At 41.7% G+C, this 71200-nt stretch overlaps 1 long non-coding RNA gene across 1 annotated transcript; it reads right to left on the reverse strand.

Annotated features, from left to right (window-relative positions):
• Positions 1-45440: 45440 nt before the first annotated feature.
• On the reverse strand, positions 45441-56904 carry LOC144227021 (uncharacterized). The gene is made up of 2 exons (XR_013333823.1): positions 56797-56904; positions 45441-45535 (listed from the first exon to the last, which is right to left on the reverse strand). It is a non-coding gene; the product is annotated as an uncharacterized LOC144227021 (long non-coding RNA).
• Between the last annotated feature and the right edge of the window lie 14296 nt (positions 56905-71200).

Genomic DNA, 71200 nt, shown 5'->3' on the forward strand with positions numbered 1-71200 from the left:
TGACGGGATTGTCAAAATGCCCACCCAGGGGTTGAGCAATTTGCAGATGCAGAGGCAGGGATGGGCATGTCCCTTTTGCCAAAGCCTCACCATCTTATAACACACTTGGAATTGTGCCCATTGTGGGGAAATGGTGTTTCAGAGCATCGCGCGTTTCCTTTGCTCATGGTCTCCGTGGAGATCGGCATCTTTTCTTCAGGGCCACTCGTGTTTTCCTTCCCACTGACTCTTCACTCACCACCTTTCCTCAGTTTTCTTTAGACTTGTTGATCTTTTCCTAATAAATTGTTTTGTTTTGTTTTGAAAGAGAGAGAAGTGAAAAGTGGGGGAGAAGCAGAGCGAGAGGGAGAGAGAGAATCTTAAGCAGCCTCCATGGCCTGCATAGAACCCAACTCAGGGCCAATCCTGCGACTATGAGATCATGATCTGAGCAGAAATCAATAGTCAGACGCTCAACCAACTGAGCCACCCAGCTGCCCCACCTAGTCAATTTTCTGTCTTGTTTTTAGGAACCTTTAATTTATTGGGGGGGGGGGACTTTTTTCTTGAAATATGAACCCACATCTTTTTTTTTTTTTTTTTCAGTTCTTGGGTTGTTTTAATTTTACCACATCTTCTTTTTCCATTCATGGATGTTTGGGCTCTTTCCATAATTTGGGTATCGTTGATAGTGCTGTTATAAACATTGCCCCACTAGCTTTTTAACGGAACCACTTTTATTATTATTTTAAACATTATCAGACACTATCATATGCATTTTTGTCTTATGGACACCTAACATAAATGGGCATTTTTACCTCTTTCAAGATAGCACAAAGATCTTATTAACTCTTACCCCATTTTTCTCTCTTCTAAACTTTTAAGCTATTTTGGCTTTTCCTTTTGACTATAAATTCATTTTGCAATCTAGAAGATATTATTTTTTAAATTTCATGTAGTTGATATTTACTTGGTTTGCCCAAATTATTACCCATTCTTCCTCACACTTTCCTCCAACTTATGCCTTCCTCTGGGACATTTTTTCACTCTTCAGTATTTCCTTTAGTGCAAATTTAAGGGTGATAAACTGTGTTAGGTTTGTATAAGAAATAATAATTACATTACCTTCATTTTTAAATTTTTAAAATTTTTAATTTCTTAAAAAATGTTTATTTTTGAAGGAGGAGGGGAAGGACAGAGAGAAAGAGAGAGGGAGACATAGAATCTGAAGCCGGCTCCAGGCTCTGAGCTGTCAGTACAGAGCTCAGTGCAGGGCTCGAACTCACAGACCGCGAGATCATGACCTGAGCCGAAGTCGGATGCTCAATCGACTGAGCCACACAGGTGTCTCTACATTCATTTTTGAAGAGCATTTCTGGTTGGATATATGATCCTAGATTTGGAATGTCTTTCCGTACTTCAAATACAATGCTTTCTTCGGTCTATTGTTTGTTCTCAGAAGCCAGCAGTTCATCTGAAAAGTAACCTGTAGTTCTTTTCTGGTTGCTTTGAGGGTTTCTTGTCCCCTTGTTTTCAGGGAGGTCACCAGGAAGGTTATAAAGCACTACTTAAAAATTACATAGTTATTTACTTGTGGTTCATATACTAATTTAATTGGTAGCTTGAGTCCCTTTCTCATTTTTAGAAAATTACAAGTCTTTATTTTTTCAAATACTGCTGCTGTGCTGTTTTTTCTCTTCTGTGTTTTATTCACAACATTTTTGGCAAATCTATCTAGCAGATTTGTAATCTTCATTTTTTTTCCTGACTCTAACCTGTCTTTTCCCATTCGGTGAGCCCTTCCTTTCTGTTGCTTTATTTTTCAATTTTAGATAACCATTTGCTGCTTTTCTATAAAGTCTAACTTTTTGGTGAAGTTATTCATCTAGTCTTTTATTTCTCTGAACATATCAACACTAATTATTTCAAGGCCTGTGAAGTTTAAATCCGTATTCTCTGTTTCTGTTTTCTATTGTTTCTTGTGGTATGCACGTGTCTTTCCTTCCTGCCTGATTGTTCCTATGTGTTGTGAAACACATCGGAAACTTGTAGAATAGCTTGTTATCTCCTTTGGAGAGGATTGTTCTTTGCTTCCTATAGAAGGTTAGTGATGCTACAAACCTGAAAAACATCTTGCAATTTCAGGGAGAGGCATGATCTAAAGCTGGCTTGGTATTTTTCTAAATACCTCTCATTTCTCAGGTGTAATATTTGGGGTCCAGGTCCAAAGCCACGCGCCTACCAGAAGTGACCTCCTGTCTCGGCGCCCCCTCCCCCACCATTTACGGTGTGTCCTGCACTTGCCTCTCTGACTCTTGACGGCATATTCTGCTTATCAGGAGATGCTTCTCCCTGTCAAATTGCCCCAAATCCCAGATCGCTTCTTGGAGATGCCCCATCATCTCCGATCTTGGCATGATGATTTTTCATAGATCTCTGATGACTTAAGCTGGATTTCTAAGATGTTTCTTCTGGCTTTCACTGTTCTGTTCATTAGAAGAGTTGCCCTGAATATCTGAGCCCACCATCACCACAAGCATAACTGCCTTTTTCTGCTTATTTGAAATGTCATCTTTTTAAACATACGACATTATTATATAAGCTTAACCTAATTTTTAGATTTTCCTCTCTGTTCCATAAGTTTTTCTGTCTGTACATGTGGCAGCAACCTCCTGTTTCATTTACTGAGGCTTTCTAACATGTTCTGATGCCTGTTAGGGTGACATCTGGTCACTGTTGTATGATTTTTGAATTAGTCTTCCTTAGTTCGTTTTTTTGTTTTGTTTTGTTTTGTTTTCCTTTTGTTTCTCTCTCCATGAACTTTTGAACAAGGTTAGCCAATTCCCACTAAAAAAAATCTGTTATTTGAAGGGAGGGGAGGGCATAATCTTTAATTTCCTTATTGAATTAAGACAAGACATCCCTGTGATGTTGAGTATTTTTATTTAAGAACATTGCTGATCTGCTGATAGGATCGTAATTCTTTGGTGCTTCAATAGTTTTAGTGGCTTTCTTCGTAAGGATGTTGGTATTTTAGTTGTGCTAATCGTACGTAGTTTACCATTCTGATGTCATTGGGAAAGTGATATTTTCCCATCATGATTGGGTGTTTACAGAAATGAGACCTATTAATTCAGCATGTCAGTTATACGTTATACAGGATCTGTACTGGGGTGTAGGTGTTAGCAGTAAAATTACCTTGGTTTTTGCTTTAATTAAAACATCTTTAAAAAGAAATAATTATAGATTCATAGGAAGTTGCAAAGATAGTGCCCTGAGGTCCTGTGTGGTCTTGTCCAGTTCCCCTCAATGGCAACGGCTTATAGAATTACGGTATCGCATGAAGGCCAGGGGTTTGCCATTGGTACAGCATGGATGTGTAGCTCCGGGTCATTTTATAACAAGTGTAGTTTGTGTAACTGCCACTGTGGTCCAAATGCAGAATGTTCTAGCACCACAAATACCTTCCCTGTGCTACGCCTCATATAGTCAGAACCTCCCACCCTCTCCACCTTCCTCAGCCCCTAGCAAACATGAATTTCCTCCCCATCTATATAATTTTTGCCATTTTGAAAATGTTCCGTAAATGGAAACTTATGATATATGACCTTTTGAGACTGGCACCCTTCACTCAGCACAGTGCTTTGAAATCCAGCTGAATTGTTACACGTAGTGAAAAGTGTGCTCCTTTTTAGAGCTCAGTAACGTTCCATGGAATAAATGTAATGTTTTTTTGTTGTTGTTGTTTTGGCTTTGTTTTTTTTTTTTTTTTTTTTTTTTTTAGCCATTCAGCTATTGTAGAACATTTTGGTTGGTTCCAGGTTTTTGGTCATTTCAAACAGAGCTTCTGTAAAGATCCATGTATAGGTTCCTATGTGGGCAAAAGCTTTCACTTCTCTGGGACAAATGCCCAGCACTGGGACTGGGGGCTTGAATACTAAGTATATATTTAGTTTTGGGGAAAAAAATTCCAAAGGGACTGAGTCAATTTGAGGGAAGACTAAGAAGAATACATCCCTTTGCCCCCTCCCATTTAGAATATAATTGTCTTTCGTATTTCCTCTTTGTACACAGAGAGTCACAACAGACAGCTGTAAGATTCGCTGCACCTGTCAAACATGATTTTGGAAACAGAGCAGGGGAAGGAAAGGCAATTGTATTTGCCCATATTTTTGTTTTCTTCTTCTTTGATGTTCTAAGTTTCCTTCTGTTATTTTCTTCCTGTTTAGAGAACTTCCTGTAACCATTATGTTAGTGGAGGTACGCTGGAGGTATAATTTTCTTCGTCTGAGGATGCCATGACTTCCCCTCCGGGCTGGAAAGACATTTTCACTGGGTCTGGGATTGCAGGCTGACTGTTCATTTCTTCCAGCTCTTGGGAAATGTGCCACTTCCTTCTGGCCTCCGTGGTTTCTAAAGAGAAATGTGCTACAGTTTCCAATTGTATTTCCCCCACAATAAGGCATCTCTGTTCTCTCATCGCTTTCAAGATTTTTTTCTTTGTCTTCAGTTTTCAGAAGTTTAAATATGACGCATCACAGCACGTTTTCTTCGGTGCCTCCAGTTTTAGCTTATTGGTCTTCAGCCAAATTTAAGGAATTTTCAGTCATTATTTCTTCCAGTTCCTCCCCAGGCCCACCTTGTTCCTCTTTTTCTGGTGTTCCAAGGAGCAAGGGACAGATCTTTTGTCACAGTTCTGCCGGTCGTGGGGACTCAGTTTGACTTGCTCTTTGGTCTGTTTCCTCTCTGTCATTCAGACTGGGTAATCTCTCTTGTTCTATCTTGAAATTCACTGGCTCTTTCTTCTGCTCTCTCCATTCAGTTGTTGAGTCCATCCATGGAATCTTTTATTTCGGTGATTATATTTTCAGGTCTAAACCTTGCTGTGTCCTGTAAGCATGGATCTCCGCCTCCTCCTTGGGGGGAGGAGGGAGGGTCTGCCTCACTTCTTCCGGGGAGGTGGCCGGGCTGAAGGGCACTGGTGTTGCTGGGTGGTGGGGGGAGCTCTGGCTCCCCGCTGCTGACTCTGCTCAAGCTGCAACAGGCAGAGGGGCCTCCACCTGCCCCCGTGTGGCTTCCATGACATCAAGAGAGGGGGGGACCCTTTATGCCGCGTGCAGTGGTACAAGTCCCAACTCCTTTCACTTGCTCGTCAGAGCGAACAGTCAACATCTAGAAGCTGTCTTGTGTGCTTGCCCGTTGCCGAGCCCTCTGCTAAGGCAAGTATGCTTTTCTTGGGGCTTTTTGTCTGCCTTGGTGTCTCCAGATGACCCACTTCTCCATCACACTTTGCAGACATGTGAGGGGACTTGGAGCCATCCTTTCCTTCAGGTCCTGAGGTCCTGAGGCATCCTGACCTCTCCTCTCCACTTTTCATAATCTTTTTACATGTGTTTGTTACACAACGTCCACAGCATTTAGCTGTACCTAGCGCGGTGTGTAGGGATAACTGTGTCAACTCCATTTTTTGGAGGTCTTTCTTGATACTTCGAGGATAGAGCTATATTAGCTGAAATTCATTTCCCCCAAATATTTAGATTTGAAATGCAACAGCAGTTGGAAGGTTATGCCACAAAAAAAGGTCCCCTAAATGTCAAAGACAGTGGTATAACTGCTTAAGAAATTGTGGAGATTTATGCATTTTGTTGCAAAACGCTGATCTATAGTAAACCGAGGTGGTTGTTTTTTGCTGCTGTCAATGTCACTGTCTTCCTCACTCCTGGTCCTTGCGGTGCTCAGTTCTCACGTCCCAAGGCAGGAGCTGGGAAGAACCACCGGGCGCTGGGGCCCTACCCCACAGCAAGCAGATGAGCCCCAGAGGAGGGAAGGAGAGGCTGAGTGTGGGTCCGAGCCCTCTCATTGACCTCCCTGCCAGTAAGGACACATTTTGATTTCCACGTGGATTTAGGGGATGCCCGTGTGAGCAATTTCATTTCAACGCGCATGTATTGAGCATCTTCATTGTGACAGGCATTTTGCTTGCTGTTTGGAGATACAAATACCAGCAGAGAATGGAGTCCCTGATGCTCCTAAGGGACGTTTCCAGAGCAGCGGGTCATCCACTGCAGGGTGGGGAGGGGCTGAGCAGAGCCGGGCTAAGAGAGGAAGCAGAATGCGGCAAGGAGAGAATAATAGGGGACTACATCACTAAAAGGCAAGGTCCTCTTCCCAAGTGGGGAGAATCTAGAAAAAGGGCAAACCATGTTCAAAATCACAGACGTTGTGTTAACTGTAAGGTAGGCAAAGTTTTATTGTTTTTGTTTTTGTTTTGGTGACTTTGTTCAGTTTTCCTTCCAGGAATGACCCAATCAGCCCTATTTCTAGTGACCTTGTGCGGGCAGTTAGCACCTGCCGAGAGTTTAGCAGTCTTATACATTTTTTAAAAATATTTATTTATTTTGGGGGGGGATCGCAAGCGGGGAGGGGTAGAGAGAGGGGGCCAGAGGACCGAAAGCAGGCTCTGCACTGACAGGCTGACAGCAGCGAGCTAGACGTGGGGCTTGAACTCACCAACTACAAGGTCATGACCTGAGTTGAAGTCAGATGCTCAGCTGACCGAGCCACCCAGGTGCCTGTAATCTTAGAAATTTCATTCCGAGGCATGAATGATTTGAGGTCTCTCATTTGGTCATCGAGGAAGTAAGAATCATTTTACATTTAATAACAGATGAGGACTAGGGTTGTTTAGAGCAATGACTGTCTTTCTTTTCTTTTCCACCAGCAGCTATTTACAGATGAATCCATTTACATGTGTGCTGTCAATTTTTTAACTAAAGTGCTGCAATCCAGGAGATAGTGAACTAGTGAAAAATCGGTGGAGTCAGTGTCCTCCAGTGTCTCTTATTTGGGAAAAATTCCGGGTCAGGGAGCTCAGGGAGGACCAAAGAAATCTTTTACAGAAGTCACAATGTTTATTAAAACCTTCTTTCCGGGGCGCCTGGGTGGCTCAGTCGGTTAAGCGTCCAACTTTGGCTCAGGTCATGATCTCACAGTTGTGGGTTTGAGCCCCACATCGGGCTCTGTGCTGACAGCTCAGAGCCCGGAGCCTGCCTTGGATTCTGTGTTTCCCTCTCTCTGCCCCTCCCCTGCTTGCTCTCTGTCTTTCAAAATAAAGACATAAAATTAAAAAACAAACCCCTCTCACCAAAACTCATGGTTAATCGAGTCAGATAACAAGCTGCACGTAATCAGGCAGCTTTTACACTGTTTCTAGGAACTGTTAGCTGCCAGCTCCAGGAACAAGCATTCAGAACACTTGTGGGAGAAAGTCTGTATAATAATTTTTTTAAGTTTATTTATTTTTGACACAGAGAGAGAAACAGAGTATGAGCAGGGGAGGGGCAGGAAGAGAGAGAGAGAGAGAGAGAGAGAGAGAGAGAGAGAGAGAGAGAATCTCAAGCAGGCTCTGTGCTGTCAGCGCAGAGCCCCATGTGGGGCTTGATCCCACAGCCCTGGGATCATGACCTGAGCTGAAATCAAGAGTCAGACACTTAACTGACTGAGCCCCCAGGTGTCTGTATAATAACTAGATGGAAAAATAAAGGCTGCACTCAGCTCATTCAAGAGTACAGCTTCCCATGCCCTGAGTTCATTGATAAAAAATTGGGAATGAAGTTTGTGATGTCACGGGCACCGGCACTGTGTGTAGGAGCATGAAGAGCGAGCCAGCCACGTGTTGCGCATTTTAGGACTTAAACGTGGACAAATCGAATAGCACTGAAAGGATGCTGACATGAAGCAGCTGTAGCTACTCAGAAGTGCAGCTATTTAAAAGCCTCCAGTGCTTTCATTCCAGATGAACACATCATGCTTTATTTATGCAGCAGGATTCACTAGCGGTCTGGTGAGGCTACGTTTAGAGTGTTCTTTTAATTCACAAAATAATTACCGTTTCTCCACACCAATAAATCCGAGTTCCTCCAATCTTCTCAACTTCCAGCGGATAGAGAAATTAGTCATTTTCCCCCAAAACTTAATCCATTAAGGACAGTAGATGCATTGCTTAAATTATAACCCTTTTAAATTTGTGGCTCAGAGCAGCATTTCACCCCCACCCCCCAAGCTCCACAGCCACATTTCATTTGTGGTCACCAGGAAGGTTGCGCCGCCTTGTTTACGTTATGCTATAGAAGTAGTCAGTTACGGCCACGGTCACTTTATTATTCTGGATGCTCAGTGTCTCCGCCCACACTGTTTTCAGATCCTCACTTCAATTCCTATACTCAGGTGAACATCCACAGGGTCTAGCAAAGAACTTTCATCAAGTGAAAATCTGTTCCATCCAGGCTTCCCAACGAATTCAAAATTCTACTATGACTTCTAATTTATTCTCAATCGCATCATTGATTTTATAATATTGTAGAATGATATTTCATTTTTTTCAAAACTGCCCAAACTCTGTATCCCTTTGCTGCCATAGTAGCCGCTAGAAGAGGAAAATTAATTTCCTTTTGTTTTTGGCCAAACAATAGGGGTCAAGGGTAATGCCAGCTGAGAATGAAGGCACGCCCTTCATTCTTCGTAACTCCCTTCCCCAGTGACTGGTCACTGCACAAGTAATATGCTTCCACATTGTATGATCCATGTTATCTCTGGTCTGCTGGCCTCTTATGAAAGCAGGGAAGAATAGGAAGTAGGTTGTCAGAAGACCTGGGTTCTAGAAGGCTGGTCATCCCCATGCATTAGCCTCATGACCACAGGAAGTCGCCTGCCTTCCCGTGAATGGGGCTTCCATGTCTGCTAACGAGAGAATGGCTGCCATGTTTCCTTCCCAGAGTAGTAAGGAGGGCGGAATCACTCTCTAAACAGAAAAGGGAAATGTCCCTCGTGGCCTGCAGCGGCCAGCGCAGAGCACGCTGTGCACAGAAGCAAGGATGCTGTGAAGCTGACCGACCGCATTATTTCTGACCGTAAGGCTGGACATCTATTTCCTCAGGAGGGAAGGCGTCTTATGAAATGTTTGCCTTGAGTTTCTTTGGTTTTATCTTCAGTACTAGTGCCCATTTTCACATACACTTTGATGAACAAAACTATACAGAAATTCAGTATTTGGGTGCATTTCCCTCTCGGCAAACCACGTCATCTCTAAAATGTTAATGTTACCTGAGGTTACGTCACCTAACATTAAACAGAGGTGAATTTAGTAACATTAACCCTCCTGTCCCAAATATCGCAAACTTCACATTGTTCTCTCTCTGACATTATAATTCCCAGAAGATCCAGGAGACACGAAAGAACATTCAGCAGCAAAGGGTCACTCTCAGACACAAATACAGAATGCACACGGGTGTTATTTCACGTCCCTGTGGCCATCTTCAGTGCTTTCATTTCCTTTATCGGCTCTGCTCCAACGTTCAGAGCAAAGTGGGGACTAGAGGAGTAAGTAATAAATCACACAGAGTCGTCATTTACCTATTGGATCTATTATCATTCATATTTAATGTAGCCCATACTTGACTTTTAAGGGTTGCTTTTTTTTTTTTTTTTAAATAGTAAAGGAGCTCAGCTTCTGTTTTCAGCGACATCCACAGAACGCACTGTGTGCCGGAACTTGGCCCATTCTGTCGGCGTTGGTCAGGCATACATTTGGATCTTGAACTGCCCTGAGCACTGGCTGCGGTGGATGGTGACTTAATTCCTCGGCCAAGTCTCCTGAGGGCTTAACTGCTTCGCACTCCAGCACACTGTTGGTGGGTGTGAAACCTAGTCTGTTTCTTTTTCTGTATTCCCTTTTTGGGAACTGCAAGGAGGTGGTCTTACAAGAAATAAACAAAAACAGGCAGCCCTCCCTCCAAGAAAAAATCCCCCTCCCCACCCCTGCATTCAACTCGTCATGGGGCAAAACCATTTATAAATTTCTGGCCAAATATCTACTAGCTCCCAGATATGTTATCCACTGGACATTTATTTTTCTTCTTTTTGGACGGAAACACCCATCAAATGGAAGAATGGTTCAGGATAACTCTTAGCTGGAAAAGGATCGGAGGGCTTGATATCACACCTTGACAGCCTTTCCCTAGCACCTGATTAAGAATTGTTAGTTTTCTGTTCTTTTCTTTCTTTTGCCTTTTTACGAAGCATTTGCTAAAGTGTTTACGTATTTTCAAGAATTCGTGGGTTTTATCACTTCAAGGTTCAGGTCAGCCTGTGTGATAGAACAGGTAATATGTTTACATCTGACAAGGGAGATATTTGATCACCTAATAGCAGTTTGACTAAAAGAATGATTTTGTAACGTGTGAGCTGGTTTTTGGCCCAAGTGCCATGCTTTCTGTTAGCTCTTAAAAGGCTCCATAACTAAGACAGTGAGAATCAAGGTCAGAAAACTGATAGTCTCTTCTGTGTACAAGCATAACATGATTCGGATTTGTAATTCAAGAAATAACAGAATTTAAAAGATGGGCATTTAAATTAAAACATTAATCCATGAGGTCTCAAAGTCCATCAGCTCTAGATAATTTACCTGCTCTTCAGAAATCAGAACACAATTTATTTAACTCACATCAGAGTTCTCTGCCTTAATTCTGAAATAATGGGAACTCATTTCTACTTGTGTTGTGTGGCAGACTCTGGTGACTGCTTCATGGGATTCCCCCAGGCTCCCCCCCCCCNCTGGAAGGCCTCCAAGATCCCTCCAGGCCATGTACCTGCTATGATCACCCAACTAGAAAGCAGTGATTATTCAAGGATGGCATGAACTGTTATTTCACATTTCCTTTTGCCGACAATCACCCGGTGTTGCATATGATCCCAGAGTTCAGTCACCGTGTGGCTTACAAGCTGTATTTTTTTTCCACAAAGCTAACTACAGAACTGCATTTACTCGTAAATACTCAATATTTTTGTTGATTAACCTATTTTCCAGAGTGAATCTTCATATACTTGAGAGCACTGTAAGTGGGGAGAAATCATCTTAATGTAGAAGAGGAGAAAAAATTTTACCTCTACCCTTGAGGCTCGAGAGTTCAGTTGACACAAGACAGATCGGCAGGAGGGACGCTCACAGGGTCATTTAGTGCAGATTTGAGTGCGGCCTTCACACGGCATGAAGACTCAAAGAAGAGGCGAAACCCAGAGGCTTTTCTACCAGGCTGAATAAAGAGAGAATCTGGGAAAACTAACTGAACATACAAGGATGTGAAAGGAAGACAGGATCGTTTCAACAGGGTCTGTGTGTACAGAGTTCTGTCGGCTTCAACTCGTCCTTGGTAAACGATGTCCATGTGAGCTCTTCTCCTGTTTCTGGGAGGAGGAAGGGGAGGGCCGAGCATCCTTCTGGACCTGATGTTTCCCAAAACAATCCTGATGCCCGAGTGGCACGTTTAGGATGGTATATCCAGCCACTCTTCAGTAGTTTACTATATAAAAAGTAGAGAATGTGGAAGTATATCAATTACTCTTTTTTGCCCTCTTTTGTGTCTTTTAGTTTTTTTTTTTTTTATCACTGAATGAATATGTACTTTTTGTGGATACTGTCTCTTGCCATGCACCTCAATTGAAGTTTGAACCCAGTAAATTCTGGCCAGTAGATTTAATTTGCTCTTGACTTGAAAGGGCATCCATGTGGCAGCCAAGGGCGATCTGAAGACCCTTCCACCCAATTCTGAGGGTCATGGTGAAGCACACCTCACCCCAGTGGGTTCTGACAAGATTTCTGAAATGAGGGGGACAGATGTCCAGGCTGGAGGTCCTGCCTTGATTGGCCATCTGGCCCCAAGTCTGCTGTGGAGCAGGGGCCCTGAAAAAGGCTCTCTGGGGATCTGGAAGCCGAACGCCATCAGGACGCACTCCTCCCAGAAGCCACTGTGAAACGCACCACTGACCATACAGACTGTTGTCTGCAAGCCCAAAATGGAACCGCTGCCTGGTACGGTTCTTCTGACCACCCGTGGTTGCCCTGGACAGCCTGTCCCATTAGCTGTGTCTGTGGCTGTCCCGTGACGCTCATCTTGTCTCCAGAGTTTTCCTTCTGGACACGTGGGACTAGCCTAAGAGCATGGCCGGGTGTGCCCTGTGGACGTGCCGGTTCTCCAGTCATGTCTGATTCTTGAGAAGGCACACAGCGCTGGGCTCCCCAAGCCAACACGGGCACAGCCGTGAGATCAGCAACGCTGGTGCACCCCACCGCTTCCTGCCTCTCCCACAGAGTAGGGCTTCGTGCCGGGGACAGAGTAAGAGGTGAGGAGTGAAACTATGATCATTCCTGGCTCTGGGATCTGATCTCATACAGCCCACAACCCTCTCTGGTGCTGATTTTTTAAAAAAAAAATTTTTTTAATGTTTATTTCTGAGACAGAGAGAGAGAGAGACAGCGTGAGCAGGGGAGAGTCAGAGAGAGAGGGAGACACAGAATCTGAAGCAGGATCCAGGCTCTGAGCTGTCAGCACAGAGCCCGATGTGGGGCTCAAACCCATGAACCGTGAGCTCATGACCTGAACCGAAGTCGGATACTTTATCGACTGAGCCACCCAGGCGCCCCTCTCTGGTGCTGATTTTTTTTTTTAATTTTTTTTTTTAATGTTTTATTTATTTCTAGGAGAGAGAGAGAGAGACAGCGTGAGCAGGGGAGGGTCAGAGAGAGAGGGAGTCACAGACTAAAACAGGCTCCAGGCTCTGAGCTGGCAGAGCCCGACGCGGGGCTCAAACCCAGGAACCGTGAGATCATGACCTAAGCGAAAGTCGGACACTTAACCGACTAAGCCACCCAGGCGCCCCTCTCTGGTGCTGATTTTTATGATGCCTATTAATTCCTATTTTATGCGATAGCTGTGGAGAGTAAGTGAGGTAAATTATGTGAAACATTTAGTATAAAATCTGCCATCCAGTGAGTCTTCAAATCTCAGATTTCTTCCTTAAAATACAGCAACACAAAGTAACTGAGTTCACTTTCAAGGCTAGCATTATACCTTGGTTTGTTTTTTATTTTTGTTTAGGTTTGTATTTATTTATTATTTATGTTTCATAGCTTTACTGAAGTGTAATTGGTATTCCATTAGCTGCACATATTTTATGTGTGAAATCATTCTCACAATCAAGATAATGAACACATCTGGCTCCGCCAGATTTTTTTGTGCCCGTCTGTGGTGCAGCACACACACCCTCCCTTGCTCCCCTCACTCACCCCTCTTCAGATAGCCACTGATCTGCTTTCTGCCATTGTACATTAGCTTGCACTTTCTGTGTTTATAGAAATGCAGTTACACAGCACATACTCATTTTCAGGCTCACTTTTTTCACTCGGCGTAATTATTTTGACATTCATCTACTTTGTTGTGTGTGCCAGTGATTTTCATTTCTGAACAGGATGCCATTTTATGGATGTGCAATGTATTTTTGTGTTAATCTGATGATGGACATTTGGGTGGTTTACAAGCCTGGCTATCACAAGTAAAGCTTCTGCGAACATTCGTAGATCTGAATGTAAGAGTTAAACGCATAAAGATTCTAAAAGAAAACACAGGGGAGAATCGGTGACTTTTAATTTGGCAAACACTTCTTAATTATAAATAAAAAGCAAGGACTACAAAAGCAAACACATCAATGAAGTGTACCTATAGAAATAAAACTTTTGCTTCTCAGATGACATGTAAGGAAAATGAAAGGGTAAGCCACACACTAGAAGAAAATATGTGTGAAATATAAGTCCAAGAGAAGATATGTATCTAGAATATATAGACAACTCTTACCAGAACACAAAATAATTAGATGGGAAAAAAGGGCAAAGATTTGAAAAGACCCTTCACCAAAGATTGTTTAGGGATGGCTAATTAACACACGAAAAAATATGAAGCATATTTCATCATTATGTAAATACAAGTTGAAACCACAATAAGATGCCCCTACATGCCCACAAGAATGGCTAAATTAAAGAGCGATCACACCACATGTTGATGAGGATGTGGAGAGTGGGAGCTCTCTGCTGCTGGAGGGTGCATAAAATGGTACATCTGCCTTGAAAAACATTTGGCAGTTCCTTAGAAGTTAAACATAAACCTAGCATATGACAAAGATTCATTCAATTCCTAGGCATCCACCCAAGTGAAAAGAAAGCATATGTTTCTACTAAGACCTGTAGCTTTAAGTTGAGAGGAAATAAACCAAGCCCAACTATAGAAACCAACATGTCAAAAGTGACTGAAGCTTCATAATACACACCAGTCCCTTAAAGGGTCATTTAAAATTCTGTAACAAGAGAACACCTTCATTTTCTTCTGTTGTTTTCTAACATGTGGTAGAAATCAAGAGCTAATAGAAATGATGCTGTAAAGGGAAGAAGTGATATGGAAACAGAAGGAAGAAACCCCAGGGGTGCCTGGGTGGCTCAGTCAGTTAAGTGTCTGACTCTTGGCTTCAGCTCATGATCTCACAGTTTGTGGGTTTGAGCCCGGATGAGGGGCTATCAGTGTGGAGCCTTCTGGGATCCTCCCTCTCACTCTCTCTCTCTGCCTCTCCCCTGCTCTCTCAAAAATAAATATACTTAAAAAAAAAAAAGAAGAACTCCGGAAGACACTATGTAGTGCTAAGAAATAGATTTCAGAAAGATATATGCTAATAAACACACCAACAAATAAAATAAACTTTGAGACATATATACTAAACCCATAATGTTATTCAACTCAGTAGCCCTAAAATAGCCGAGGGTAGCTTGCAGATACAGCTCAATGGGGAAATACACTGTGGTACAGCAGGACTGACTCCAGCATGAGGTGTGGGCTCTCAGTCCAGGCATGGGACTTTCGGAAAGTCACTGGCCTCCCCAACATTCAGTCCCGTTAGGCTTATATGAGCCCTACAAATGCTGGTTTTCCAGCGAACGAGTCTCCCTTTTGTAAAACCTGCCATATTGGATATGTTTCTAAGGTGTGAAATCTTGGGTCATTGGTGTTTCTGTATCATTATAACATCATTGCTTCCACCAAACAGGGAAAGATGGGAATTGCCACGGATCCATGGAATGGCCATTTCAAAGACAAACTTTTTAAAGACAATCTTAAATGCACAAATGCTTTATATAGCAGTCCTCCATGATTTATAGAAGTAAACTCTGATTTGGCCTACGCTTTAAGACCTTTGGACAAAGTGTGTTAATTTAAGATAACAATGGATAGTATATAAAAGATGCAAAAATGGGGGTGCCTGGGTGGCTTAGTTGGTTAAGCATCCAACTCTTGGTTTTGGCTCAGGTCATGATCTCAATGTTTTGTGAGTTTGAGCTCTTTGTCGGGCTCTGAGCTGACAGTGTGGAGCCTACTTGGCATTCTCTCTTCCTCTCTCTATCCCTCCTCCACTCACGCTGTCTCTGTGTCTCTCTAAATAAATAAATAAACTTAAAAAAAAATATATATATATACAAAAGCAGCAAATCCCTTCACTTGTTTTCAGTCATTCATGCACTATATTAAGCTGTGTGATTCACACCCCAATTGACAGCGACTAAGTAAACTCCTCTAGAAATATGAAATCTTTGTCTAATAATTCTCCCCATATGTTTCTGGCAAATAAATAATTGAGGCTTAAGAGAAATGGTATCTCATTTCAAAAGAACAAAGACATAGTATCCATTTCCACTCTTAAAAAGATTTTTCACAACATAGATCACTTAACATTTGAAGGAAGCCAATATTAATATTTCCTTTTAATCTTACGGTGCTTATAAAGTAGTTCAGACGATTTCCACACATCTGCAACTGAGATGTAGACGTGCCACATCCTCTAAAGATGTAACCCTAACATTCTCATGCTTTAAAAATTCTCCAAAGGACCGCCAAGCAACAGTTTGGCCCAGGTCCATCAGCCCAAGTCGATGTTTCCATCGACTTCCAAAGACAGAAGGAAATGTCTGTCTTTGCTGTGAACAGCGAGCAGAACAGGAATGGGGCACAGCCACAGACCTGGTCATTTTGTCAAAAGCTCACTCGGGCAATCAGGAATCTGGGCAAACCATGGGAATCATGGGTTTTTTTGTATGTTTTTTTAATTTGTTTGTTTTTTTCATTAAGAGGAACTGTGACGGAACAAAGGGCACAGTTGTGTGAGGTGGCGGCAGGGAGGCAGGTGGCACTTCTACCATCCGCAGGGCACCTGGTCCCCCCTCCCGAGCACATCAGGATGCCATGGCCCCAACCAAGACACCAACACACCTCCCTGGCAGAGAAGCAGAGCCACCACACGAGGCCCAAGTATGAGCTGGTCTGAGCTTCAGTTGTCCTGATATGAACGAAGAAAGTAAAGACAACTTGAACACATGTAGGTATATTGAGAAGAATTTTCTTCACCTAAAAAGACCACCTGCTTGAATGACTCCGGACAGCCCAGCAAGCCTGGTCAGCACCTGCTCCGAGTCTTCGTAAGAGGGACTCACCTCCATTTGTGCCCCCGCCTCCCGCCTGGATTGCTTCCACGAGCATTGTTTGTCAGCCTGTAGCATGTCCCACTCGGCAGTAGTAATCTCTCTAAGTTTGACAGGATTTAAGTAATTTCAAATGGTTTTCAAGGCTCGCTTTCAATTCGTGTTTTAAATCGCAGCATCCGGAGCATGTAAAACACTTGTTTCAATGAGAACATGATGCTGGCACTTAGTATTTACACAATATGAAATAAATCATGTCAGAATTAATAAGGTCTAATTCTATTAATGTCAGAAAAGATTAACGTAGGTTCTCTCTTCTAAGCAGACTTACCCGATTCTCTTTGAATTATTCCTGACAGTGTTAAAATTAGACTAAGCCTACAAATAAAATAGGCCAGCAAATAAATTGAAGTAATAAATTAAGATGCTGTGTAAATAAAGGTATCTGTGGTAAAAGGAGCAGATTTGATTGAAAGCCCTTAGTAGGTTTGTCATCGACGATGCACTTACTAGTCTCTCTCCGGGTGCTTCTAGCTGTCTCTGAACTGAGTTTGTTTTCTTTGTGTGTTTTTTATGAAATGAAATTTTCACACTTGGGATGAGAGAGTTAATGATGATTAGAAGAGGCCATACCAAAGCAAGGGGTGTGATTTAACAACAATGACAAAAGAGGTTTTGCTTGTCAGGTGGATTAGCCTGATCAGAGGGAGCTAAAACGTGCACATAAATGTCATGAGTTTGTGTGTTTAGAGAGAAGGTGCACGGGGGGCGGGGTGGAGGGAGGTTAAATGGAGTTTCCCTTTTATTTCTATCTTGGTTTCTTCCTACAAATTAGTGCTCACGGACAGGTGTTCTTGTAAGAAGAGGGAAAAAGAAGGTGCCTCTGATTTAACCTTTTGCTGATCTTTTTCTATCCAGCATTGTAAAAGCATTGCTTTTAAACCAAAAGTTATTACTTAAAATATGATTAGTACCCCAACTGATAGTAAATGATATTATCTCTGTAATTCGTTGAGAGAAATACAAATCAAGCTGCGGGGCGGGGGGACTGGCAAGGAAAGAGAAGAAGTGAAGTTGTCTGAAATCGTGTAAAACAATGTGAGAACACTATATGGACTTAGTATACCATGTTCTTCGAAAAAAATATTTACTTATTTTGAGAGAGAGAGAGCACGAGAGAGAGCTGGGGAGGGACAGAGAGAGAAGGAGAGAGAATATCCTAAGCACGGTCCATGCTGTCAGCAGAGTCCGATGTGGAGCTTGAACTCATGGACTGTGAGATCATGACCTGAGCCGAAATCAAGAGTTGGACACCTAACTGACTGAGCCACCCAGGCGCCCCTTCAATACCATGTTCTTAATGTGCAGAGTACTTGACAAAGGATACTATGGATATAAGCGTCTTAGTTATAATGCATTTATATTATTAAAGATTTGTATTGTTTAAGCTTAGTGTATACGGTGTTTATTTAAATTTCCTGGAGTACTCTGTATAAAATTTATAACACGTGCACTAAAGTTAGTCAACTCAGAGGAAAGTTTTTCTTCTAATAATGAAATAGAAGCAAGTCATCTCTTATTTCTCCCTGAAGAACATGGTTTGGAAACTGTGGGTTAACCCACGGATTCAAACGTTCAGCTGAAAAGAATAAAAGGCGGGATGCACAGGTTGTCATTGCCAGGTGCACGTGGAAGTTCAATCTCATGCTGTACGTCTGTAACATGAGCTACCCCCGAAGGATCAAATAGCCCCGTGCGGAGGGTGAGGGGGGCCTGGCGGCTGGCAGGTGCAAGCCAGGAAGGCGCTCTCTCCATGGATGCTGCTGGCGCCCTGGGGTCCGCCAGACGTTTTCTCCACGGTACAGCACTATCCCCGGAACTCTAAGTGACAGGGAAGGATGATCGAGAGTATCACGGCCCTCATTCAACTTACAAATGAATAGAACTGAGAAGACTTAGTGTATAAAAATTTGTGATGAATATTAGCGAAATGACTCCGGGAAGCCTGTGCCAGGGATTAGGCTCTGAGGACAGCTGCCGTAGGGAATTTCAAGGCTAAGGTGCTTTGGACTTGATGGAAAATTAGGATGAGAGCACACAGACGGTGAGTGAGCAGAAGAAAGCTCCTAGGAACATGTATTTAATGTCAATAAAGTAAACGAAGCTTCCTAAATGGAATGTGTATCGGTAAAGTGATGTTCCACACGTGGTCATTTATAATAAGGACAGACTGACAACCTACTCTAGACTTCCAATAACAAGGAAACAGTATAAAAAGGAATACTTTATTCATATCCTGTAACTGTCTAGTAACTGATAATTATGTTTTCCAAACTAATACTATTTGATAATTTACAAAAATCTCACTGGATAGCCTAAGTGAAAATAAAAATCAAGATACAAAACTTTATGTGAAGAATACTATTAGTTTATTTTAAACACATAAGAATTATTTCTGGATCCAAACGTCAAAGGGACCACTGCCTGCAATCCCCCGTGTCCGCGGCACATATGCACACATAATGTGTACATGTTGTGTATACACACATATGCATATGCATACACACGCACATATCCCACAACTATGCGTGCACACACCGCATGCTCATACACATACACACAGCACACACACACACACACGTGCATACAAATACCCAGCGTATTTCACATGCATGTGCACACACCACTGACTTTATCTTTAGACGTTTGTGCCAGAATACCTGAGGGCCTGGCGAGGTGGATTGCGACTTTACCGCTTTTGGCAAAATTGGGTTTGACAGGAATGCAGCTGTGCTGTCTGGTGATTGAGACAGGCCACTCGTTCCAGACCGACACACCCAACCCTACGTGAACGGGAATGGAGCCAGGCAGGGGCGCCTGGTGAACGAGGGCTACGGCCAGCGGTGTGGATGAGCACAGGAGCCAGACCAAATGTCCCTCCCCAAAAAGGACAAGTTTGGGTAAAAATAAAAGACAAATAGGGAGAAGGAAGAATAGTAGCTGAGGGTAAAAGCATAAATAAATGGGTTATGCAATGAGGCAAATCTAATATATTGATGCTTCATGAGAGGTTCAGAGAAAGAGATGATATTGTCTCTCTCAACTGTATCAGATCCCTGCAGGGGTGAGGCTTCATGCTGCCAAGATCACTACTGCTTTGGAAACCGGACAGGTCAAACAGAAGCCCAAAAAACTGGTGACGTCACTGAGGGAGACGTTCTGGCCACATGATGGTGACGAGCTCTAACGACTGTTGATGACTGAGTGGGACTCTACCGATGGGATGCTCTACCAGCAATACTGGTATTGTTGGTCACACTGTGATGCTGATACTGGTGGCCGAATGTGCCAGGAAGTTAAGCCAAAGTCACCTCAGACAGTAGTACCAATAATAATTGGTAGCACCAATGGAAATACCAAGGGAAAATAACTGGCCTCACCAAGAACTGGATTTAGCTAACCATCAGCTAACTTCTATGCTAAATGGCACGGCAAATTGGACTAAATGGCACTTCTTTTCTAAAAAAAGTTATTTACATTCAAGTTAGTTAGCTTATAGTGTAGTACTGGTTTCAGGAGTAGATTTTAGTGATTCATCACTTATACAGCACACCCAGTGCTCATCCCAAGAGGTGCCCTCCTTAATGCCCGTCACCTATTTAGTCCATTCCCCCCACCCACCTGAGCAACCCTCAGTTTGTTCTCTGTATTTAAGAGTCTCTGGGGCGCCGGGGTGGCTTAGTCGGTTAAGCGTCTGACTTTCGCTTAGGTCATGATCTCGCGGTTCGTGGGTTCGAGCCCGGCGTCGGGCTCTGTGCTGACTGCCAGCTCAGAGCCTGGAGCCTGTTTCAGTCTGTGACTCCCTCTCTCTCTGACCCTCCCCTGCTCACGCTGTCTCTCTCCCTCTCTCTCTCTCTCTCTCTCTCAGGAAAAAAAAAAAGAGTCTCTTATGGTCTCCCTCTCTGTTTTTATCTTATTTTACTTTTCCTTCCCTTTCTCCATGCTCATCTGTNAGGAAAAAAAAAGAGTCTCTTATGGTCTCCCTCTCTGTTTTTATCTTATTTTACTTTTCCTTCCCTTTCTCCATGCTCATCTGTTTTGTTTCTGAAATTTAACATATCAGTGAAATCATATGGTATGTGCTTTCTCTGACTGACTTATTTTGCTTAGCATAATGCATTCTAGTCCCAACCATGTTGTTACAAATGGCAAGATTTCCTTCTTTTTGATCTCTGAATGGTATTCCATATACATGCCATATCTTCTGTATCCATTCATTGGTCAATGGACATTTGGGTTTTTTCGATAATTTGGCTACTGTTGATAGCACTGCTGTACACATTAGGGTGCATGTGCCCCTTCAGATCAGTGCTCCTGTATCCTCTGGATAAGTTCCTACTAGTACAATTGCTGGGTCATAGGGTAGCTCTATTTTTACTTTTTTGAGGAACCTCCACACTGTTTTCCAGAGAGGCTGCACCAGTTTGCATTTCCAACAACAGTGTAACAGGGTTCGCATTTCTCCACATCCTTGCCAACATCTGTTGTTTTCTGAGTTGTTAATTTTAGCCACTCTGACAGGTGTGAGATGGTATCTCATTGTGGTTTTGATTTGTATTTCCCTCGTGATGAATAATCTTTTCACGTATCTGTTTGCCATCTGGATGTTTTCTTTGGAAAAGTGTCTTTTATTCATGTCTTCTGCCCATTTCTTCACTGGATTATTTGTTTTTTGGGTGTTAAGCTTTATAAGTTCTTTATAGAGTATGGATACTAACCCTTTATCTGATATGTTATTTGCAAATATCACCTCCCATTTCACTGATTGCCTTTTAGCTTTCTTGATTGTTTCCTTTGCTGTGCAGAAGCTTTTAACCATGATCAGGTCCCAGTAGTTCATTTTTGCTTTTGTTTCCTTTGCCTCTGGAGACGTGTTGAGTAAGAAGTTGCTGTGGCTGAGGTCAAAGAGGCTGTTGCCTGTTTTCTCCTCTAGGATTTTGATGGCTTCCTGTTTTATGTTTAGGTCTTTCATTCATTTTGAACTTATTTTTGTGTATGGTGTAAGGAAGTGGTCCAGGTTCATTCTTCTGCATGTCACTGTCCAGTGTTCCCAGCACCATTTGCTGAAGGGATTGTCTTTTTTCCATTGGATATTCTTTTTTGCTTTGTCGAAGATAGTTGGCCATACCTTTGTGGGCCCATTTCTGGGTTCTCTTTTCTGTTCCATTGAACATCTGTTTCAATGCATCTGTTTTTGTGCCTGTACCATAGTGTCTTGATGATTACAGCTTTGTAATAGAGCTTGAAGCCCAGTATTGTGATGCCTCCAGCTTTGGTTTTCTTTTTCAACATTACTTGGGCTATGTGGGGTCTTTTCTGATGGATACAAATTGGCAAGGAGGAAGCCAAACTTTTACTCTTTTCCGCCAACATGATACCCTATGAGAAAACCCTGAAGACCACGAAAAGACTGCTAGAACTGATACATGAATTCAGCAAAATTTCAGGCCATAAGATCAACATGCAGAAATCTGTTGCATTTCTATAAACCAATAATGAAGCATCAGAAAGAGAAACCAAGTAATTGATCCCATTTATAGTTGCATTAAAACCCCTAAAATACCTAGGAATAAACCTAACCAAGGAGGTGAAAGATCTATATGCTAAAAACTATAGAAAACTTATGAAAGAAATTGAAGAAGACACAAAGAAATGGGAAAGCATCCACACTCATGAATTGTAAGAATAAACATTGTTAAAATGTCCGTACTACCCAAAGCAATCTACACATTTGGTGCAATCCCAGTCAAAGTAAACACTAGCATTCTTCACAGAGCTAGAATAAACAATTCTGCAAAACTTCTTAATAAGGTCCAAACAGCAGTAGATCAAAGGGGAGAAGGAATTATTAAATCAGTACAAAATCTAAAAAATTATGGCTTTATAGGATGAATCACTTGTTTCTTTAAGTTGATCTCTACATAACACTGGACCCTCCAAACATTAGGCATATTCAGAATGATGCCATCACTGTATCTTTCATATAATATTTATACTAACTATAGATGAGAAGACAAGTGTGATCACTCTTCTACAAGAAAGCCAAAGACTCTTAATGCCACCAAAGGCGGGGGAGGGAAGGTTGTGTAGTAAAGAGCTAACCATACCCAGAAAGAGCTTGCCTTTGCCCTGGGCTCCTGGAAGGTCATCTCTAAGCCCCTGGAATGTCCTATCTGATAGGACTATCTCTGTTACCTGGGGCATTGACCACACTAACAGTCTAAGTGTAATTTATCCTGGGGGCTGTGGGCCATGTGGTATCGGCTCAAGTTCAACCTTGAACACCAAGGTTCTTTCTGAATACCAAGTTTCAGAAAGCTTTCCTCACTGGCAAATTCCATGTGTGCTGTCACATGTCATTGCCAGGAAAAGCCAGCTCTGCCCACAATTCCATGGGACAGGACAGCAGGAAGCCCTATGCGTGGGAGTGTCCTGGTCACTGCCCCCAGGCCACTCCTCGGTTGGCTGATTTTAATCTCTATCTCTTTGCTATAACAAACCACAACTGTGAGTATAACAGCTTTCAATGTAAATTTTAGCGAATTCTCAGTCCTGACTGCTGCCTTGGGAGGATCCAGAACTTACAGCTGGTGTCAGAACTGAGGGAAGGGCAGCCTCACGTCTGCACGGTACTGACTGCAGAAATACGCACAATCATTTACGGAGTATTCATACCAAAAATACATGAAAGCTGAATGCAATTCTGAGAAACAATTAGACAAATCCAAAATGTGGAATAGTTAATGAAAACAGCTAGACCGAACTTTTAATTATGTCGACAATCTGAAATCAGGTACCAAAACAGTGGAAAGAAATCTTCTAAAGAGCTCATATACTATTTAGTGAAAGAGAGAAAACGTTTCTCCTAACCATGGAACAAAAGTCTTTCGTTTCAGACACTTTAGGCCAACGTAAGTGACGTGTCCAACCGTGCACCACTGAGCTATGACAATGGGTTGCGGGTATTGCCTGACGTGAACCTGGGTTTGGATGCAGTCCCGGCAGAGTTGATGGGGCTGCTCTGGTTTCCTGGTCTATTCAGAGACCACTCCCGAACTGAGAATGGAGTGTTTCCCTACCACATAGGTTCTATGCAAGAAAAGAAGTAACAACACTGTCCAAGGCATACCCATACTTTGTCTGGATTTTGGGTTCAAACACAACAAAACAGTAATTTAGTCCCCCTTCTCCTGAAACTCAAGTTGGACTACAAGCATGGAGATATGTATAGAATTTGGACTCCAACTGTAGAGACCTAATTTTGTTTTCATATAGCTTCTCATAAACCAAATATCTTTTAGAGATGACTGACAAATAGTAGCTACTTGTAAACCACTAATTAGCACTGCTTGGAGTATCACTTTCCAATGTTTTATAAGCACTGCTGCCTGAGATATTGCCGATACGGACGGGAAATATCTCCAGCCATTAGTCCCGTGCGTCACCATGAAAGATGCCCGCCTGTCCAACCACCAGTGGTCAAGAGCAAGATTCAGATTTGTTTTTAATTTCTAGATCCAATCTAAGCAATTGGAAACATCTCATTTACTTTCTGGTATCCATTTTTTTTTTTACAGTTCTACTTCCTTGAATCCCTTTCTATTTTATTCTGTTATTTTTAGAATCACAGAATTGAAGTTTCAGAGGTCATTTCAGTGGCCATCATCAATCAGGACGTGGACAACACATAAGTCAAGCCAGTTACATACCCTTCGGTGAAAGGGCAGCCCTCTCCTTGAGCAGGGATGAGAGGCACTTCTGAGAGCAAGGATGGACTCTGCTCTCTGCCAGGCTGGGTTTGGCCAGGGAGGCTACAAGTCAGCATATACCTCACTGTTAGTTGTGACCTGGCCATGACTTTCTCCGGAGTTACCAACCCATCTTGATAATTGCTGTTTTTTCTCGACTTCCTTTTCGTGCTACATAGAGCTCCAAGGTTAATTGATTTGTCTGTATCTCTTAAGTCATGGAGACATCCTATTGCTAGAGACTTTCCTAGAGTTCCAAGTACACATTTGTATCTTTTCTTAAGTTGTATTCTTCTTTAGTCCTTCCTTTTGTCCAAGTAAATGAATATGTGAATTAAAAATCAGTTTAAACAGACAAAAAGTACAAAATTGTTTTCTTTAGGAAAAATTCTATTGAAATCCTTCTAAGATTACATGCTATTAGCAGCTCAAGACCCACCTGTGCCAGGCTTCTGACTGTTGAGTTCTTTGCTCAGCGATGTCTTGTCTCTTGAGGTCCAGCCTTACTCGTCTTCTTGGTGATGTGATGTGGTGTCATTCACATTCCAAAGGCTCCTTATTTCTGTATAACCTGCAAAACATTTTCTTTAGACATTATTCTCAAAATTCACATTGTAAAGCTACATGGCCCAGAAAACAGATCTGAGGCCTGATGTGACCCATGTGTCATCACATACATGACACAGCCGAACTTGTTATGGACACTAAGATGACCTTGGGTTCTAAAAATCATAGGATTTGAAAAATAACAGAAGAAAGTAAACATGATTCAAGAGAGTAAAACTTTAAAAAAGCTTGAAAGCGAGTTAAATAAATGAGATGTTTCTAATTTGTTAGATTGGATCTAGAAATTAAAAGCACATCTGAAACAAAAGTAATATTAAAAAGAAAAGTGAAATCAAGAAAGAAGGAAATCACTTAAAAAAAAACAGGAATATTGCAATTTCAGTGAGTCCACTACTTCGGTGAGGTCATCCCATGAAAGTATCTACCCATGATTAGCACATGAATATAAGGTTTTAAACAAGTGCATCTAGGACTGTAGTGAGGTTAAGATGTGTTAAGTGTGGTTAAGATGCTGAAGACAGAAATGACAGTGTTTCTTGCCAGCAACACACATGTCCAATAGCTTTTTAAGAATCTACGGTATTTACTTCATAGTATAATACGAAATTAAAATGTAATGGCCATTGGGGCACCTGGGTGGCCGACTTCAGCTCAGGTCATGATCTCACAGCTCGTGGGTTCGAGCCCTGCATCTGGATATGCGCTGACAGCTCAGAGCCTGGAGCCTGCTTCAGATTCTGTGTCTCCCTCTCTCTCTACCCCTCCCCTGCTCATGCTCTGTTTCTCTCTGTCTCTCAAAAATAAATAAATGTTAAAAAATGTTTAAAAAATTCAATGGGCATTAATTTGAAGCATTTTGTTAGAAAAGAAATTCTGATTTTGGTCATAGAGGTTTGGGTAATTTTGTCTCCGATTAGCCTAGAAAAGTCTGGCTTTATTTTTTAATTACTGAGAATAGGCTTATTTTTCTTTGTTCTGATAAAGGAACAAAATCAACAGGATCGAGCCTTAAAATACTGTCTGAAATTCAATACTAGGACTAAATACACAGACTGAAATAAGAAATCATAAAAGTGGCCCATTTCCTTTTATTGGTGGATTATATATTCCCTATAAATTCTCAAAAGACAAGTAAATACCAATTTGTAATCGCTCATAGCTACAGAACGGAAAACTGGTCATAAAAGAGAATGAGCAGAGATATGTAGCGTTTCCACGGGAACACTGAACAGAAGGAACAATGGGAGCAAAATCCATCCTGGAAAAGGCTTCCTAACCTGACTGTCTAGGTGAACATAAAACAGTGCCTTCTGCATCTGACAAACCTCAGTATCAATATTCACCACACAGTAGGCTGCCAGTCATTGATTACTTACATGACACAAAATACAAAATATGAGAATCATTTCAATCTTTATGGGAAAGGATCAGTTTTACCTGTAATCTGCTCAATTCTCTCACTGATGTTCAATAACAACGTATCCTTTTAAATGGTATTTAATTTAGCCTTAATTTATTGACTGGAGAATGATGCTGGGAAAACTGAATTCAATAAGAACCCATCTTGCTTTCCTAGTCTTCATCCTTTCAAAGATGGTTACAGCACTGATCACTTTAGAGTTTTTGACTTTATTTGTTCATGTAACTTATGTAATAAGGACTACTAGAAATCAAAGAATTAGTATCATCTGTTTTGAAAGCCATATCAGGTTTCTGGTTGAAGGAGGAGGCATGAAGTGATCATGGGAATGATCACTAAATGGATCCATTAACAATGCATGTATCTAAAGATGTTGGGAGGCATCCGGCCAAGAGAAACAAGTGGAGAATTGGAGCTCGGAAAATAAACTTGGAAGAAGAACGGAAAGACGTGGCTTTGCAGTGCAGGCTCTGTGCTCAGCCTCTGTAGCTATAAGTGCAGAAAAATGGTGGGAGAGAGCACAGCCCCATTAGTGAGGGGTGCCAGGCAGGAGCACTCGGGGCTGGAAGTGAAGCTAGAAAATAATAAATGGCTGATTCAGAGCAGCATGAGAGCCACAGGAAGAAAAGAATCGACAGCGAGTTAATGGCCCCCAAAGATTAAGAGGAAACATTGCACTCAGTAAATAAAAATAGGATAGTAAGAATAAGGGAAAATCAAGACAGGTGGGATAGTAAGAATAAGGGAAAATCAAGACGCCATGGGACCTGGGAACCAGGGAATGAAATTGATGGTTCAAAGGGTGGGCTGACAAAATCACGGTGGTTTCTCTGAATTAGTATGAAAGAAGAAGAGAAGTATTTGAAAATAGATGTATATAATAGAATAGGAGTATTAAGCAAGTACATCCAGAGTCCTACTTACCTGTGCCTCTGTGTGCATACATGTGGATGTGTGTGGGTACAGAGATGGACACGAATGTATTAAGAAAATATATGAGAAAAACTGCTGAATGGAAAAATTAAAAACCACCCCATTAAAATCATACACGGGGGGCGCCTGGGTGGCTTAGTCGGTTGGGCGTCCGACTTTCGTTCATGTCATGATCTCGTGGTTCATGGGTTCGAGCCCCACGTCGGGCTCTGTGCTGACAGCTAGCTTAGAGCCTGGAGCCTGTTTCAGAGTCTGTGACTCCCTCTCTCTCTGACCCTCCCCCGCTCATGCTGTCTCTCTCTCTCTCCTAGAAATAAATAAAAAAAAAATTAAAAAAAAAAAAACAAACCATACACGGTCCCCAGCAAAATGAACGCGATGGTGTAAACAGAGGCATGCTTTTGTGAAATCTGAAAACACTAAGGCTGAAAAGACTCTAAGAGATTATAGAAAGAAAAATACATTTTTCTGTACAGATACACAATTCAAAACACGTTCTTATCAATGTACAAGTCAATGCACAATAGAAAGGAAATAACTGATTCCTCTCATGCCTCAAAAATACTGGTGGCCAAGAATACAATGAAATATGCCCTTCACATTGGGAAAGAAAATTATTTTCATCCTGGAAGTCCATGCTCATCAGATCAGAAGACTGAGAAGAAAATCAAGATCTCTTCCGACATGCAGTGACTCAAAATCCTAACCCCCTTGTACACCCTTTCTTTCAGGGACCGGTTAGCTTTCACCGGGTGAAATCCCCCTTGGTAACCCTTCCACTGTATACAGCTCTCCTTGGTAATCTCCAAAGTCTGTTTCCTCTCATCACTTGCCTGCATCTCACCCAACCCCATTCCATGTGGCCTTCCTCTCTGGGTTTGCTCCCTGTGCAACACCCATAGTTTCTACTTCTCAGAGTATCACTTTGTTTTGAAACAGATTGCCGTTTCACAGGCCTGTCCCAAACTTTTCCATGGCTTCTTACTGCACTCAGGAGGTAATCACAACAGTTAACACAGCATGATGCGCTGGCATCGTAGCTGGGGCTAAGCTTTTTTAGAAGTGGAATCAAGTTCTCCAAAATCACCTGAATCCTATAGTTGCAAACATGATGTCCTATTTTTCTTTTACTATTTTTCTGGGGGGCACATAAAGGTCTTTCTTTTTGCACAATCTTATCCATGTTCCTTACTCTGCCTGATGTATCGCTCTCTCAATTTTTATTCAATCGAAGTCTTGCTCATTCAAAGTTCCTGTCTTCCACTGTACTGGACTTTTCAGTAAAGCACTAATCGTGCCCACTTTTGACAGGAGCATGCAGAATATCACCTGACGAAAACAGTGCTGAAGAAAAGGTGGCTGAAGAAATAAACCATCTGCTCTATTTGAGATCAACCTTGCTCTCTTTGAAGAACATGAGGGCGTGTGCTTTTATACGAATTGAAAACCAAACCATTTTGGGAAGGTCAGGGCTAATCTGAACCGCATATTGGCAAGATTCAAAACAGTCAAATGGTGTATAAACTTTCCTTCCTTTTTTTTTTATCATTTCCCCATTCTCTTTCTTTTCTTTCTTTTGGTAGTTTCTGGGCGTTTTTGAAATTAGTCATGACGCATAGATTTGGCACTACCTCCGATGACTTAGGTAGCCATGTTTATCGGAGCTCTTCAGAGAAACAGAACCAACAGGAGGTGTATATTTGTAAAAAAATATCTATTTTGAGGAATTTAAGGCTCATGTGATTGTGGAGTCTTGGTGACCCCCATATCTGCTGGGTCTCCAGACAAAGCTACAATTTGGAGTCCTAAGGCAGTGTGCTGGAGAATCAAGAACAGCCGATCTTGCTTTACTCCAAGTCCACCACTTTAAATGAAAATCTCACCCAAAAACACCCTCAAAGAAACATGTGAAACAATGTTTTCCAGATAACGGGGCACTGAGGCCTAGCCAATTTGACGTATAGCACCCTTCTCACGATCAGTACTGCCAAACCACTGAAGCATGAGCTGCAGACATCACAGCCCTTCAACCTCAAAGACCGGGTCATCAACCTCCTGAGAACAAAGCCTTACAGTGTCGTTATCAAATTCAGAAAACGGATGGTGACACAGTACTAGTGCGAAATGAAGGATTGCATTCGTATTTCGTTAATTGTTCTATAGAAGTTCTTTCCCAGCATTTTGTTCAAGTCAACGTGCAGTCAGGTATCACCTGTGTCATTAAGCCACCACGTCTCTCTAGTCTTTTCCTGAAACAACAACTCTGTTTTTGTCTCTTATGACATTCACGTCATTCGAGGTGTATTTTCAAGTTGTCCCCAGATTAGTGGATTTCTGATTGCTTCCCTCTGACTCTACTCAGGGGACTCTTCTTTGGTGGCAGTGATGCTCCCTGAATGCCCCACAGTCCCATTCGTGTGTGGGATGTTAGCTTTAGGTTCTAGTGGTATCTGCAAGTTTTCTCCAGCACAGTTACTATTTCCCGGTGGCATGAATAAGCAATCTCTGGGGAGATATCTTGAGGCTCTTTGATTATCCTGTTCCCAATGAATTTTACCAAATGGTTTTAGCATTCATTGATTACTCTTGCCTGGGTCAATTACTACTACTGTGGCTGCTAAGTGGCAATGCTACTACCCCCATCCTTCCTTCTGCATTTATTAGCTGGGATCTCGCCATCTCCGCCTTCTGAAGATTTTAATAAAATTAAATTATAAGATAATTTATAAAACTTAAACAGTTTTATAAATATTAAGCTATGGCCAAAACAGGACAGGCAGTAGATATATGTCTGGTATATAGTATGTTGTGTGGACCCCAGATGGAGAAAACCACCTACATTTAGTCCTGGTTCTACTGATAGAGAGATGACATGCAGGAGATGTGTTAGTTAGGAAAATCACTCACATCTCTCAGTTTTAGTATTTGTACCTATCCAATCAGTGTTTTGGACTATTTAATTTTAAAGCTTCCTTTTAATTTTAATAGTCCATAGCTCTTGAAAATAAAACTCAGTCTTTGTGTGGCTTAAAGAATCCATAAGAGAGGAAACTCCCCCTTCTCAGTCTTAATAACAGCCAGCTTGATTAACTGCAATTAGCCAGAAACTGGCAAAGAATTCCTAACCCCGTTAAACTTATTTTGGTTCTCATTAAACTTTTAAATTCACTTACTTTCCTGTTCCCTTGTCTATTTGAAGCTTATTTTCATCAGTGTTTCTCTCTGGCAACCATATTTGGAAAATGTGCAGATTGAGCACCAGTGTGGGAGGAATTACACAGCTAAAAAACATTCCATGAAATGATCACGGGTATTTCAGTTTGCTTCAGGATTAATTATAGCCTTACAATTCCCACATCAAAGCAGTCTGTGGGTTAGAAGGTTGGGCTGAGAGAGCTGTCATCCCAGCAAAGACATTCAAGGGGAGTGATTTATTCAAACAAAATCTGCACCAATTTCAACCTAAACTTTTTAAAAAGCCATATAAGCATTAAGAAAAATGGCCCTAGATATGTTCGTAGTGAATTCTGCCCTATAAATTCTAAAACTATGAGAAAAATGTGGTTGAAAGCTGAAGGCTGACAAAATGTATAACCATAGGAACCATGTAGGAATGGTAATTTTAACAGAGTTACTAATACTTAACAAGAATGTAGAGGGCAGAATGAAAAATCATTCTGCAGATTAACATGGGGAATATAAAATAGTTAAGCATATATCAAAAGTTTAAAGTTTCAATTTCATAAACACAAATATATTTGGTTGTTCCTCTTGATATTGTTTGGAGAATGAATTACATATATGATAGGACAATTTGTTATTTTCATGCCTTGTCATTCTTAAACTGTAAATTTTAAATTTTAATGTATTAAAGAAGGTTAAAATTCCACTGTGATTTTCCTAGAAATCAAATATTTAAAAAACACATGATATATGGTCACTTTATCTATATCTATCATCTGTTTGGTATGTATATGCATATATGTACACAAATATATCTTTGTAAATATATGAGCATAATAGACCATTTTTATTGAGTGCTTCCTTGGAAAGAGGTGCTAAGCACTTCACATGAACGATGACTTTATATAAATTACATCACTTAATCTTTTAAATAATTCTGAGATATCTACTACCATCGTCCCATTTTGCAGTCAAGGAAATCAAGTCAAAAGTGATTAAGTAAGTTGTCCAGAACCAGACTGTTAATAAATGGTAGACCCTACTGGAGACACAGATCATATGCAGCAAGTACTGTGTTTTTGCAGCTAACCCTTCAACAACACAGGGGTTGGGGGGTGCCCGTCCCTCACACAGTTGAAAAGCCATGTGTAACTTTCAACTCTCGAGAAACTTAAAATTCTAACAGCCCACTGTTGACCCGGAAGCCTCACTGATAACATAGTTGACTAACACATATTTTGTATGTCATAAGCATTATATACTGTATTCTTAACAACAAAGTAAGCTAGAGAAAAGAAAATGTTAGTAAGAAAGTCATAAGGGAGAGAAAATGTATTTACAGTACTGTACTATGTTTATTTAAAAAATCAGCATTGTAAGCGGTCCTGTGCAGTTCAAACTCATGTTGTTGAAGGACCAACTGTTTTCTTAAAATTTATTTAATCAAATGACTTGATATGGATGCATTTCACGTTTTCTTCCAAGGCATATTTACTACACACACACACACACACACACACACACACACACAATTTGCATGTTTGTATATTTACATATATGTATCTACACTGTAGATATGTATTTACACTGACAAAAAGCGCTGTGTACAAATCCATGTCCCATCTGGTTTTCAACACTACGAGGAGCGCCTGACCATGTGGGCTGTTCTGTTTTGGGCTCTGATGGGCTGCGGCTGCATTCTCTGGTGAAACATTGTTCTTTTGGTCATTAGTAACCTTCAGGGCCTCTGAGGCCCAAGACTATGGGGGTGGGAAGCGAAATTCTCCCTAGAGGTCCGTTAATGTAACTGGGTGAGGGGCTGTGCTTACTCCACCCCATGCTTCCCAGGTCTTACAGTTGTGTTGACTGCATGATACATTGGCTGTGAGCTTGAGAGTCAAACAGAATTCTTTGGGATTGAAACCCAAACTCAGAGGAGTTGCCTCCTGGCTCTGAGCCTTCCACATGCGCTTCATCATTCTATCAGCTGTTTGAGGACAATGAGGCAGCTGGCAACACCAGCCAATGCCATGGGTGTTAGCCCCCTGCCTCCTTCCTCTGCTATAAAGTGAGGCGGGGGTGCTTGGGTGGCTTGGTCGGTTTGGCGTCCGACTTTGGCTCAGGTCATGATCTCATGTTGTGTGAGTTCGAGCCCCGAGTCACGCTCTGTGCTGATAGCTCAGAGCCTGTAGCCTGCTTTGGATTCTGTGTCTCCCTCTCTCTCTGCCCCTTCCCTGCTCATGCTCTCTGTCTCTTTCAAAAATAAATAAGCATAAAAAAATTTTAAATGAGGTGTTTGTTGGTAGTGATTAACAAGACATTCTGAAAGTCTATGAATGATGATTCTAGAAGGAGTGTTATGGCGAGTGAAGGAAAATTTCTATCAATATTGTAAACTAAAGTTTCCCTCTTCATTATGAAGAGTCCAGCATAATCAACTTGTCAGAGTAGATGGCTGGCCTGTCATGGAATGGTGTAAGAGAATGGCACTCAGAATGGGTCTCGCCTTTAAAACTCATCAACCTTGGTGAATAAAACTGAATAAATTTATGGCCATTATTTTAGAAATTGATATAAGTAACTCAATTGCTTCTCTATTTTGTAGGCTTCCCTCTCTCTCCCTCCTCCCCCTCACCGTCCCTCTTTTTTTCATTTAATTGTCAAAGCACTTCTCTGAAAGCTATCTAACCTTGTCAGAACGCTTCCATAGCAATTTAAGGATTAGCAGGAAAATCAGAGCTCCTGGATTCTTTTTTTTTTTTTAATGCTTATTTATTTTTGAGAGAGAGACAGAGTGTGAGTGGGGGAGGGGTAGAGAGAGGGAGACACAGAATCTGAAGCAGGCCCCAAGTTCCCAGCTGTCAGCAAAGAGCTCAATTCAGGGCCTGAACACACAAACCACAGAATCATGATTTGATCTGAAGTTGGATGCTTAACCGATGGAGCCACCCAGGGGCCCCTGAGCTCCTGGATCCTTGATCTGTTCACGGTGGCACCAGATTTATTAGTCCAATCTCCCCCAGGAGTTATGAAACGTGCAGTAAGTTGGAGAAGTAGAAATCCAGGAAGGAAGATTTGAGGACAATCAAGGTGGACGACACCCCTCCCTGTTATTTAGAGCTTTTGATCGCCAGAGACCTAATTTTATGTTGCAATTAAAAAGACTTGAAGAGTACCTCATCAAACAAGCATGCAAAAATGAAAGCAGTGTGAAGCCATTTGGGTACAGTTAATTTTTAATTATACTCTCTCTCTGCTCTGACTGTATTTACTGCCAGACAGCTGTAAGGGTAGAATCCACCAGAGGGTAAATCACTGGTTCCGTGTGAACAGGAACATCGTTATAGTACATGGTTCAGAAATAGAATACAAGTGAAACACACAATTCAGAACAGCTTGTTTTTGCCTCCTGAAATGTCGCAGTAATACAATCCCATCTCGACAAAGCCAGGGTGCACAGAAACGTGCTGACGCCGTGGCTCTCAAATTTCCCTCCCTTCTGCTTCAGGAAAGGTCCTGTTCCAATCAAAAGAAAGCCTCAGTGCCTGCATTTATAAGGAAATGACACCAATTAGAAAAATAATCTAAGACTGCCTTTATGTTCAGTTCAAGAACCGTCCTTTATCATTTAACCATCCATTATCCCTTAAGAAATAAAAGGGAAATTGGTGCTTTTATGTGAGCTGAGATAGATTACAAATCCTTCACATGCTCAAGGTTTTGCTGCTTTGCGCCCCAATGCCACAGTCCTGCCCGGGAACCCTACCGATCTGTGACGGCTATCGAGGCACACCAGGCTGGCTTCATCCTTCTGACATGATATCTTCCTGAGGTGAGCAAACCCAGGGTTTGTCAAAGATGCTATCATACATTTGAGCGTGCTGACTCCTATGCAGTGAGAAATGGGACCACAGATAGTTTTCGGATCTATCGATCCTGGATAAAATTATACGTAAGAATAAAAGCAAGAGAACGACAGCTATGGTCACTTCAAATCCTCTGAAAATACAGATACCAGGATATAGCTTTTGGAATTACATGAGTTCTCAGATACAAACTAAAAGAACTACAGTCAGTTCCCAATAACATGGAAATAGGCCAAGCATGCACATTCCTTGGGAGATGAGTTGATGCACTGATTAAGTGTTCATGTTTAAGCACAGCCGCATTGTAAGATTCTTACTGTATTTGTACAGTGTTATATCTTATTGATCAAGGATAAAACAATTTTTTTCAGTTTCTCAAAGACATACACAAAATCATAATCATCACTTTTAATATAAAAATGAACCCAGCACACCTCACCTCTCAGATAAGCCTCAGGAGAAGTGCCTACATGAAAGGTATGATTCCCTCTCCACCCCTCACGTTCGCATTGTTTTGTATTGTTTTGTTTTTCCCATTCTGGGGTGGCTTTGCTGCTTGGGAGAACTGTCACAGGGTATGTTTTATGTTTTATTTTAAGTTATATTTAGACTTGTTTTTACGACAAATCTGTAACATGAGTACTGAGCATTATATTGGTGAATGCAAGTAACTTTTACTCCCATAATGGTGTTAACTTTTTCGTTTATTTTTTATTTATTATTTTAAAGATGGGGGAGAGGAGATGGACAGAGAGAGAGAGAGAGAATCTCAAGCAGGCTCCATACTCAGCACAGAGCTGGACATGAGCCTCGACTCCACGACCCTGGAATCATGACCTGAGTGAAGTGAAGAATTCGATCCTCAACTGAGCCACCCAGGCACCCCAACTTGTTTTTGTTTAACCCTATGTGATGTGTACCTAACTCCCCAGACTGTGTATTTATTAGGAGAGCTTTTGAGTGTTTCCTGTGTGACTGTTAGATCCAGGGACCATTTGGTACATGTGTTTCTAATTGACTCACACTTAGCTCATTGGAGTCTGGTTTGGGGGAGGAAATGTGATGTCCAAGGAGTCGCTGGGAGGCACTTTTCTTGGAAAAAGGAAGTCATTTTCCTTTATTTTATAGTTTACAAACTGACTTCTAAAGATTGGCATTTATTTCTCATGTGTGAAATCATAAAGTTCAAGTATGTTCTAAATTTGGCAAGGCGCTCTTCCGTTTCTGAGAGGATGATGTCAGGGATGGGGCTGTAAGGCGAAGGAACCGCACACACTCTGGGCCAAGGAAGCAGAGCCTGCATTTCCAGGATTCCTTTCTCTCGAAACTCCCTTCGATTGAGGCCAAATCCCTTGTGTACCGACACGGTCAACCCACGATGTCCTGGTTCCCAGTAAGTCTCCAACAACGTTACAGCCTCCGGATCAAATCTGTTTAATGGTTTAGAAATTCACTTAACTTTTTTTTCTAAAGGTGGTATTGGTCCATGGAACCCTTCCAACCTTCGGTACATAGTTATGTATAAATTCTGATAGTTCCATTTTAGAAAATAAGTCATGTGTTCTTCTCAGTATTATTGGAGAGCACCTGTGTTAGCTGCAGCGTAAAGTTCAAAGCCGTCAGCGCCACAGACCTTGGTTCTTCCTGCTTTTTTGGGCTCTGTGATCTTGTACAAAATACTTAATCTCTGTGTTTCAGTTTCTGCCTCTGTACAATGGGAGTGTTAATGCTCACCTGCAATTTTGGCAAAAAATGAATAAATAAAGGAGATCTTGCCTGGAAAAAAAAAAAAAACAAGTAACAGCAGGTGGGGTAGTAGTGACTTAACAAATGCTAATTTCCTTCCTTCTTAGCAGGAAATCTCTCCAACCTTATTGATAGCCAGTCCATACAATTGAGTTCTGTTGGGTAACAAAAACCCGCTTTCAATCACGTTTCCGGGACTGAAATTCCTATGGCAACTGAGATTTATTATCTTCTTTGATAATTTAGAGTGTTTGATGCAGAGTGAAACTACATTTTGAACCGGAATTTAAACGTATTTAATTAAAATTTGTAATCATGCACGATAGACTTTTTGACCTCCTTACAAAGAAGAGAAAAACTGGAGTGTTTCTAGCCAACTCTTGTTGGCATTTCTTTCTCGGCACTTCTTTCATCACTGCCATGTCTTCCCAGCGTCTCATCAGCTCTGACAACATGGCCCAGGTCTGTGTGCTAATCCACCAGAGCGCTGAGAAGGAACACCACTGTGTGGACGCTCAACCCGCGACATATTGTCTGTTAGAACAAAGGCAAGAGTAAAAAAAAATATATATATGTGTGTGTGTGTGTGTGTGTGTGTGTCCATAACCTTACAAAGTCTTTAAAATCCATCTCCAAAGCTTAAATTTTAAAAATGTCCTTCATTTATTATTTCATCCAAGCATGTTAACAGTCTATGCAATATTTTATTATATTGAAGTCGCAGTGGAATTGGGCAACTGTTTGGAGTCCATAAAACCAGGGAATTTATCCCAAGTACATGTGATTGTATCTGATGAGGGAGCATAAGGAAAGCTGACAGTAAAGCACAAGCTAACGACACCCCCACCCGAGGTGGGATATGTGTGACATTCGTCAGGCACTCCCTGCTGCATAAGAACAGACAGAAAACAAATGGTTAACTGATATGCAGGGCAGGGGTCTCCAACAGTTTACAAATGTCTTAATAAGTTACAAGAAAAAGGCAATCTTATCAATAGCTTCATCTCCAAAAACCTAGAGACTCAGTTTCCCCGAGCCCCAACATCACCATCCCCTCCACAGTGAGGTGAGGAACAAAGGCCAGAAGGGAATGGCAAGTAGAATTAAATTTCCTTAACCTGCAGCCCATTGACCAGGCAGAGTAAAACGTTCTTCCAGGAACTCCCTACTGTTTTAATGTTAATGCTCTGCTAGAGAAAACACACCCTAAGTTTGAAAGCGGCCGTGGCCTCCAGTATCTTAGGAGTCCTCTTTAGCATATAAATCCTTCTGGAGGCCTCCCTTTTGCCTTTACCTCCCCCAGTTCCACAGTATATAACAGTTACTCTGCACAACCCCAGGGCAGCCCTTCCTACCTGCAGGTCCCATCGCAGTGCTTTAACAAAATCACTTCTGTTGTGTGCCAATGACATGTCAAGAAGTCTTCCTTGGCCAGCAGCTCTGGATCCCCATCACTCCAAAGCCCCATCACTGTCTGTTCTCACCTGCTCTCTGATGGAGACCATCATCAAGGTGCTGCTCTGACCTTGCTTAGACCCTGCTGCTGCACCACACAGCCCCCTGCAACGCAGGGACGGCTTTCTGCACCGCACCTGTTCAAGCACTGCATCCCTGTCTTCCTATGACTAGGACCTTTTTTTAAAAAAATTTTTTAAATGTTTTTGTAAAAAATTTATTTCTGAGAGATAGGGACAGTGTGAGAAGGGGAGGGTCAGAGACAGAGGGAGACACAGAATCTGAAGACAGGCTCCAGGCTCTGAGCTGTCAGCACAGAGCCCGACATGGGGCTGGAACCCACGAACTGTGAGATCATGACCTGAGCTGAAGTTGGACGCTTAACCAACTGAGCCACCCAGGCACCTCATGACTATGACCTTTTGAGATGACCATACCTTGCTCTTTACAATCAAGGTGACTTCAGAAGAGTCCCTTTGATTCCCTTCCCTCTAGCCCCTGACCTAGGAAATATTCTAAGAAATATGTGTGCTTGGAGAAAGCAGCATGGCCCAGGGATAAAGAGCATGGCTTTGACTGGGCAAAGCTAAATTGAGATCCACCCCCTTATTAGCTGTGTGACCTTGCATGAGTTTTCTGAATTTTCTGAAGTGTGCTTTACTTGTCTGGTAAGATGACAAAGTTGGCCTACACCCTGCCAAGGGTGCCCATGAGCCTAACATTTTACAGATTACCTAAGGTTGTTTCTCATTCAGGTTTTCCTCTCAGTTCTTGCCTCTTACTTCATGAGTGGTATTCATTAAAAATCTTTTTTATTTGTAGCTAATAGTATTCAGCCTTATAAATGAGTGAATAATCCAGCGGAGAAAGCTGTCTGTACATACAACCTGGAGAAGGCCTAGACACAGACCGTGCAAACTTAACATTCTGTTGAGTGAATTTTCCAGCATGTTTCTACTTGTGCTGGGGTGGGGGGTGGGCAAAACCATAACTGCTACCCACACAGCAGAGAATTATCTCTAGCAATACTTACTTGAGTTTTTTTACTCAAACACAAAGCTCGAGAATTATTGACTACTCAGTGAGCAAATTTACAATCTAGTAACAAGTAATTATATAAATAAGAATATACAGAGGGATTCTGGTATTAATTTCCACTTTTTCTTCAGTAGGTCATTGATTGTGGTACGTGATATAAAGTGAATGTTAGTGCCCCCTAAATTTATATGTTGAAGCCTTAACCCCCACGTGATGGTGTGGGGTAGCAGGAACCTTGAGAGGCGATGAGGTCATGGTTGTGGGGCCCTCATGATTAGATTAGTGCTCCTATAAGAACAGACATAAGAGAGATGATCTCTCTCCACCAGGTGAGGACACAGCAAGAAGCATTTTCTGCAAACTAGGAAGTGGGTTCTCGCCAGATGCTGCTTTGATCTTGGACTTCCAGCCTCCAGACCTGTGAGAAGTAAATACACATTGTTTAACCACCCAGTCCGTGGTCTTCTGTTACAGCAGCCTACATGGACTAAGTCAGTACACGTAGGCAAGAGTAGTTAAAAAATAATCACCTTTGTGGTCTAGTTTGGGTTTCTATTTGTATGTTTTCCAATTATATGTGTACATGTCTGCGCGTTCCATATTCCCAGACCCTCCTGGCCAGTGCTGGGATATCATCTTGTGTTGAGCCTTATTAGTATTATTGCTGAATTTTTGCTTTTCAGTTGTCTGAGTTCACTTTCAGCCCATTCCCTCATGATCGTAGTTTGGAGGAAGAAATATTAATCAAATTTTCTTGGCCAAACAACTTGTTTATTCATTAGCTTCTCTTCTCTTCAAGTTGCTTCTGTCAGCTCTCCTTTGCTACATCCCCATGTAGCTTGCCTATAGTGTGGACAGGGAGATGGAGAAGAACTGAAATGGTGTGCACCCGTTTTCACCACGACTGTTTTCTCAATAGCTAAGGAAAGCTGGCAAACACATACATGGTTTAGAGCAAGATTCTTCAACCTTGCACTACTGACACTTTGGGTCAGGTGATTCTTTGCAGGGGCTGGGGTTGGGGAGGTCGTCCCGTGTACCGTAGGGTTTAGCAGCATCCTGGACCTCTACCACTAATTGTCTGTAACAGCCCCTCCCCCAGACTGAGAACAGACAAGGTCTCCAGATACTGTCAGCTATCATGTGTGCAGACAAAAACCCACCCCCACCGTCAGCAGAGAACCACTGGTTTAGAGACATTGCCTCTTAGGAAAGAAATTATACTCAGAAAAGACATATTTACATGTAGTTACTTGAATAGCTTGGTATCAAATGGTAAACAAAATAATTTATAATTACTAGTAACTATAATGGCTCACTTGCCTTGAGCACCTGCTATCCCCAACACGCTCTGCCACATTCTGCACACACACAACTTACTTTTATCCTTAAAAGAACACTAAACAGAAGTGCATCTAAATCTAGGCAGGTTGTACAGAGAACTTCAAATTTTGTTGCCTTAAAAGTTATATGACGCATCCACTGGCAGAGCCTCATATGTTTTCCTCCCTTTAGTCACAATCAATTGATCTGTTTCTTTAAAAAAATATTTTCCACCATTGATTTCTAGTAGAATGGGTAGTCATTAAAGGATACTTACCTTAAATTCCTTCTTTGAAATAAATCCTGCCATTTTATTTGATTTTCCTGTGTTCTCATCATTGTTGGGCAATGCGATTAGTTGATTTTCTTTTCTGTGTACGTCAACTTGTGTATTTAAATGTATTCTTGCCATTTAAACTGTCACTTCAGGAAGTAAAATGACAATGGAGTTTGCCTTTGGTCCATGGGGACTGTCAGTAGAATGATGTTACTTTGTTACATAGATTTTCTTCTCCACTGATGAAAATTGATTTTTGGTATGCAGTGCAGGATTTTCAAAAGAGAGAATTGCGCAGTGAATACAATTACCATTTTATATGTCTCATGACTCATTTTACACTCACAGTCTTCATGTAGTACAGAAGAAGAGAGATTTTTATTTTCATTAAAAAAGTCACATTTATCTAAGAATATTCCTCCAGAATATGGTCATGTTATCAGAAAATCTGCGAGCAACTTGTCCAGCTGAGCGAGTGAGAATTATAACTCACTGTCAAGTCACTGATGCACTGGTAGAGGCTGAAATTAAAACCGTGTCTGAAGACAGATTGACATTCAAGGCCAAGTTTCTACCATCGCCTACAATTGATGATAGAATTTTACCGGACAGGCTCATCTGGACAACTTGAAAAATTATTTCATATCCTGAACTCAAATGATTAATAAGTATTTTATTCCTCTCAATAAATCACAAACTTATTGAAGATAAATGAACAGCCTTCTCTATGTCCAAAGTGCATCAATAAAGAATTCTGTATGTTAAAGAAAAAGTGACTCCCAAGTTATAAATGTTAAACATGCTATTGCATTCCTAAGGGAAGATGCCTTCATCACAGCCCCTGGGTCTCATCGCTCTGCTACAACCACACATAACTGAGGACTAGTTCCAATGGGCTGCATTTCTCTGGCTTCTCAGTCCCTGCCTACAAAGACATAAAATTTCGAACAAACAACAGAAACTGTCAGCCACTGGGTTTCCAGCATCATTTCAACCTATGTGCAAAAGCCAGTGGTGTGCCTGGCAGTTTTCGGTCTTACATAATCCACAGAAGAAAAGACAGTGCTGTGGATGTATTTCTGTTTTGAATATGACATATGCCAGACAGAGACACATCTTTTAATAGCAAATGAAGTAATAGTGAATAAAGGGCTGGATAGTGTGACAAGCAAGCAACATTGAACAGGAGAGTTGTTAATCAAAAGAACACAATGTCATGAGATCACATAAAGATCTCTAAAAATCCATGGCTGTTATTCTGAACAAATAAAATTTGAAGTGATTATTGGTCAAGAATTCTATACTATTCTGAAAAAGTAATATTTAATAATCTATAATACATTTCACATTTATTTGCATTTCCCACATATCAGAGAGTGTGTGAAGCACCTTCAAACAAATCACTACATAGGACGGTCATGATATTTCATTACTCACCAGTTCTTCATGACTCAGCTAAATAAGGACTCAGAATAATGGATTTTTTTTTTTTTTTTGGCTTCTCCAGAAATTACAGTAGATAACATACAAAGTAAAACCTGGTCTTCATCAAATATATTGAAAGGACAGTGGGAGTTTAGTTTTACAAAAGTTCTGAACAATTAAGTGTCACATTTTTATTCAATTAAAACAATATCATTACACTTTAGGACTACATATGTGCTGTTTACTGTGGCGGTCATTGGGTTTACAGTAATGAAGAAATCAGAAGAGAGCTCTTCTCTGCTTTTATGAAGGGTCTACTCCAGACTGAGAAGACAAGCCTAGACACATTAACAAGGAGGCAGGATGGCCATCACATAACATGGATGCACTACAATGAAGGGACTCAGTGGGCTGTGAAATTAGTACAAAGTATCCCGAAGGACAAACTCCAGATTTAATATTGTTTCCAGCAGAGCCTCTTGGAAAAGCAAACACATGAACTGAAACTTGACGTAAGATGCGGAGCTGGGCATGTGAACGTTCCAGATAGAAGGAACAGAAAGTACAAAGGCCCTAAAGCAGAAAATTGCTGAGAGTTTGAGAAACTGGGAGTAAACCACTATGTCTAGATTCAAGTCACTCAGGGTCCTCAAAGATTCTATCTCAACATGTTGGAGACCACAGAAAAACAGAAAATTTTCTTTTGGGAAGCTCATATCCTCTACCGTGTGAAAGACAAATTGTGAAGGAGGAGCCGCATCATTTAGCAGCTGCTTTATGCAGCACAGGGAAAAGATGACAGAGGTTACATCTAGCATTAGCAGAGATTCGTAGTGAAGTGGATTTATTGGGAAGTGGATTTATTGGGAATTATACCTGATATAAGTTACTAAGAGAACTCAACACTCAAGAGACCTACTTCAGTTTTTAACAAATAGTTATTTTGCTTAAAGGTGCTACCTTCAGTCATCCAACATTTGCCTAGCTTTTCTTTGTCTATTCACTTTAAGAAACATATTGACGAGTTAGTCCGGGTTCAAGCTGAAGTAACAAAGACTTAAAAGATTACGTGCCAGCACTTATGAATTAGGAGCTGAATCTACTTAGTGCTGATGCACATTTATAGTTCAGTTTTAGCAATAGCTACAAAACTAAGCAAGGAAGTCAGACATGGTCTTCTTTCCACATCTTGACCACATGAAGAAAGGGAAGGATAATTCTACTGCAGGGGTGGAAATTTTTTTCTTCTATCCTTCTAGGTTCTTTGGCTGATCTAATAATTAAATTGACATTAGATATTAACATTAGAAAAGCCAATTTTGTACACATGGGAGAGCCCCAGAAATAGACCCGGGGCAAATCAGACAGCTTAGACGTGTACACCACTCTGAGCTAAGGGGAAGGGGGCTTCAAGGGGAAGGAAGACAATTCACAGGAAGATGGGAAGAGAGGGTGCTTGGTAGACTGACGTTTGTCATGCACGCAGAGACAGTGAGGCACACGGAGGACTCTGAGCTCCAGGCCCTGCTCAGCTGCCCCCGGGTCACCACAATTGGTCCAGACTCTTTGTACACATCTCTGGTGAGATCTCTTTTCTTGAACCAGGCTCCCTGTCTACGTTCTTTGAGGCAGTTAAATGGGGAGGTAATAGCTTTTCCTGAGTCTCTTGGGCTTTATCTTCAGCTCAAAATAACCCACACACCAAAGTGGCACATTTTGGGGATGTTCATGCTGAACTGCTTCACTACTCTAAGAGGTGATATTTCTTTTAATGAAAATTTTGAGTTTGGTCTTAAATATTGAATATAATTTTGCCAAATAGAGAGAGAAGGAAAGACTGCAAAACACAAATGACACTTGAAAGGACATGAAGATGGAAGAGACGGTGGCATATCAGGGAATGGAAGAAAGTACTGGTAACTAGGTTCTATGATAAATGAGGGAGGGTAACAGGATTTAGAGCATCAGAGTTGGCTGGGCTCCGGCTGTGACAATTCCCACATTCCATGCTGAGGAATCTGGAGTCACTGGGGAAGGGCAGTATTTGGATGTTTTTAGATAGGAAAGTAACATAATTGAATCCATATTGCAAGGAGATAACGCCAGGACAAAATGGGGAAGCAGCACATGCTGCTAGACTGGCTCTTCCTCCCAAATGAAGCTTGAAGAGGCTACAAAGTTAGAGGACAACAGGTCTTGGCAACACACACAGACACACACACACACACAGACACACACGTGAAAAACAAACTCCGATGGACAAGAATGCCCGGCATAAACTGTTGTGTGTATGGATTGCAGGGAATAAGGTGTTATATTTGTGAGCTAGACATAGCAGAAAAATTGCAGAAAAAAAAAAACCCCACTCTTACTGGCTGGAGTCTTACACTGGGATGATCACTGCTATTTAATTATTTCAGAAACTGGAAAGAAGGAAGTCACCCTTGGGTGAGTTGCTGATGAAGACGGGTTGACCAGCTGTCTTTGGTCATGTCCTCCTGAAGAATGTCCCCCTCCCCCAAAGGCAAAGTGCCGAAGGAACATAAACTGAAACAAAAATCTGCCTGCCAATTCTGCATCCCCTTAAAAGTTTAAAAATAAAACCCTGGCTAGACGGGCTCACCATAGCAGAGATAAGTTATCAGCAGTGGCTCTGTGTTCTTTGGCACATACTGCCTTGGCCACATTCTCTCCATTCTACTGGGCCTCACCTGGAGGCACACAGACTGGCCTGCCTTTGGCCCTCCTGCAAATACTTTCCCAGACGTGGCAGTGAGAGCCCCTGAGACTGTGGGCTCACGGGGCCCTTGGCTAAAATCTGGGGATTACAACCTTGACGGAAATGACAATACATGAATCGACACAGGCCTATGAGCCCAGCGGGTTGCGAAAGACAAGGAATTTAGAATGAAAAAATTCCTTGTAGAGATGAAGATGGGTATATTTCATCTGAAGAAGAAATAAGAGTTTATCAAATATCAAGTGGAACTATTATGCGCAATGTGGAGGGGCTGGAATCAAAACAGTCACCGGACTGGCGGAAGAAAGCAAGATGGATAAAGCTGTGGAATGACTGACGTGAAGCACACAACTGAGGAAGCCTCAGATCCAGCAGCTTTTAATAAGGGATAAACATTCACAAGCAGAAACACCATCATCAGATAAGATGGGTCCTGTTCAAAAAAAAGAAAAAAAGAAACATTAAGGCGAAGAGGAACAGTTAAGCACCGCTCCTATGCACAGGACACTCCCGTTGACCAGAGGCCCCACGCTGCGCACTAGATCCGGGACTCGTGCAGGTCGGAGCTGGCTCTATGTGTGTGTATACCTGCATCTTAAGTCATCACATTCCACACCCTCCATATGCACAACTTTATATGTCATTTATCTCTCAATAAAGCTGGAAGAAAAGGAAGAAAGGAAATATTTGAGGAAAATGGGATAAGAGGCTTCTGGGCTTTTCAAATAGTGGGTTTTGAAATGACAAGCCATCAGAATCACCTGCCGCAGTGACCACCAGACCCCCAGTTTCTGATTCGGATTCTGTAGGTCTGGCGTTGGGTCCAAGAATTTGCATTTTGAGGACAGCTAAATCCTTCTGGATACCATACTTTGAAAACCACTGTTTTAAAAGAGGGGAAAGTTCTCTGATTTAAATGGCTTACATATTTACTAAGGAGAACTGAAAAAAAATCTGCATAAGAACACATGAAAAGAAAATTGAAGAACATATTCTCTAGTAATCATTTAAATGCTTCAGAGGTAAAGAATGACCACCGATTAAGGTAAAAATCAGATTGATAAAACAGGAGCCAAGAAAATAATGAAGTGCTATTTTAAAACTTGGAAGGAAAAGGCAAAACTCTGAATCTGTAATTTTATAGCGACCCAAATTGTTTTGTGAAATAAGGTCATAATACTTATCTCAGCTCTACAGTGGTTTTGCAATTTGCTTCAAAGACCATTTTTAAAAACCGTTCTGGATCCAGAAGGCTCTGTCTTCCTCCAGCATTCATGAAATTGCAGCAGGCTAACATCACAGCTGACGATAGAATCTCAATCCTCACCGTCCTCAACACATACAAGTCATTTATTTTTGTAGAAGGCCCCTCAATTCGGTCATGTCAGATATGTTCTCATGACAAGATTCTGGAAATTCCTGAATTCCTTCAATATAAACAAACAACACAAAAAGCTGCAGTCAATATTATGTATTATGCAAACGTCTGAGTCATTTGCTTTATGGTTAGAAACAAGTCAAAACTGTTCACTGTCAGTGCTTCTGTGATAGAAAGGAAGACTTAGAAGAACCATTATTTGTAGACGATACGGTCATTTGGGTACAAACGCCAAACAGTCAAACAAAAATTAGAACAATAAGAGTTTATCAATATCGCCTAGCAATAAAGTCACCAAAAATATGGTATTATCTACACCAGCAGTAAAAAAGTAGAAAGTGTAACAGTAAACCTATCTCCATTAGCACTAAAAGATATAACATTTCAAAGAACTGACTGAGGAAGACAAAGCTCTCTCTGGAGAAAACATTTATATTTACTGAAGGACCTTAAGGATGGAAAGATTCCACGATTAGTTGGTATCATTATTAGTTACTAAGTGCTGTTAAATGATGATTAGCCACATTTTGTGTGGTCAATTCTATGATGCCCTCTCAAAGTTCTGGGTGGATTTTGCCCCCACATTGAATATTTATCTATTTATTAGTTAACATCTCAGTCAGTGCAAATGTCGTTAATGCTAAGATGGGACAGAGCTTCAGGGTGGATATACAGCAGCATGTATTTTTGTTTGTTTATTAAATTAAGACCTTATTTTCCTGGAGCAGTTGCAGGCCCAGGACAAAACTGAAGGTAATGTACTGAGATTTCCTATATAGGCTCTCTCTGCAGGAACGCACCCCACCCCTCCCCCCACTGCCACCCATCCCCCACCAGAGCAGTACTTCTGTCACAACTGATGAACCTACCCAGACGGTCACCATCGCCCAGAGGCCACAGTTTCCCGGAGGGACCATTCTTGGTGTGGTGCACCGTAGGGAGCTGGACAAATGTGTGCTAGTGTGCATCTATCATAATATCATACGAAGTATTCTCACTGTGCCACAATTCCTCTGTCTAGTCATCACTCTCCTTCCTCCCATCCCTGGCAACCGCTGATCTTTTTACTATTTCCACAGTTTCACCTTTTCCAGAGTGTTATGTATTTGGAAACATGCAGTAAGTACCCTTTCCAGATGGACGTCTTTCACTTAGTAATAGGCATTTAAGCTCCCTCCATGTCTTTCCACTGCTTGATAGCTCATTTCTTCTCAGTGCTGAATAATATTCCATTGTCTATTCATCCATCACCTACTGAAGGGCATCTTCGCTGCTTCTAAGTTTTGGCAACTATGAATCAACCTGCTATGAACATCTGTGTGCAGGTTTCTGTGTGGATGTAAGTTTTTAACTCCATTGGGTGGATACCGAGGAGCATGGTTGCTGGGTTATATGGTAAGAGCATGTATAGTCAGACCTACTAAACTGTCTCCCAAAGTGGCTGGAGCCTTTTGCATCCCCACCAGCAGTAAATGAGACTTCCTGTGGTCCTCCATATTCTGGCTCTACCTTGCCAGCATTTGGTGGTGTCAAGTGTTCTGGATTTCGTTCTTTCTAATAATTGATTTTTTCGATGTTGAACCAGCCTTGCCTATCTGAATAAATCCCACTTGGTCATGGGATATAACTCTTTTTAGACACTGCTGAATTTATAATAATATTTTGTTGAAGATTTTTCATCACAGTGTTCATGAGAGATGTTGGTCTATCCTTTTTTCTTTAATAACTTTGATTTGTATAGAGTTTGATGCATCCTCTCTGCTTCTATCCTGGTAGAGGTTGTAGAGAATTGTATATTTTTTTTGTCTGGTAGAATTCACCAGTGAGCTCATCTGGGCTCAGTGCATTCTGTTTCAGAGGATTTATTAATTATTGACTCAATTTCTTTAACAGATATTTAACCTATCTACATGACTATCAATTTAATAGAGAGAGGACATTTCAGATTGTCTACTCCTTCTTTATTTGAGTTTTAGGAGATCTTTTCTTTCAAAGAATTGGTCCATTTCATCTAGGTCATCAAATCTGTGATCAAAGAGGTGTTTATAATATTCCTTTATTATCCTTTTACTGTCCATGGGGCCTATAGTGATGCCCCCTTTTTCATTTATAACATCAGTGATTTTGTGTCCTCTCTCTTTTTATCTTAGTTAGCCTGCTTAGATCCTTATTAATTTTATTGTATTTTAATTTTTTTATTAGAAAATTTTTAAGTGTTTTATTTATTTCTGAGAAAGGGGGAAAGACAGCATGAGCAGGGGAGGGTCAGAGAGAGAGGGAGATACAGAATCGGAAACAGGCTCCAGGCTCTTGCTAACTGTCAGCACAGAGCCCGATGCGGGGCTCAAACCCATGAACCATGAGATCGTGACCTGAGCCGAACGCTTAACCGACTGAGCCACCCAGGTGCTCCTTCTATTGTATTTTTAAAGAACCATTTTTTTTGTTTTATTCATTGTCTTTCAATTTCATTGGTTGCTGCTCTAATTCATACTATTTCTTTCTTCTGCTTACTTTGGATTTAATTAGGTCTTCTTTTTCTGGTTTTCTACATATAAACTTAGGCTACTGACTTTATATCTTTCTTCTTCTCTAAAACATCTATTCAACATTTAAAATTTTCCTCCAGTCATTGCTTTCATTACACACCACAAATTTTAATAAATTGTTTTAATGTCCATTGAGTTCAAAATACTTTTTACTTCTCTTGTGATTTTTTTTCTTTGATCCATGTGTTAGTTAAAAGTGTGTTGCTTAATCTCCCTATATTTTGGTATTTTCCAGATAATTTTTGGTTGATTTCTGGTTTAATTGTGTGGTCATCTAAGAGCAGACATTGTGTGAGTTCGGTCTTTTGAATTTTTGAAGGTATGTTTATGGCCCAGAATGTGACGTATTTTGGTGAACATCCCATATGAACTTGAGTAGAGTGTGGATTCTGCTGTTGTTTGATGAAGTAGGCCATACATATTAATTTTATCTAGTTAACTGATGATGTTCAGTTAAACTCCAGGTAGGTTTTTTTGTTTTGTTTTGTTTTTTTAGGAAAATATATATATAGGTTGTTTTCTCCCCTCATGCTCATTTCTAGGTATCGTTTCCATCCTGCTTTACTTCAGTGGCCCCTAATCACCACGATGACCATCTTCTTCCTAACATATTAACAACATCTAGAAACAATCACCAGTGCATTTTTGAGTGAACATAATGTGAAAAGGTTTTTGTCGATGTAGGCTTGTAAATTTGGGCTCTAATATGAGGGCAACCCATTTCCAGTGGGGTCATTAAGGCAATATTGGGAGGAAGGAAACAGAGTGAATGTTTGATGCCCCCCCCGCCCCCCGCCCCGTGTAATATCAGCTGTTGCTCACATGGTAATTAAACGTCACTGTGCATCATTTTTCCCAACTGCTCCTGATCCGAGGGGTCTTAAGGAGGAAGTGTGGTTGGTCTCTCACTTTTCCACTTTTCCTGCTGGGAAATCTGATGGTGTCATTTTCTAGTTGTTGGTAACAGTGATAACACAATCTACCCGTAGGTGGATTATGATGGGAACCTCATTGAGGTTTGGGATTCCCTATAAGCAACTTCTCTCTTTTTTCTTTTATAAAAATGTTAACTCAATATTTAAAGCTATTTAAAATTCATATTTGACATTATTTATAATTAATGAAAATATATAAGACTTGTGACAAAATATTTTTATAACTTATTCTAATATTAATGAGAGGGAATATTTGTGAAGGTACTAGTCTACACTGACTTATTTTCTTTAAAGCTATTGAACGCTTTTAGGCAATGTAGTTTTGAGAATTTTGAACTATCCAGGTAGTTATTTTTCAAGAGTGTTGGGAGAATTTATGCTAAATAACAGGTTTTTTGAGCAGAGGTACTGACATCTCTGATACTTATTGAAATTCATCTCTCTTCAAGATGGAGTTCTTTGAGAGTAGAATTTTGAATGCAGCAAATTGTTTACCTTTGTTTACTCATATTTAAAACTGGTAGGTGTTCAATAAAACTTCGCTGACATAAAATGACATCCTGTCATTGGACAGTGCCTCATTTTGGGGGAATCTGCCATGAAAGAAAGTACATCAGTTGATTTAAATCAAGATGCTCTAAGAATTTGCTAACTGGTTTACCTCCATCAAGTGAGTGCTATTCTATCAAACTAAAAGCATCAGTTGCATACCTACTGTGGATTTAGGATCAGTAGATTGATACACCTACTCAATAATTGTGAGCAGATGGGATTAGCTGCTATAAAAGAGCATGTGTTTTTCCCTCTCCACCCCCACACACACACAAAGTAGAAAAATAGAATTCTCCATCACTTTTTTTTCTAACAAGGACATGTTCAGATGTATTAGTCAAACTTGGAGTCCCTCCAACACAAAAGCTTACATCTAAATTTAGAACTAATGAGCTCTCTGTATGTACCAGACTGGAAAGCACATATTCTCTCCATTAGTATCAAGACACTTTTATTCAACATAAATCTATTGCCAAAGAGAGTATTAATATTCCTTGCTTAGTGTTACTGGCTCACAAAACTCACCCTTTACTTAACGTGCTTGGGAATAACACAAATACATTCATCATGGAAGAAGAGCAAGTCTGTAGAAAAAACGGACTGCAGAGAATCATAGAGATCCTCATCAACTGGACCTTAAAGGTCTTCCAGCCCAACACTCCTCAACTACTAGAATTCCTTTCAAAACATAAGGAATTTTCTTTTCCTAGGTGATAACCCAACATCTAAATCTCTTCCCTGACAAGGTTCTCCTATCCCCCTTTCCCCTTTTGCTAGCTCTGACCAATAGCTTCCCTGGCACAAAACCAATATCCTTTTTGCTACTGCCTCCCAATTACTTCCAGATTTGCTCCTTTGGACACACAGATTGATAACTCTTTCATATGGCCTGGTGACAACTTCCACATATTCTCCTTCTTGATTTCCTATCCCCTGGCTTCCTAGTCCTCTCTTCTCCAGGCGAAAAACTTCAGTTCATCTACCCTTCCTCATATGCTCCCATTTCATGTTGCTTTGTCCTCCTGGCCACACTCTTGTTATGTTCCAAATAACACAACTGTCCTAACAAGCGCATCGTGACTTTCAAAAGAAGTGAAATGTGGTGGAAAAGTGAAAAGTGGCTGCAGGGAAAGGGACTCAGTCCCCAACTAATGATTATGGCTGAAATAAATGACTAGTAAAACAGTACAGTTGACTTGGAGAAGAGAGAGTAAATCTATGACTATTTTGCTAACAGAATCAAAGGAAGTCAAGGTCACTCTGATGGGATGAAGCTGGGGAGCAAAAACATCAAGTATACCTTCAAGTCTACCTTGGGAAGTCAGTACAACATGATACCATCACTTTTCATTGGAATATAAAGGGTAGAGGACATCTGGGTGGCTCAGTTCGTTGAGCATCCAACTCTTGATTTTGGCTTGGGTCATGATCTTGTGATCTGTGAGATAGAGCCCTGTGTCAGGCTCTGCACTGATATCACAGAGCCTGCTTGGGACTCTCTCTCTCCTTCTCTCTCTGCCCTCTCCCCACTCTTTCACTCTCTCAAAATGAATAAATAAACTTAAAAAATATAACAGGTAGAGTAAGTTAAGTTTACTTATAGGAGGAAATGCATATACATTGAAGATTAGTGATGTTCAATAAAATTGCTAGGTAGGTAAGTTTATAGAGCAACTGCAATATCTATATGCTGGCTATATGCTCTGTTTTAGTTGGAAGTGATCCTCAAATTTGGAACAGAGTTCTTTCATCCACATGTTCTCCAAAACCAATTTGTCTTTCTGAAGTGAAAATCCTTATTTTATACTCTGGGATCTCTGATGTAGGGTAGGTGAAAAGAATCTCTGGCAAATTGATTTGTACAAAACCATGAAGTAATATAGATTTTTAAAACTTACGAAGCCAATCCTCATGTTTCTGAGATGAAGGCACTGGGTCGGCTAACATTTTGTGCTTTCCTCTTTTTTCTTTCAGGTGGTCAGATACCCTGAGAATTCAGGCTCCAGAACTCCAGGTAGCCAGAGAATTTCTATTTGAATCTCTGTTAGTTTTGTCTGTTGGCCAATTGTTAATTTCATTTATAAGTGTATGGTTTATTAAAAGTTCCTCTTGGTGCTCCTGGGTGGCTCAGTCAGTTAAGTGTCGGACTTTGGCTCAGGTCACGACCTCACAGTTCTTGGGTTCAAGCCCCACATTTGGCTCTGTGCTGACAGCTCAGAGCCTGGAGCCTGCTTTGGATTCTGTGTCTCCCTTTCTCTGCCCCTCCCCTGCTTGCACGCTGTCTCTCTGTCTCTAAAATAAATAAACATTTAAAAAAAAGTTCCTCTTATAATTTAATCTATTTTGCTTGAAATTTCTATTTCTCCCTCCCAGGCCATCTAACTAATTTCTGTTTGTATTCTGATAGCAGTAAAGTTTTGGACTTTCTTTTATAATCATATCATAATCATATCAGCACGACTATATTTTAGCCTATAGAATTTCACACAGTTCACTGCTTTAAAAACTCTGCTGACTTCTTCTTGTCCAAAGTAATGTTTCTTTTGAAACTGCAAAATGAAAACACATGAAAAACTGCCTTATTTTATACATGGAAGTTTGCAAACCATGGGCTCACAGGTCAGGACACCAGCACCCCATCCAGTGTGAGATATATCTGTCCTTTACTATCTGAAATTTTCATTTTAATCCCTTTAAAGACCCATGTCTAGCTATGTTTTCCTTACATTTCTGAATCATCAGATTTCTTAATTTGTTCACTTCTCTCTAGTTTCTAGGCCTAGTAAATGTTTTTACATTTTCATATATTCTTATCTCTGTTTGAGAGGCCTCTCTTTGTGTATATGAAAAACCCACAGCGAACACTGTACTCAATGGTGAAAGCTTGGAAGCTATCCTCCAGGGTCGGGAACAAGACAAGGAAACGAGATTTTCCTCTTCTTTTCAACATAGTTCTGAGGGTTCTAGCCAGAGCAAGAAAAGAAAATTAAAGACATCCAAATTGGAAAGAAGTAAAATTATCTCTGTTTACAGATGTTATGATCATATCTGCAGAAAACCCTGAAGACTCCACAAACATCTTTAGGAACTGGTAAATGTATTTAAAAGTACAGGATACAAACTCAACACACAACTCAGCTGCATTTCTCTACACTGACAGTGTACCATCTAAAAGAGAAGTTATGAGACCATTGAAACTATAATACCATCAGAAAGAATAAGATACTTAGGAATGAGCCAAGGGGGTGAAAGACTACAATGCAAACTACAGAAGGCAGGTGAAAGATGAAAGAAGGCAGAAATAAAGGGAAGCGCACCCACCATGGACTGAAGGACTCTGGATTGTCAAGACGTCAGCACTCCCCAAGGCACTCTGCAGGTTTGACACAATCCCTATCAGAATCTCACAGCATTTTTTACAGAAATGGAAAAACCCATTCTAAAATCCACAGAGCATCTCAAGGGACCCCAACCACCCAAATCTTAAAAAAGAAGAACAGGGGTGCCTGGGTGGCTCAGTTGATTAAGCATCCGACTTCAACTCAGGCCATGGTCTTGCAGTTTGTGAGATGGGGCCCCATGTCAGGCTCTGCTCTGGCAGTGTGGACTTGCGTGGGATTCTCTTTCTCCCTCTCCCCCTCTGCCCCTCTTCTGCTTGAGCACATGAGCTCATTCTCTCTCTCTCTCAAAATAAATAAATAGACTGAAAAACCAAAGAACAAAGCTGGAGGACTCATACTTTCTGAGTTCAAAAGTTACTCCAGTAATTTGATTTTTGATTACTGCAGTCATCAAAACAGTGTGGTCCTGGCATAAAGGCAGATATATACAGGCCAACCTAACAGAGCAGTGATCCCAGAAATAAATCCTCCAATGTGTGGTCAGACAATTTTTGACAGGGGTACTGATACCATTTAAAGCGGAAAGGACAATCTTTTAAACAAATGGTTCTGGGACAACTAAGTACCCACATATAAAATAATGAAGTTGGATCCTTATCTAACAGCAAATACAAAAATTAAGTTAAAATGCATCAAAGACCTAAATGTAAGACCTAAGACTATAAAACACTTAGAAGAAAACATAGGGTAAAAACTTCATGACACTGGAGTTGGCTGCTTCTAATTTTTGTCAGTTGTGGTTAAAACTGCTATAAACATTTTTTTCAGGTTTGTGTGGGCATATGTTTTCAGCTCAATTGAGAAAATACCTATAAGTGTTATTATTAGATAATATGATAAGACTATATTTAGCTTTGTATGGAAATGCCAAACACAGGGCAAAAATTCATGACCCTGGATCTGGCTTGAATTCTCGGATATGATACAAGAATAAATAGACAAATCGAACTTTATGAAAATGTTAAAGGTTTTTGCATCCAAAGACAAAACAGAGTAAAAAGGCAACCCACAGGATGGGGAAAAAATACTTTCAACTCCTATATCTGAGAAGGGGTTAATATTCTCTCTCTATATATCACATTTGGCTTATTCATTCCTCTGTATATGGACACAGGTTTCTTCCATGTTGTAGCTATATATTAATTGACTCGATCTTTTATTTAATTTGCCTTAATGTCATAAAATATTTAAAAATAGCTACCAAATTAAACTCTCCATAAGCCAGCTTTGACAAAATAGTGAAGTGGATAAAGTGTCTGCCCTATTCACTTTGCTTCCGACCACCTTTGTCTCTACCCAGATACCCTGAAATCTCAGAAAGGGAGAGTGCACAGTTCTTGCCCAGGCGAGAGGCCCGTCCTACGCCCTGTTAGCAGTTCTCTTCTTTGTTACCTTATTTTGCCATTACCATGGAGGAGGGGTTCACAAAATACCTTTCCTGTGTCTAATTTCTGTAACATATGGTTATTTTATTCAAGATGATAAAATATTAATACAAAAACTGAGCACATTTTTATTGAGTAATTTCTCTACATGCTCATCTTATTCAATTCTGACAATAACTAGATGAGATGGATTATACTGTTCCATCATTTTACGGATGAGGACCCCTTGATGCTTATGTAATTTACCTAAGGTTACAGGTAATTAGAGCCAGCGTTAGATCTGACCTAGGATGGCTAGCGCCGAAGTTCTTGGTCCTAAGCACTGAAATAAGATTAAGGAGACAGAAGGGCCCTCTAAGAACAGCTTTCCATCCCAAAAGCCCATTTTAATCCTGAGAATTCTAAAATTTTGGCAAGCCTCTGAAAGCAAGTATTGTGGATGGTCATTCATTCTATTTCTGTGAACTAAACACGTGAAGTATTTTCAAATGAAGTAGAGTGGTTGAGAAGTGGGTTCGAGTGAGAAGGAACAGAAAAGCTGATCATTTTGCAGCTCTGAAAATAATGATAATCTTTAGGAGTAGACAGCATTACAAGTCTATCATGAGCTAGCATGCCTGTTCATAGGAATAGGAATATGTTGTTTAAAATAGCCAGTGATTATAGCCACACTTTTTATAATGCCCTCTTATTTACAAAAATAAATAATTTAAAAAAGTAATAGTTACTTTTAATCTTTCCTTGAGTTTCTTGACACTACTGCTTGTTTTATAATTAGTGAAAAATCCTACGAAATTATGCATAACTCAATACTTTAAAAGTCATTGTTTGCCTAGACTTTGAAATGTTATTCAGTTCTGTCATTTAAGAAATGGCTTTGTGTTTAAATATGAAAATTCACAAGCAATTAGTTTTTTTAGTGGACTAATTGCTGTTGCTATTTAAAACCAAAATTAAACAGCGCAGTTACTTCAATTTCAACAGCAAGGCTTCTGCTCTAACATAAACAAATTCCTAGGAAGTTTCCTAGGGAGATTCTAGCTGTTTTTCCCTATGCACACATCACCTTAGTCAACTGATACAAAGAGCTATTGGGCTGATGATTAATAACCTGAGATTTCTCTAAAAAAGCTTCAATGCAACTGATGTGGGAGACACAATGCTGTCAACTGGGCCATTGATTGTTTTCAACTTCACATTCCCTTTCACACCTACCAAGTTATTAATCAGTTGTAATGGCTCTATTGGAGATATGCTAATTAATAAGCTCTTCTGATTAACTCCTTGATATATCCTTGACCCAATTATCATTACTGCAGAATTTTTAAAAGTCCTTCATCATATTGTACAAGTAATCTATAGAGTCGATAGCCACCAAGGAACACGCGGCAGCATTATTTTTCAGACATAAGGGGAATGACCTCCGTTTGGATAATACCCAATGTGGTCCCAGGGGGTTACTAAAACGAACAAGGGAAAATCGCTGCAGTCCATGTGGTTATGAGGTAAAGAGATGGCACTGAAGCGAGGGGGTCCTGTCTTGGGTTCTTTTACTAAGACCCTGTGCCCTCCTGCGAACTCGAGCAAGCCGTTAATCTCTCTGGGAGGCTCCCTCCTTGATGGGAAAAATGAGGGCAGTGCACAGTGTGATTTCTGAAGCCCCAGCAGACGTTGACGTTGACCCAGTCTTGAAGCAGCATGTGCTCCTGCACCCCCAGAATGCTCTCGCAGCAACAGAGCTGGGGTAATGGTGACCAGCGCTCAGTGTTCTGATTCCTTGTGACAGACACCGACTCTGATGGTCTCAGCTCTAAAGGAATGTGTTGTACAAATATCAGATAGTCCACAGAGTTTTCAGGAGGGCTCCAATATCCACAGCATGGCTTACAGAGGACACCCCAGGACAGGACTTCGAACGTCACTCTTGCTGCCTCTACGGTACCCGGAAAACACAGGTTCCCTATTGCAGAAAGTACATCAGGCTCCAAGACCCTGGAGGGCTGCACTGAAGCCTCTGACGCAGGCCTGGTAGAGGTCTCTCCAGCAGCCTGGTGACCACAGCACCTCCAGCACAATGGGACCTGCGGTTTCATATGGCTCAGGCTGGAGGGTCCCTTTGCTGCATGTCGAACCTACTTCAAAATTATCTCTGTTCTAGGCCCTTCTCCCAGGCACCTGAAAATGGGTTGGAGAGTAGTATGTCTGGGTTCACACTCTACTGGCTCCAAAACCTAAGAGCCTCACAGCGAGAGCTGTGTGCTTCATTCTTTGTGTGAGGAGATGTAAGATGTACACGCATTCTTTACTTTCAAGAGGATGTCACGCCTGAGGCCAATGTAACACTGTGTGTCAACTACACTCAAATAAAAAAAAATAAAGAAATTAAAATAAATTAAAAAAAAAAGTGATGTCACAAAATGTTCCTGTGCACTAGGCCCATGAACTCTTTACCAATACCTGGGGCCCCTTAATCTTCAGTGGAACTTACTTCCCGCTGTAGGGTAGCAGATACAGGACCTCAAAATATGCCACTTTTGCAGAAGGTTTTAAGCTCTGGAGAACTGAGAAGAAACAGAAGAAAAGCTCTCTGCCCTCTTCTGTGTCCCCCTCTCCCCTTCTCCACCAGGAAGGACAGAAGTTAATCACTGGAGACACCTTTAGATCTTCATGAGCCCAGAGGCAATGCCAGAGGACTCTACACAGCAAATCTCATGAACTAGGCTTTATCTCCCACTAGTTCCCAGAGACACGTCGCCCTACAATTTGTTGCCCTGGGAACCTAAATTCTATTCCTTTGTCTTGTCACTGCTCTACAAATTTGTCGTTCTTTTGCTAAGATGCTCTGTGAGCCCAAGTTCTAACCACCCCTTTGGATTGCTCATCACTGAATGCTCCCGTGTGTATGTGCGATGGCCATGTCAATAATCGTCTCTTTGTTTTTCTCCTTTTCATCTTACCTATGTTATTATTTGCTTTTGTGGTAACTGCCCACCTGCTCTGTGTTGACTTTCTTGAGATAGGTCAAGCAGGACCCTTACGGCTGCCTCTCTACCTCACACCTGTGAGTACCTTGCCCGTCACTCGGGCCACAGACCCCCTAGCTGCCACTGGCATCTGCCACTCCAGAATCCCGTCACTCTCAGGAATGCTGGGGGGCTCATACTCTGCTACCATGCTGGCCTCCGGGAGTTGACTCTGAGATGGTCTGCAAACACACACACACAGCGCCTGAGGAACCTCACTGTGTCTGGGGCTGAAATGTCCCAGGGCCCTCCCGGACACAGGACAGCTGGCTAGTTCTCCGTCTTTGTGTAATAAATCCTCTCCAAGGTGACACCTCCTGGAGCTGTCTTCTCGTTCCTAACTCTGCTGAGGCCGGCTGGTATCTCCACCTCGATACCTGCGTGTTAGCATTTCTCTCCCCACCCCCCAGCTTTATTAGGTACAACTGACAAAAGCTATATACCTTTAAAGTGTAAAACATACGTGTAATATACATGTACACTGTGCAATGATTACTCAATCAAGCTAATTAACATACTTGTCATCTCACATATTTAGTATTTTCTTTTCATGGTGAGAACACTTGAGATCTAACCTCTTAGCAAATTTCAAGGGCACAACCCAATATTGTTAACTGCATTCACTGCGCTGTGCATTAGATCTCCAGGGCTTTCTCACTGATAACTGAAACTTTATACCCTTTGACCAACATCTCCTACTCTCGGCAACCACCATTCTATGTGATGTATATATAGACACACGACAGAATATTATGTGCCTTAAGGAAGAAGGAATCCTTTGGGGTGTCTAGGTGGCTTACCTGGTTGAACACCTGACCCTCAATTTTGGCTTGTGGGATCGAGCCCCACGTTGGGCTCTGCATTGACTGTGGAGCCTGCTTGGGATTCTCTCTCTCTCCCTCTGTCCTCTCCCCTGCTCATGCTCTCTCTCTCAAATATAAAATAAAATAAAATAAAATAAAATAAAAAGAAAATCCTGCCATGTGTGACCACGAGGATGAAGCTAGAGGGCATCATGAAATAAGCCATGACAGGGAAAGACAACTACTGCCTGATCCCACTTCTATGTCGAACCTAAAAGTGTTGCCCTCATGGAAGCCATTGTTTCTTTTAAACTGTAGGCAGACATGCATGGCATATGAGCTCCTTAGTCTTGTGGTGCACACTGTCAATATTAAAACTCCGCTGCAAAGCTGTGAGGAAGCTTAGCAGAGACATTATTTTAAGCACATACATTTGTCATCATTATTATTGTTATCACTTATACTTTAGGGCCCTTTTAATGTTTCCCATTTTTTTCTTTTGGTGCTGTATTCCAACAGGCAAGTCATACAATTCCCTATTTTACCTGTTTGCAAATAAGTAACACACATTAAACAATACCTGCTTTTGCTTTGAATTTCCACCTGAGTCGACATAGTACAGTGTGAACTGATTTCAAGAAAAGGTTTCTCCTTCTTTCAGGAAAGCAGAGATGTGACCTCAGTTTGTTAGCAGACTGGCAGGGGGACAGAAGACAACGTTTTCCCTTCCTGTCTAGGATGCCAACCTCCTTCATCTCTAGGGCTCAGTGGCTTTAGAGAGGCCTCGTCAGCTCCCATTCAGGTCCCTAGAGCTATCACTGCAGAAGTGAATACAGCAGAAGGAATATGCGTTACTGTTGAAATGGTGTTTGCCGAGTAAAAGCCAACCTGAAAATGGTACTTAGATCAGAAAACATGTAGGGAGAAGACTGGAAGACTCTTCAGAGATGGACAGCTGGTCCAGATGGACGACCTCATCAAGGGCCAAGTGAAAGAGATTTCACATGTGCTGGCACAGATGTGCACAGATCCGGGAAGATGATCTTCTTCTTCCCAGTTACTTCTGTCTTATACCAGCAAGAATTGTTTAAGTGCCTTGTTTCCATTATACGGGTCTTGCTTTTAGTGCCTCCGTGATCTCCTCTGTGTGAACCCAAGACCAGGTGGTCAGCTACCCAGAGTAAGTCGTTCTGGGGCCATTGACTCAAGCATCAAAACCCCTGGCGTTCACCAGCAGCAGCTTTTGGTCACTAATTTGGCCTTGGCTGTTGGATTTCCAGGACAATACATTGACACTTGATAAAGAGAACGCATTGAACTGAAGCTCTAAGAGTGTCTTGGCATTTGATTTGAGGAAACCAGACACTCCATAGGCTTTGGATTCTTATCTGAACCTTTTCAAGAGTCTAAGAAGCAGCTGAGGATCCTTTGAAAAGCAAAACAGAGTTCCCAAGGCAAATACAAAGATAAACCCAGGGAGCACTTATTCATTCACCTTGTCTTCCGAGGAAACCTCTGACCTGGATTGCCTCTCTGTAGCGCTCCAATTCACCGCTTCTCAGAATATGTGCTACACGGGAAGCAGAAGGAGCTGTCTGTACCCATACAGAAGGCACATCACATCTGCCACAGAACAACAAGACAGCACAGAAAAATGAAACACCTAGGCATTTACCAGTACCCACGACCCTGCTGCAGAACTGTGTTAGCCACTATGGAGGGCTCTTTCCTCAGGTACATGGCGTCCTCACCTGAAGCTTTAGCGCATGTGGCCTCTCGGCCTTAATCCCGCTACAGCCCCTCTTTGAATCCAGAAACGTTATCTTCATGACCTCATGGGGCTGGGCACAGAACCCTACACTTGTGACACCAGGGAATGGTTTTTCTATTTTATGGCTGTTTTGTAATAGTGGCTCTGCAAATGCATGTTAGGTCAGTTCCAAAATTCCATAAGCAAATCGTGTGCCTCTTGTAAAGGGAGAGCTTGAGAAGAGGTACAACCAAGAAGGTGTGTTCGCTGACATGCCAAAATGTTTTTGTACAGAACATGTTTCCTGGTAATAAAATTGCTGACAAGCACTTATGCTCATTTATAAACCATGTTTTACAGCAACTGAAATCCATTTCCTTTTCTTCTTCCCTCCAAAGGACTCTGGCAAAGTTAATAGAAGAAAAAAAAAACACCTTGTAAGACAGAACAGATTATTCATTATTAATAAAATCTGAGAGCCAAGGTCCCACATGCTAATCTTTTTGTAAACTGCAAATATTTCGACATGTGCACTTATGAACTGTAAGTGCTTTGTTTTTGGCAAATGTTCCAGAAGAGATGAGAATGGAAAATAAAGAGTCAGGATAACAGGAATATGGATGCTTTGGGGGGTGAAACGCATTTATTTCTGGACTATCATCTCCTCTTGCCTGATGCACTGACATCCTGGATGACCGCTTGACTTGGATGGAAACATTACTATAAACAAGTTATGCCAAAAAAACTGTATAATCTGAAGTATCAGACTGTTGATGAGCCATCTACTAGAAGACAATTACAAGAGCTCACAAGTATCAAAACTGGAATTTTCAAGGCGTTACAAAATTAACTCTTCATTTTCTCCTATAGAAATGAGAGCCTTTTTGTGCATTAGCGTCACCAGCGTGGACGTGTAAGCAGGAGAGCCATACCAGGGGCTTAAATATAGCCAGATACTGAATTGAAGTTCAGGAGCTCGGAGCAGGGTTTCACGTCACTCACTGGTAGGTAAATGTGGTTCAATTTAACTGTAGGTCATTCATTTTAATTAGATTGTCATGGGAAATTAAGGGATCGTTTCTGCATAAGCACATAGGCTCCTCCAAGACTTCAAATGAAATTAGAGTTCTTTTGGCATGCAAGGGAAATGCTTCCTGACTTAAAAGGTCAAAATTAGTGTCATATGGACTTCAGAGCAATTGGTAACCAATAGCTTTAACCATCATGATGGTCACTGAAGATAAATTATGGGTAGGCAGAAAAAATGGCAAAATGTTGTTCGATTTTTGTTTCACGTTTCACATGTTAGCATCTGTTTCCTTCCAATTTCCTCATGCCTTTGTCCTTGGGATTAACTCTGTGCGAGTGATTTCCTAGGGCTCCCTGTTTACACAACAGATTCTAAAATATCCTTGATTTTTTCTTTGCTCATGTTTCACTCATAATCTATTCTTGTAGCTCTTTAAAGATAAACTGAGGCATATGAAAGAAAATGTTTCTGTTTATTTGAGCAAAAACCAATTCTAATCGGGCAGAACCAAACAGGAAGTTGTTAGGGGGGCTCTTCCAGCGGGGGCCAGGGAAGGACTTAACAGAAAGTGTGAAACAAAGCAAGGAAGTTATTGGCCGGCTGTCCGTGACGAGGCCCTGAGCATTCTGACTCTACCTGTGACGCATCTCCAGGCTCAGGGACTGAGCCAGAGGCCACCACAGCACGAGAGCCACCTCTGCCTAACAGTCACCTTGTTCGGTCTAACACAACTTATCTGTAACCATTGAAGCTACATTTTAGAGGACAATATTGTAGGGGTGCCTGGGTGGCTCAATGGGCTAAGCATCTGATTTTGGCTCAGGTCACGATCTCAAGGTTCCTGAGTTCGAGCCCCGATGTTGGGCTCTGCAATGACAAAGAGGAGTCTGCTTGGGATCCTCTCCCTCCCTCTCTGCCCCTCCGCTGCCCGCACTCCCCTCTCTTAGAAATTAACATCAAAGGACAACATTGACAGCATGCATTCTACTATCTCACCAACAGGACAAAATAACAGAAATACGTTTTTAAGAATAAAAAAATGGTAAATATAAAATAGCAACGGTAATAAAATAAAAGTGATAAATATAAAAAGTATAAAATCCAATAACCATGCAATATGCAGATGATTATTATCCCACTGACTAGGGAATCTCCCATTTTCATCATAGCTCATATAAACCATTTGATAAATGATACTTTTTATCTGTTTGCTTGCTCCAAATTTCCTTCAGGCAGTCATGACTGATGACATGTGACAAAGAATTACTGTGACTTCATCTAAAATCTACGAATCCTCCCGACTCCCAATGTTTACCTGATTCCTACAGAGGCTTGCAGTCTGCTTTCCTCATAAGCTACAGTCATTTAAATAGACACTACTGCAGCTTCTTTTGAAATCCCCACGTACTTCTTTTAGAAATGAACTTGAGGCTGTACCAGTACGCTTTCTAAGTAAGCCACGTGTATCTTTTTTTTTGGCCGTGGCATGGACTCAGGCTGAGAGCCTCCGCGGAAAGTCTCAATAGAAATGAACAGAGTAATTATATTACTTAAAAATGAGTGGAGTAATTCTTAGCTGATTACTTCCTACAAGCATAACTAATCTAATGTTTCGCTTCCCATGCAATAATGGTTGAAATGCTAATTGTTAAGGCTTTATTCAAACTTAATTGTTATTTGCCTCAGCTGAGCTCATTAATTATTAGCCATCTCACTTCCCATTTTTGAAGAGAGGATCTCTATTTAGTGGGCCTGAGGAAGACCGGCTGCCAGTGCCCCCCCCCCCCCCCCCCCCACCCCGTGCNTCAGGGTGGGAAGGAGGAAGGAGAGAGGGCCCTGGGCTGGGAAAATAAAGACCGTGACGTTAGCACACTGTGTGCTGACACACGCAGACCTTAGGATATTGCACCTTGTGCCCTTGGGTCAGAGAAGCGAACCGCCAAACACAGCCTTTTATTGAAAGCTGCTAACTTAGCAGATCCCTTCTCCAGGTTTCTTCCAAGGAACACGGAAGACAGAGGTGGACAACAGCACAGGCACCGAATGAAGACGGACAAGTTCTGGGTCCCTGCCTGCCTCACCCCTGAGACAAGAACGCAAACAGGGCTACACCTTGAGCACCGGCCACCCCAGCTCCGCTCTGCGACAAACATGCTGCACACCCCAGCTTGCGTGCATTTTTAGCAATGTTTCCCCAGCCTTGACTCTACACTCTTGAGAGTCTATTCTAATCACCAGATCAAGCTTTCTCTCTGATGGACACTTTTCAGTGGAATCAACGGACTACAATTTTTTTCCTCGTATAAACTCTCCCAATTCTGTCTCATTATTCCTTATCGTACCCTTCTGCCCCTCATCTATCTCCCTTTCCAGCATTCACACCCAACAGATATTTGTAGACATTTATTATGTCTTTCCCCGGTCGTCACTTAGGAGAGTTATTCATACTGCATTCATTTAAAATGTCTTCATAAATCAGCGCAAACAGCCCCTTCATCATCTTCATTGCTTTCCCTAAACTCCCGTCAGGTCTCTGCATGTCTTGCACACAATTAGGAATCCAAAGGCCACATAAATACCCTAATAGATGGGCACACTGGATTCACCGGGAAGCCACTTTGATTTTTCCCTTGCACAAGGTGATGGTCTTGTGGTTGCAGCTTTTAAATTCCATGAACTCCCTGGGAAGAATCTACCACCCTGTCACGTATGAGACTTTTAATTCCCCACAATCACATGGTTGGTTAGACAGGCTAGAGCTTTTATTCCCAGTTTAGAGATAAAGGTGCTCAAACCTAAGCCAAGGCTTGGGGTATTATGGCTGGAGACAATTTCTTTTGTACTTGAGTTCATTTCAGTCTATAAAAATATATATATGTTAATACTTTCTTAGTAAGTGGAATCATTTGAAAATATCTAGGTAAATTTAACAGAACCAAAAGATTATGAAAATGACAAATTTTATATTACTTTTTGGAGTCAGTAATGTTTTTGATAAAACCGAGTTTACAGCCACATAGAAGCCAGAATAATTCAAAACCCAAGGGCCCGTCACGGCTAAAGGAAACTCCTTCCTTAACCATTTCCTGACACACACTGTCCATTTTATTTTGAAGTACACCTGATCTCTTCACGTCCTTGCTGTCATCCTGCTACGGGCCGAACGTTTGTGTCCCCCCAAATTCATGTGTTGAAACTTAATTCCCGAGGTTATGGTGCCTTTTGGGAGGTGATGAGGCCATGAGGGGTCAGTGCCCTCATAAGAGAGGCCTGGAAGAGCACCCTCGCCCCTTCCCACCATGTGGGGACACAGAAGGAAGATGGCACTCTGCACCTCTGAAGAGAGTCATCCCTGACCCGACCATGCTCGCACCCTAATCTCAGATTCCCAGCCTCCAGTCTGGGGTGCTTTGTTACAGCAGACTAAAAGAACTCACACACACACACACACACACACACACACACACACTTAGCTACACATGTAGCCTAAGCTACATCACACTTCCTTCAAATAGTGCAGCCCCAGCCCAGGATACGTGAGGAAGAAGCAGACGGCAGAGAAACCAACACCTCACGGAGACAGAGATGAGGGTGGGAATCTGAGCGTCACCGCCCACCAGGCCAGCGCTCAGTAGTAACAGTGCTAGTCTGATGGAGGCATTAGCATCCAGTGATCTTAATTCAAATTGCAAATCCTGGACCATGGTAGGAGCCCACTGGCACAGACACTGAGAGCACAGGCCGGTCAGGGACTCCAGGAAGCCCCTCCACGCTGGTGTGAGGACTGGGACATTATCGCTGATTGGGCCCAAACATCCTTAACTTTTTTTACTCTGAAAAATGCTATTTAACTGAATTTGCATGTTTCTAAGCAGAGCATTTGCCTTTCCAGAACTTTAAGGCCGGGCAGCCTTCAGATAAGGACAAATGAAATGCTCCTGGCTTTCTGACAGCCCTTTGGGTTTGGGCTGGACAGTTCTTGACTGCTAAAAAGCGGCAATAGAAATAATAGTAATAATAATAATAATCTGTGTGTTTATTTACTTTGACCAGTATCCATGGCTGTGGATCTTCTCAAGCATGGCAAAAATACTTTTTGCACTGAGAAAAATTATTTTCCACATGTATGTATGGAATAAGAAGACAACCTACTTGATATTTTCATTCAAAACTAACATAAGCACATTTTAATTCCTCTAGAACATAACACTTTCAAACTAACATACAAACGCTTAATTTATCTACTGAAATTTTAGCCAATTATAGTTACTCTATACAAATAGCTTTCCTTCTTCAAAATGGGGACCTAAAACTCCCTCTAGCTGAAATGCTAGTTTTTCTGAGCTGTCGCAAATTTGAAGTTGCTAACCCACATTCCAGTTGTGATGAAAATTCAACTTTGATATTCTGACAATTTAGTTTATATAAATCTAGTCAATTTTATTCTCTCTCCTAGAAAATACTAACAAATAAGGGAATAATAAAAATCCCTTTTACTTAAAATGTGTGAGTATATGTGTGTGTTTACACAGAGGAGAAGGTGGCAGACACATTTTAAAAACATATAGTATTTACACTGCAGGTTTAGCGTGCAAGAAGTTATCAAAACAGCCACTTGAAGTTATCAAAACAGCCACTTAGGCAGGGACATACTAGCTAACATAAAATAAATTAAGAACACTTACAACTGATTTTTACTAAGCACCAGGCATAATGCCTAATCTGTAATACGGCGACAGAGGAGTGGAAATGTGGCTAGTTCAATTTGTAATGTGCTGTCATTGTAAAATACACATTAGATTGGGAAAACACAGTATGAGAAAAATAAAATATATCAGTAATTTTTATTTTCATTGCATAGTGGATGATAGTACATATTGAATTAAATAAGCCAAATAAACTCAATTTCATTTGGTGTCTTTTCTCCTGTGTTTAAAATTTTTTTTAATGTTTATTTATTTTTGAGAGAGAGAGAAAGAGAGAGAGCGAGGAGGGGCACAGAGAGAGGGAGGCACAGAATCTGAAGAAGGCTCCAGGCTCTGAGCTGTCAGCACAGAGCCTGACGTGAGGCTCGAGCTCATGAACCATGAGATCATGACCTGAGCTGAAGTTGGACATCTAACTGACTGAGCCCCCCAGGCGCCCCTCACTGGTTTCCACATGGTTCCTAGAAAGCTTGAACTTGAGCGCACGGCTGCCATTGTATTTCTATGGGATGGGCTGGGGGAGTGCTCCCCCCACGGTTTCACAAACAAGCTCACGAGGCAGGCTGTTGCAGGACCTGTGGCCACTCGTGTCTGGAGGACTGGGCTCCGCCATTGAGCTCTGGATCCCGTGGCTCCTGGGCCCCAGCACCGGGTAATGCCAAGGCACCATAGTCAAGCCATGATTCCTTCCATTGTGAAGCTGTCACCTGGCAGCATGCTCCCTGTACCCAGATAATTGTGTCTGATTGCTGGAATCAGAATCACACAACATAGACACGAGTCATGCGCTGCTGGAGATGCCTGTGGAGCTTTACAATTTCCCAGGTACTGCTGCACACGGTGATTGTGGTACGAATCTAACTGCCTCCACCAACATGTCATCCTTAAAGATAGCTCCCAGTCTCTCCCAGATTCACTGCTTTGCAGGATGACGGGGGACAGGATGTCCCTTCCCTTCAGGAGAATGCTTGTGCTGACAAGTGTGGCTGGCTCACTGGGCCCGAGAAGATCCCAGATCCCAGATCCCAGATTGGCCCAGCCTGTCACGGAAGTGCTCCCTGTGGAGTGCTCCCTGCCAAGGAGCCTAGGATAAGATCAGCCTTATCTGAGTCACATTGTGAACATAATCCAATGAAAAGCTGAGCGGTGAGGTTGCTTTGAGACACCATTGATCCAAGCCCTCCTTCACAGGTGGTGGGAAGAAGGGAGGATGTATCTGTCTTCCATAGATACTTTCTGCCAGAACCCTCCGTGTGGATGACCTCTTTCCACAGCATTCCTGAACCATCAAGAATCTAGACATTTGGCCTACTCCTCCTCAGTTGGTCTCTTCTGAGATTTACTGTTCCATTGGGTGCTTTGGGCCAGCCTTCCATTACTGGACCCCAGTCACTTCCTTCACATGCTTTCAGTACCTTCTTTGGAGGGGACTGGAGGCCCACAGTCATTGCAGATAAGGTAATGCCTGTTAGCCCCGCTTAAACTGTGACTGCCACGTTTCCTCATCTTATGAATCAGAAATTGATTCCCTCCATGACTTCTGCGGGTCAGAAGGGCACCCTCTCACCTCCTGCCTGGGAGCGCCATCTCCGTCATTCCTGATTGCGCTCAACTGAGCTCGGGTGGAGAGGCGCTTCTTCCCAGGAGATACTTATCAGCAGTGAGTTATTTTGGTGAATCATCTGGTTTGTCTTGTCATGTTTTCAGAAGGCAATTTATATGCGGGCAGTATACCCAGGCTTCCCAACATATTGTTCAAAAAGTGAAAGGGGGGAGGCACCTGGGTGGCTCAGTCAGTTAAGCATCCAACTTCAGCTCAGGTCATGATCTCGTGTTTCATGAGTTTGAGCCCCGTGTCGGGCTCTGTGCTGACAGCTCAGAGCCTGGAGCCTGCTTCAGATTCTGTGTCTCTCTCTTTCTCTGCCTCTCCCCCACCCATCTCTGTCTCTTCATCTCTCAAAAATGAATAAATGTTAAAAAAATTAAAAATCAAAACAAACAAATAAAAACAAAAGGAGAAAGGGAAAGACTTTTCCCACCGGAATTGTTTTATACAAATAGAACAAGATGCATTTCACAAAAGATAAGCTCTTTGCTCTGTTCCCCAGACCTTGACATAGCATCCATGTGTGTGGTTTTCTGCGGTCCTCTGTGCTCCCCAATGCCTAATCAGTGAGCTTAACTGGGTTGCGTCCTATATCAACTAACATCCAATGGGACTTTAAAGAGCTCTTTCTTTTTCCTCATGAAAAACACCAGAGATCACTGGTCCAAGTATCTGATAATGAAGAGAAAGTCAACAGCATCGTTTCCACTTGTTTTTAGACCTGTGCTTAAAAAGAAGCACATGTTGTTCCCACTAAATCTTCCATAGGCTTCAAGGTCCTAGATTTTTTTTTTTAAGTCTCACTTTGTCTCTGGGGAAGTTGGTCCCCTGAGGAGTGTTTAAGGCTAGTTCTAGGGTGGAGAGTAGAGAGATAACTGGAATACTTAGTGTAATGCACATGAAGTGATTCCAGCAAAACCCATCCGTTCTCTGCAAACTTGTCTGATCCTTGCCTGATGAGCTCTGACATTGTGGCAAATGCAATTGCTCTGGGTGTGTTCCCAAAGTTGTGCAGGCACATCTACATATGCTAACCATCTTCTCCACCCAGTAAACCAGGTTTAGAGTCCAGATGGTGAAGGCCACCGCCATCAGCTACAAGGAATTCCAGCTAACAGCACGGACCTTTATCCTTCTCCACAGGCTAGAAACCCGGAATCATTTTAAGGCGTTCCTTTTTCCCCTTGCTTACCACATGTAGAAAAGCTCTCCTGATTTATTTCTCCTGTGCGAGCTCTCAACCCGACAATTTTTCTCCATTTCTCCCAGTGCTACCTGAGTTTGAGCCTTCAGCTCTCGCTTCCCCATTGCTAATCCATGACCCTGTTCAAAACGTGTCTCACTTGCAATTGGAGTGTCTGTCCCAAAGGCAGATTTGTTTCAGACACTCTTTTCCACTGTGTACAACCCTGCATGGCTCTTCATTGCTTTTAGAGAGAAATAAAGCAAAATTCTTAACTTCTGTCCCCTGTCTGCATTTTAGTCTCATCTGGGATCTCTGCTCCCCTCACTCCTGCGCTACTGCAGCACTGGCTTTCTTTCTTTATTTTTTGAAAATTTTTATTTATTTTGAGAGAGAGAGAGAGAGAGAGAGAGAGAGAGAGAGAGAGAATCCGAAGCAGGCTCTGCACTGCCAGTGCAGAGCCCGATGCTGGGCTCAAACTTACTATGGTATCAGGACCAGAGCTGAAACCGAGTCGGACGCTTAACCAACTGAGCCCCCCAGTGCTGGCCTTTTCAGTGCCCCAGGCCCACCCTGCTTACTTCCACCAGGGGGCCATTCTGCCCTCTTCAGGTCCCGTCATGAAACCCTTAGCTGGCTGTTGCCCACCTGTCCTTCAGATTTTAGGACACATGTACACCTGTGGAAGCCTTTCCTGTCTTGGTAAGTTTTCTTCATCATCTTACAATTTCATATAATAATTGTCAAAGGACAATTGAACATGATTCTCTTCCAAAACTCTATAATTCTGCCTTAAGCAAATGTCATAATACCAATGAGGTCTATGGTATACGTTCTGAAGCACAAAACAGGGAAGAATAATGATTGGTCACGAGTGTTACCACTACACTGACTTCAACACGCGTAGAACCTGACAGGAGCAGAGATTGAAACATCCACACTATATTTCTTAGAGGTCATTTCACATCCAATTCTCAGATCTATTTTCCTAATCAAATTAACATTTCTGGAAATTAAATTCTGCTGCTGTGGTGCCTCCTATAGGTTTCTAGCGGGGTTCTCACGAGACTGTATATGACATAAACGTGTTCAAATAACTCATATACTGTATGTGCTAACTGTACTTTGTCCTGTAATGGTTCCCCAGGATATCTGACTGGAAATTCCTTGTCGTTCAAGGGCTGGCTCAAATCTTACCTCTCATTAGGACCATTCTCTTCAAACACCATCCATACCAAAGAATATGAATCCCCTTATCATGCTTTACCATTTTTTCCTTAATTTCTAACATACTACATAATTTACTTACTTCCATATTTATTATTTATCACCTGTCTCCCTCAGCTAGATTTGTACTTTATTTTATGATATATCCAGGCATCGCAACGGTGCGTAACTGGTGCTTAATAAATATTGATTAAGTGAATGATAAATGATTCTTTTTCAAAGATAAGTCTACAATTAATATATGAAATAAAACTATTTTTAAAGAAATGTATTCTCCTTTCCTAATTTATTCCAGACTTTCCCTGAAACTCCTATCATCTTTCACTGTTTAAATCAGGGCACTCTGATGCATCAGCACAGTTTGATTTCCACTGTGTATCTCTGAAGAATGCTCCGGCCCTCTCAGTTGTTTTCCTTAACTAGCATCTTCTGTCTCAATAAGCCTGAAGGTTAGAGCCCAAACTGACAGGAGCTTCACTTTTATATGATCATACGTAAAGTGACATACATTTACCTTTTAAACATTTGACTAAAAGAACAAGAGCAACCACAACAGAAAAACCTGGGAACAAACCACAGTGGTTTTTACAAGTCTTCTCAGAGAGAACCCATCCAAGCCTACGCTGGCCAGCTGGATGGCTTCAAACAATAGGACTTTATTCCCCACAGTTCTGGGGGCTGGAAGTGCAAGGCCAAGTTATCTGCACTAATGCTTATGTTGAGGGCTCAGCCCCCAGGACTTCATCACCTCTGAACACCATCACATTGAGGGTTAGGGCTTCAACACAGGAATTTTCAGGGGACACCAACATTCATCCATAATACAGTCTAATAACACTTCTGGTAATTTCATTAGCTTGCTCTAAGTTTTCTATATTGCTTTATAAATATTTAAGTAAAGTGTATTAACAGCGAGGTTCATCAGAGAGTCAGAGCAATGAACAGGAAGTCTGAAATCTGTACCTGAAATTGCTGATTCTATAGTTTTGCTTTTGAGGAGGAAAACTGGACACAAATCTTGGGTTACCGGGTTATTAACTTAGTCATGTGTCCTGTACTCTTGCTTTGTGCTCACAACCACATCTCAAATCCTCTAGTTAATCCTCAAATCCTCATTTGTCCTTCCAGACCTGACGCATGACCACGAATAATTCACTCTCCTGCTTCAACCTCTGCAGGATCTCCATCTGCAAGCCCTCCATGTCACTCCCGGGAACCCGCAGGTAAGGCTTTCACAGACCCCTACGCTGACGCAGGCTTCCACACGTCCTCCGGGGAAGCCAGCAGACAGGCTCGTGGCCAGCATGCGCTAGGTCCTGAACACAAATTTGAATGGATTAAACAATCCTTTTCATCATGACTGTGCAAACTGTCTCTAAACATTTTAGCTGCAAATGGTTAAGACACTGGACTCTGGTCATAAGAAAGAACAGAAATCTGCTGGAAAAGCACTGGCTCTTGTGTTTTGCAGACCTAGAGACGAGGCTGGGAAAACGTGTTCGGCTTCTCTCCACCCTGCACAGAGAGGGGAGGCCCGAGAGTGGGCAGGACGCGGTGATACCGG

This window comes from Crocuta crocuta, unplaced genomic scaffold (genome assembly GCF_008692635.1).
Source record: "Crocuta crocuta isolate KB4526 unplaced genomic scaffold, BGI_CrCroc_1.0 scaffold32, whole genome shotgun sequence".
Lineage (NCBI taxonomy): Eukaryota > Metazoa > Chordata > Mammalia > Carnivora > Hyaenidae > Crocuta > Crocuta crocuta.